This window comes from Haliotis cracherodii, unplaced genomic scaffold (assembly GCF_022045235.1).
Source record: "Haliotis cracherodii isolate W230 unplaced genomic scaffold, xgHalCrac1.p SCAF_12, whole genome shotgun sequence".
NCBI lineage: Eukaryota > Metazoa > Mollusca > Gastropoda > Lepetellida > Haliotidae > Haliotis > Haliotis cracherodii.
Genome location: NW_027266267.1, coordinates 18508612 through 18574060, shown reverse-complemented (window position 1 = coordinate 18574060; position 65449 = coordinate 18508612). Strand labels below are relative to the sequence as shown.

The 65449-nt window shown below is 39.1% G+C and overlaps 1 protein-coding gene and 1 pseudogene across 1 annotated transcript; one reads left to right on the top strand and one right to left on the bottom strand.

Moving 5' to 3' along the window:
• Positions 1-11920: 11920 nt before the first annotated feature.
• On the bottom strand, positions 11921-28247 carry LOC139457138 (ankyrin repeat domain-containing protein 50-like). Its single transcript, XM_071238567.1, has 2 exons — positions 27416-28247; positions 11921-12777 (listed from the first exon to the last, which is right to left on the bottom strand). Exons 1-2 carry the CDS (start codon positions 28245-28247, stop codon positions 11921-11923), a joined length of 1689 nt encoding a protein of 562 aa, XP_071094668.1.
• Positions 28248-37928: 9681 nt separating this feature from the next.
• On the top strand, positions 37929-59709 carry LOC139457609 (uncharacterized; annotated as a pseudogene).
• The last annotated feature ends 5740 nt before the right edge of the window (positions 59710-65449 follow it).

Here is a 65449-nt window from a genome sequence, read left to right as displayed (position 1 = left end):
AACACAGTACTATGGACACCGATGTGTGGAGACTACCACCAGGTACTCACTGAACACAGTACTATGGACACCGATGTGTGGAGACTACCACCAGGTACTCACTGAACACAGTACTATGGACACCGATGTGTGGAGACTACCACCAGGTACTCACTGAACACAGTACTATGGACACCGATGTGTGGAGACTACCACCAGGTAGACAGTGAAACACAGTACTATGGACACCGATGTGTGGAGACTACCACCAGGTACTCACTGAACACAGTGCTATGGACACCGATGTGTGGAGACTACCACCAGGTAGACAGTGAAACACAGTACTATGGACACCGATGTGTGGAGACTACCACCAGGTACTCACTGAACACAGTACTATGGACACCGATGTGTGGAGACTACCACCAGGTACTCACTGAACACAGTACTATGGACACCGATGTGTGGAGACTACCACCAGGTACTCACTGAACACAGTACTATGGACATCGATGTGTGGAGACTACCACCAGGTACTCACTGAACACAGTACTATGGACACCGATGTGTGGAGACTACCACCAGGTACTCACTGAACACAGTACTATGGACACCGATGTGTGGAGACTACCACCAGGTACTCACTGAACACAGTACTATGGACACCGATGTGTGGAGACTACCACCAGGTACTCACTGAACACAGTACTATGAACACCAATGTCTGGAGACTACCACCAGGAACTTAGGGAAACACAGTACTATGGACACCGATGTGTGGAGACTACCACCAGGTACTCACTGAACACAGTACTATGAACACCAATGTCTGGAGACTACCACCAGGAACTTAGGGAAACACAGTACTATGGACACCGATGTGTGGAGACTACCACCAGGTACTCACTGAACACAGTACTATGGACACCAATGTGTGGAGACTACCACCAGGTACTCACTGAACACAGTACTATGGACACCGATGTGTGGAGACTACCATGAGGTACTCACTGAACACAGTACTATGGACACCAATGTGTGGAGACTACCACCAGGTAGACAGTGAACAAAAGACTATGAACACCAATGTCTGGAGACAACACAAGTTATATAGACGGCGAACTAACAGCATGTCGATAAACCAACTGAAACTAATTCCATCGGTTCTAACAAGATCCACAGCGATAACTGTGACTACTGTCATATATATCCGGTGACTACCAGTCAATTTCATTTCTGTCATGGGACACCAGGTGACAATACACATCCTTGAAATGTACCAGAACAGAAGATGGAAATAAGGGCACACATGAAGAATCTATTTCTACCGCTGACAACAGGAAGGTGTTTTTTGTCACTCGTATCATTTGTATCAACGCTTTGACATTGCCAATATTTTAACTCTTAACTTAAATGCAACGCCAAACAGCAAATAACCTGCTCAGGATGTTGCACTATGAAGAACCTCTTGATATCCAATGTTGTCAATTCCGCTAGCGATCTAGGATCAAAGTGGCTCTGAACCGATTTGTCCCTCTCATGAACTTAAGCTCTCATCTCACCAATGAGCTACCCGCACTTAAGACCACATAGACCAGTGATCTAGCTACCTCTTAGTACACTGAACTAGCGGTGCCTGAAAACACTGAGGTACCCACAGCTAAGTTCACTGAGATACACGTACCTGGACATTGAAAAAAACATCGAACACGAAAACAATGTAACTAGTAACCAGTGTTTTCAAAATGTATCCAAATTCTTGAATTTATTTTTAGGCAGTGTAAATAGTTCTCTACAGAAAGAAATATTTGATCACAATACCTGCGTTGTATGTTAAAAAAATCACACACAAAAAGGTTTATGACCAAGATGAAGTGACTTCAATCTAAACTTATGTTTTTCACTTTCAACTTTTGCAAATTGACGGTTGAGGGTATTTCTGTTATGTGTAGCACTATCCGTAGAATCAACAGTTTTAAATGCATTCAGTATGGGTGGAGCTGGATGCCACATTCCGTGTGGTCTATTTATCATTGTCTATCAGAAGACCAGTAAAACTGTCGAGATGCGGAACAATAAATATTCTGATGGTTTTGGTTCTGATGTATGTCTTGGCGTAGATGCGAATACTTGAAACCTTTTGCTGTTTCCTGTCTAAATATCTTATTAAGGAACGTTGTTAGATATAATCTATATCCTTGCTGGTCGTCTACAGGAGACAGATCACGTGGCTAACTTTGCAAGCATAAAAATTGTTTTCAGATCATTTGATAAACAAATGGATCTTTTGTCAGGACAATTAATCACAATAGAGAAAAACACGTGGAGCGAATATCATTATATATGGGGCAGTGTAAGGGCAGATGTACCAGGTCGTCTACAGCAGCTCAATCAATACAAAGAATATTCAGTTTAAGTACAGTACTTAAGCCTGGCCTATGTTTCTCAATGCCTATTGCATTATGTCCACTTCCAAAATTAAGCAATGCCTCCTTATAATTATAAAATATAAAGTGAATCTCCTACCATCATCACAAGATTTAGTAACTGGAAAATAGTACTCATACGCAATTTGAAGAACTTTCGGTGGCCAACTTTGATATTTTCACGTTCTGTAAATCCATGTATCTCACTTCCATAAGTCAAAACTGGTACAAGCTTCTGATCCAATGTTTTAAAAGCAGTCACTTCAGTCACTTTGCGTTTTATTGGAATGGGAGCTTTTAGGCCCTGTGTTGAAATAATACAGCACGCCTATATCATTTTAAGGGTTATCAGTAATTCTAGATATTTGTATGCCTTAACAACCTAAGTTTTCCTCCTGTTATATTTCCAAATGTTTATTTGGATAAATATGCCGCGTTTCGTAATACTTTTATTTGTGTTTTATTAATATTGATTGCATTCCCCACATTGGGGAAAACAGTCTAATCTTCTTTGCAATCATATAGTAGAATCGGGCTGTCGGGTAGCCTCGTGGGTAAAGCGTTCGCTCGTCACGCCGAAGACCCAGGTTCGATTCCCGACATGGGTACAATGTGTGAAGCCCATTTCTGGTGTCCCTCGTCGTGATATTGCTGGAATATAGCTAAAAGCAGCATTAAACCATACTCACTCACTCACTCACTCACTCACTCACTCACTCTCACTCTCACTCTCACTCACTCACTCACTCACTCACTCACTCACTACAGTAGAATAAGTATCATATCATCCTCTTCACAATTTGGTGAGACCAAGGAGCACGGTAATGGTGCTGACAAACCTGGAAAAACAATCGGGCAAACCAGGGTAGAACCGCGATCATAGGGACGCAACTCTGCACAGCGAAATTCCGGCGACTTACACGTCTGGTCCATACGTGTCCCGTCTGGAGTACAAAACAGCCATCTGATATGTTTTGTGGTAATTCTTGCCATTTAATAATTGTCTCGTCGCATAAATGCTTTGACAGCTTTTTCAAGATTTTCTTTTGTTAGCTTGTTATTGCCCATTATTATATGAACTGTTATCCAAATGGAATATTTCGTTCTATATTTGGAACATCACTATTAATTAATAATGGATAAATGTTCTATAGACCACGAGGCTATTGGAAAGGTAAAGATGCAATACAAAAACTAGCCACAGCAGCTACAGTATCTGAAGATGTTGCCAAAGATTGGTTAAAGAAAAATGGTAAATGGCAAATATACTTGCCAGCCCTGCGATATATACCGACGAAATGGTCCATGTCCATGACTAATGAAGTTCATCAGGCTTACCTTTTTTTATTTTTTCCACATGATGAGGTATGAAATGTTGCCAGGGATTGGTTAAAGAAACAAGCTGCATTACAAATATACTTGCCTGCCCCACGATATATACAGAGGATACAGATAATGCAAGGAGGCTGAGCCATTAACTTCAAAAGGGACCACTACCCTCAAAAGATTCAACTGCAGTAGCTATTGCACTGGGGCGCATACATAAACGGGAACCCTAAAAATGGCCCAAGGTATTCAAGTACATCCTAGATGTGAGTTTATGGGATCAGTAATTAAACTATTAAAAATCAGGCAGGGCGATAAAGAGTCCCATCGTTGGCAAACTTTTGTTGAAAGATTTAACCGAACCTTAGTGGAACGTGTCTTTCGATGTCAGTATGGGATTGAAATAAAAACTAAACAATTAAGATCAACGGAGTTGGTGACGCGTTTGTAAGCTGTTGTATCAACATTTAATAATGAAGTAACAAGAATAATTGGTAAGAAACCATGTTATTAAAATTAAATATGTGACTTGAGCACCATGGCGAGATAAAGAAGAAAAACCTTCAGATAGAGTAAGTGCAAGATAATTATACCAGCCCAGTGAACTTGAAGACCAAAGCCATGCAACTGATATGTTTTGGTCTCTTAAAATATGTAACATTAGACGATTGGTTATGAAAGAGGGCGAACCTTTTTCATATTATCTTAAATTTGTGTGAGAAGAGTGGCTCATAGTTCCTAGGGATACAGTATTACCTCCTTGAGTAAACATACGCATAGTTTGTTATAGCATCTTTATCAATCCATCTCTTTGTAGCTACTCTTACTCCAGATCACTAAGATATCCACATTTGAGATGACTGGGCTATCCTTACTCCAAGGCCCACTTACACAAAGCAATCTGAGCGCTAAGATGATCATAACTCCCATACTTGAAAAGTTGCCCATAGTTTCTAGGGATACAGTATTACCTCCTTGAGTAAACATATCATATACATAGTTTGTTTTAACATTTATAGCATCTTTATCAATCCATCTCTTTGTATCTAAGGGGTATAATGATGTCTTGTTCATTCGTAATCCATATACCCTGTTTATCACTTCTTAAAGTATTCATCTTATGTTTGAATGTTTATGCTTTATGCTGTTAATTTTTTATATGTCTTTTTTACGACATACTTCTTAATGCCTTTAGCTTTTCTTACCTCGTTGTTATCAGACTTCTTTACAGAATAAATCTACAGTCTTAATCCAACTTGCTCAGCAACAAGAGTTCCAGAACTCTCATCCTTCATTTTATACGTTTTATTTATTGTGATTCGTTATATTCTGAGTAATCTTTTGTATCATACTTTTCTATTTTTCTTCCATAATTTTATACACATCATTGGTTTGTATTTCCATTAACAAAGTATCGGTATAGAACCCCTCGCGTCTGTCACCATAAGTTCAGTGTAATAAAAATCTTATATTAAGTGATTTGTCAAGTCAAGAATACTAATACCCACGTACACTGGTCTGTTGAATTTTATATTACTCTTCCCTTATATGTTATGCCATTTAGTCGTTATCAACTATTTTACTTTTATTCAAAGCTTGATTAGCTAGTAGTTTCCTAAGTCCTTCTTCCTCATTACATCTGACCCGTTTAACATCAACACGCCTCCTTAGATTCTGTATAGTTTTACCAAATACTGAGTTATTCATGAGCTGATGCAGGTTCTTTTCGAAATCACTGGTAGCGATCAAAACTCGTTCTATAGACCACGAGGCTATTGGAAAGGTAAAGATACAATACAAAAACTAGCCACAGCAGCTACAGTATTTGAAGATGTTGCCAAAGATTGGTTAAAGAAAAATGGTAAATGGCAAATATACTTGCCAGCCCTGCGATATATACCGACGAAATGGTCCATGTCCATGACTAATAAAGTTCATCAGGCTTACCTTTTTTTTATTTTTTCCACATGATGAGGTATGAAATGTTGCCAGGGATTGGTTAAAGAAACAAGCTGCATTACAAATATACTTGCCGGCCCAACGATATATACAGAGGATACAGATGATGCAAGGAGGCTGAGCCATTAACCTCAAAACGGACCACTACCCTCAAAAGATTCAACTGAAGAAGCTATTGCACTGGGGTGCATACATAAACGGGAACCCTAAAAATGGCCCAAGGTATTCAAGTACATCCTAGATGTGAGTTTATGGGATCAGTAATTAAACTATTAAAAATCAGACATTGCGATAAAGAGTCCCATGGTAGCCAAACTTTTGTTGAAAGATTTAACCGAAACTTAGTGGAACGTGTCTTTCGATATCAGTATCAGATTGAAATAAAATCTAAACAATTAAGATCAACGGAATGGGTGACACGTTTGTCAGCTGTTGTATCAACATTTAATAATGAAGTAACAAGAATAATTGGTAAGAAACCATGTTATTAAAATTAAATATGTGACTTGAGCACCATGGCGAGATAAAGAACAAAAACCTTCAGATAGAGTAAGTATAAGATAATTATACCAGCCCAGTGAACTTGAAGACCAAAGCCATGCAACTGATATGGTTTGGTCTCTTAAATTATGCAACATTAGACGATTGGTTATGAAAGAAGGCAAACCTTTTATATATTGTGTTAAATTTGTGTGAGAAGAGTGGCTCATATTCCTAGGGATACAGTACTACCTCCTTGAGTAAACATATGCATAGTTTGTTATAGCATCTTTATCAATCCATCTCTTTGTAGCTACTCTTACTCCAGATCACTAAGATATCCACATTTGAGATTACTGAGTTATCCCTACTCCATGGCCCACTTACACAAAGCGATCTAAGCGCTAAGATGATCGTAACTCCCATACTTGAAAAGTTGCCCATAGTTTCTAGGGATACAGTATTACCTCCTTGAGTAAACATATCATATACATAGTTTGTTTTAACATTTATAGCATCTTTATCAATCCATCTCTTTGTATCTAAGGGGTATAATGATGTCTTGTTCATTCGTAATCCATATACCCTGTTTATCACTTCTTAAAGTATTCATCTTATGTTTGAATGTTTATGCTTTATGCTGTTCATGTTTTATATGTCTTTTTTATGACATACTTCTTAATGCCTTTAGCTTTTCTTACCTCGTTGTTATCAGACTTCTTTATAGAATAAATCTACAGTCTTAATCCAACTTGCTCAGCAGCAAGAGTTCCAGAACTCTCATCCTTCATTTTATACGTTTTATTTATTGTGATTCGTTATATTCTGAGTAATCTTTTGTATCATACTTTTCTATTTTTCTTCCATAATTTTATACACATCATTGGTTTGTATTTCCATTAACAAAGTATCGGTATATAACCCCTCGCGTCTGTCACCATAAATTCAGTGTAATAAAAATCTTATATTAAGTGATTTGTCAAGTCAAGAATACTAATACCCACGTACACTGGTCTGTTGAATTTTATATTACTCTTCCCTTATATGTTATGCCATTTAGTCGTTATCAACTAATTTACTTTTATTCAAAGCTTGATTAGCTAGTAGTTTCCTAAGTCCTTCTTCCTCAGTACATCTGACCCGTTTAACATCAACACGCCTGGTTTGATTCTGTATAGTTTTACCAAATACTGAGTTATTCATGAGCTTATGCAGGTTCTTTTCGAAATCACTGGTAGCGATCAAAACTCGTACACAACCCCGAAACAACTCTGACAAATACTGATTGCCAAAAAGTATTTCAGACAAATGACAATGTAAAAACTGAATTGCTCTCTAATCAGGCTGGTATGGACTTGAAAGGCGCAGGGTGAATTTCCTGATTTGTTTTTCCTCCCACCTGACATGCGACTAGACTTGACACATTTACCCTTTTCGTGGACACCTAGTGTTAACAATAGTGCTCCGTGATTCATTCATTCAAACAATTGTCACTGCGAATTTGTCTTTTATGCCCTATGGTATTTGTTTCGGATTATAATCAATACAGCTTCGACGTTTTATATTTACAAATCTGCTATACATTCTGACACAAAATAGACCAGACAATTAATTAATTAATTAGATCTGACCAATTCAACATCAACATGCCTCCTTAGAGTCTTCATAGTTTTACCAAATACTGAGTTATTCATGAGCTTTTACAGATTCTTTTCGAAATCACTGGTAGCTCTCTTTCTTAAATCTGTGTTTTCGTCTTATATAGGTCTCCACCAAGGACTTTGATCAAAATTAAGAACTCTGCATAATTTCTTTACTTTCATGCCTAATGATAGATAAAACTCGAGACTTTTATAGTGGAGTACATATTTCGTTTTATCAATTAAATTGGATACGATTTTCTCGACGTTAGCTAACTTCAAGTTATGATGAAATTCCGACATCCAATCTCAATTAATCATCACTCATTCAGGAGCAAGTGGGTAACTGTCCTGATGGTGATGTTGGTTAAGTCATCTACTTTGGTTGAAGTAGGTTTACTGGAATCATATCCTTCTACCAATTTACCCATGTCTCAAAGAAACTGAACCATAGCTACAAACAACAAGTGATTCTCTTCATTCAAGTATCGCGATTCAACTCGAGGGATGTTAACATATGTTTGCTAGAAGAGTTCAATCGAGATACATTTAAACATTAAATACTTGATTATCTGAATATGTCATCACTTTGCTTTGATAAATACAACACGTAGCAAGAGTCGAGCACGGATTGTAGTAAATGTACATATTTGAACGGACATGTTTAAGCTCTTGCTTGGTGTTGATGTTGTTGTATTGCACAGAGAACAATGGGGAGTCAGACACCTTGGAACTTGGTGTGCAAGCTTAACATTTCAAAAGCGAGGAAATGTTTTTCCTGAATCTTGTCAATCACATTAGTGTCAAAAGGGACAGAAAAACCGATGATATAAATAATCTCATTGGATTTATCAAAAGGGAAAAGATCGAGTTTGTTGCCTTTGTAGGTTTGGTACCTCCCAATCTGCTGGCTGACATTGGGAGGGGACCCGTGTTTGCTGCCAGGAATACAGCCTTTGTGACAATCTGGGAAAGGCAGAAGGCTGCAGTGTTGGGGAGTTTTCACATTCTCTGAAAGGTTCTCGATGGGTTTGACCTGGCAGCGCTTGCTGGTAGCAGTCCAATTCGTTTTCTGCGATGTGTGTAGAGGGAGGAAGGGCCCTGGGCTGGTGATGAGCCTGACCAACCTGACTCTGCTAGGATCGCCCAAACCCTCTTAGCTGCATTTTTACGGCCTCAGAGGTATGAAACAAACCTGATCTTGTCCTTTTCATAAATCCGTTGAAATCATTTACATCATTGAATTTTCTGTCCCTTTTGACACGAATGTGATTTACAATATTCAAGAAATCATCACTCAAAGCCTATTTGCTGCATTTTATATTTTTATATGTACATGAAAAATAAAATATTTGTAAAGGCATGAGGAGTAACTTATAAGATACTTAATGTGAACAATTCTGTAGTGTAATGTATCTCCAATATTATAAACATATTTTACACAATTTACTTAAGGTTTACTCCAATGATCATACACATATTTGGGATAGGATATTTAGGGAAGATGTAGGCACCTCCATAGTATAGGCACCATTTTTGTTGTTCTTTTACTTTTGACAAATATTGGTATCATTGTTTTGACATTGTCATAATATTCACTTCTTACAGTGTCTTTGTAGTAACTTCTAAGAACTAACTTTGACCAGTGAACTACCTACAACTTAAAACGCTACCTGCACCAAAGATCACCTAGCTTCCGGCACCTGGACATCTGTGGCCACATTTATAAATATGGAACAAGTAAACCAGTAATTTTTGTGTGTGTGTGTGTGTGTGTGTGTGCGTGTGTGTGTGTTTGTGTCTCATCCCTCCCCCCCCCTCTCTCTCTCTCTTAAAAATAATTAAAAGGGAAAAGGTTTATGACCAAGATTTAAGTTGTAAACCTCGTCAACTTAAATTTGTGTTTTCCACTTACACCTTTTGCAAATTGACAGTTAAGAATATTTCTGTGGTGTGTAGCACTATCTGTAGAATCAACAGTTTACGGAAATACATTCATTATGTATGGAACTGGCTGTCGTATTTCCGTGTGGTACATTAGTCATATTCTATCAGAAATTAAGTGACAGTGTCGTGATTCAGAACAATATATCTGCTCCTCTTTAAAAAATGCCCTGGTGGGGTAGATTAGTGGTTAAAGCGTTTGATGGAATACTGCTCCGTTATCTTAGACTTGATAATGATACAAAGTATATAATTTGTCCAGATCCCCGATGGTGAATAGTGACGTCATGTTTGTTTGTAAACACTGAAAGTAGTACCCACCTGGCCTTATTTCAATATACATACGTAAATTACCCCAACCGTTGTTATCTCTATCCTACCGAGACATTGTACAAAGGTGCACGGTAACAAAGGCGCCTGTGGCTTCATCATTCACAGAGTAGAGTTTTTCCCGGAAACCTATATGATAGTAGGTTTGAATCCCAGTTTCGCCAACATCGATCTCTGGTGGTTCTTGTCTGCTGGTATCTGCTCAGTAGCCTGAGGATTGTTGAATAATGGCATTGAAACCGTTGTGCAACGACTCTACTTGACGTACCAACTTGAAGCATGCCCAAAGCACGTTCACGTTCTTCTGCTGTTAATCTTAGCATTTCTTGTCTCAGTATCCTTTACGCCTGCAGCAACAAGTGATGTGGCTTTTAAAAGTCTGTCTTTTATAACCCTATTCTGCATGCTTCCTGTGAAACAAAACACGTTTTCCATGATGTGCGCGCAATTTGTTGCGTTTTGGCGTGTTCGCTCACAAAAAAATTAGAAATGTGTTTTGACGAGCTGTTCTTCTTCATGCTTCGTCCAGAACGTCGTATATTACTCATTCACTTATATATTTTCATATGACTTAAGCCCGGATTAAAATACATCCATTTTCATGGTAGTGCGTTTTCAATGCTGCTCAGTATATATAGTGTATTGTTGTCACCTATGCGTCCGCGTGACTCTCCACAAGTGAAAATGCATCATGGTTTTAATGACTAAAGACTATTATTTTGATATTTATGATAACAATTATCACAGTAATTTGTTAAGATCACCGATGGTCAATTCTGACTTGAAAGCCGACAGACAAGGACAACTCAATGTTTGGCACTAATTTCTGATATCTTAGACTTAATAATGATAACAAGTACCCCAATTATTTGTCCAGAACCCTGATGGTCAATAGTTTGTTTGTAAACACTGACAGTAGTCCCCACCTCTTTTTTATTTGAATATAAATACGTAAATTACACAAACCGTTGTTATCCGTTGGCTTTATCCTACCGAGACATCTTCCCACTATACAAAGGTACACGGTAAAAAAGACACCTAAGAGTTCGTCATTCGCAGAGTAGAGTTTTTCCCGGGCCCCTTATGATAGCAGGTTTGAATCCTAGTTTCGCCAATATCTAAGATTTTCTTAACGCCCTGATATAACCGAACTAATGTTCAGTTAGGAATAGAACCAACTCACTCTCACAAATTAATCTGAAACACATTTCAATGTATTTTATTGAACATACTGACACGTGTACAATGTACCTACAACAACTATAAATATAAGTCGGTCAGTGATAATCAGAATTGCTCTCCTGACAAGTCGTGATTGTACTTGATATCCTTTGACAGTTTCGCCCTGCTAAAATGTCAGACACCGCACACTATCCGTCACGCCTTGCACAAAGCACTATAACAACACTAGATCACTGAATGTACGAAGACGTTTACAAATTACTTACATATGGCACACATTGTCTGTAAGTGACAACCGGTATTGTTCTCCAGGCGTGTGATAACCTCGCCACAAATGAGCGTCAGACACTGCACGATATCCTTCACTCTTTGCACAAAACCACGACTTACACTATGACATGCAATCATCAATATGTGTTTCTTGCTCGTGATAAAATGATCATTTCCAATTCTAAAACACAACAAATCGGTAACCATTTATGTCATAAATGGTGACATAAACCCCAAACGCAATAAAAGTATTCTGTTACTCTTTGATCACATACAACGATTGACAACAATATACATATAAAACAACATATAGTGTGGTGAACAACTGAGTCTCTGTTCATATTTCAGTTGCACCACGGCATTGTTGACTGTCTACAGCTGCACTTATTGCACTGGACAGCCCTGCGACACAAGAAGGTCATATGCTGCATCTTGTCTGTAACGCTTTGCTCTCATGGCTGCTGTAGACCCATCCTTATCCCTGGCGTTAATGTCTACCATATTCTGCGAGAGGATATGCTTCACCATCTCCACATGTCCACGCAGAGAGGCCAGGTGAAGTATGTTGTAACCCATATCATCCACTGAGGAAACTTGACCACCTTTACTCGCAAGAAGATCAAACACTTTTCTATGTCCATTATACGCTGCTTTCATTAATGGTGTCCTTCCTGACGCTCCTCTACTGGTAATGTTCACCAGGTCCTGTGACAGGATATGCTTTACCATCTTCGAATGTCCTCCTCTGCAGGCCCGGTGCAGGATGTTGTTGCCGTAAGCATCTACCAGTGATATATTAGCTCCCATACATACTAAATAGTCAAATACGTGTATGTGCCCATAATATGCAGCCTTCATCAGGGGAGTTGATCCAGACCTTGTTCTACTGTTAATATCAACCCTGCATTGTGATAGTACATGCTTAACCATGCCCAGGTGTCCCCCTTCACAGGCCGTATGCAGGATATTGTTGCCGTAATAATCCACTTGTGATACATTAGCTCCTTTTCTTATCAGAAAGTCAAGTATTCTTCTATGCCCCTTCAGTGCTGCAATCGTGATCGGTGTCCACCCTTCCTTCTTGTCCCTGCTGTTGACGTCGACCACATACCGGGAAAAGATGCGTCTCACTCGGCCTAGGTCCCCCTCCTTACAGGCATCGTGAAGTGAGTTGTTCTGTAAAGTGTCCTGCTTGTCAACTTTATGTTGAGGAGGTCTCTCAGGGTAGTTCTGCTTCCTATCTGCAGATAAGTATGTTGCAATGGGACGGTATAAAATGTCATCAATTTGTTTACATCAGTTATTGCATTTAAGAATATTCAAGAATAAAAAAAGCTGTTCGATAATCATTCATTGTAGCTACTAGTGATATGTTACACACCTATAATGTAACGTAGATATATACAATGTGCCAACAAAAGTAATTTGTGTGTATGTATCTTCCTTACAATCAGAAGGAAATATATTTATGTGCCTTTTTGTTTAACTGAACAGGGCAAGTACATGTTTCTGGCTAGAGGTCAGTGCTGGTTATCATCACAATGTGGTGCTTTAGTAGAACTACATTAAAGCCATTTAGTCATTGACGTCACTTGGAGATCAACAAACAGAGGAAACCATCCAAAATGTGACAATGTGCTGGAATGAATGGAAGTGTGAAGGGGATTACATTTGATTACATGTTTCTTTGAAAAATGGGTACTGTATGCGTACCATAATGGGCTTGTTCTTGCCCCTTTACCTGGCGACTACTGAGTAATTGTATGCTGTATAAACCCCCCGCTACACTATCAAAAACTTTGATAAAAACATTATTCAAAGAAAACTTTGACCAAGTTTTCTTGGTCCTCAAAGTCATCCGGTCATCAAAGTTTTTGACAGGACGTCAAAGTTTTATCTTGCCAAGGTGGATGCTACTGACGAGGAATGTTTTGTTGTTGTCATATTTATTTTGTGTATTGCATGTTGCGAAGGCGGCGTCGGGTTATTAAAGGCAGATTTGGTCCCGAGAATGACTGGTCGTTAGTGAAACGAATGAATGAATTTTTCCAACATCTCGTCAGTCCAAAATAGTTGACACACTTTGACTTGACTCTATTCACTTCCGGTTAAAAAGGGGTAAATGTTCCTTGCAGTTTGATTGGCTAAATTAAATCAACATCATGAAACTTTGATCAAAGTTTGACGAGAACTAGGATCGGTTTCTATCCCATCAAAATCTTGTCAAAAACATAACAAGTTTTGGACAGCATGTTATTTGACCAAGTTTTTGATCAAAGTGTCTGATAGTGTAATGAGGAGCTGAAGGCTGATATCTTAAAGAGGACATGTCTTAGATTCGGATTATGCAAAACACATTGTCAGTGAACAGACTTATTAAATCACTATGCCTCTTAATTATATAAAACAAGTGAGAACGAAGAGCAATCTAGCTAGTGATTGTTTTAGATGTTATGTGAATATGTCACACCACACTCTAACATCGTCTCACATACAAGGTCAACATCAAGGGTCATGACCAAGTATGTCACTTAAGTGACGTACATAGAATGTAGATTGAGTCTTCTCTAACCCAGTCGTCAGGAGAAAATGGGAGAAAGACCAGCCATTACCTTTTGCACAGACAGCTTTTCCAGATCGTGTCACCAAACATCGTAACCCGAGACTGCACGTCTTGGATGCACAGGCACCAGTTGGGACCTTCAAACAGGATGACTAAATGAGAATACCTCTTTGGCTTATTGTGGAATTAACCGTGTGTGCTAATGTCAAATCTAATACATTGATTAAAGTAGCAATATTTCACGGTGATATAGTTTTTTATTTGATGACAATTATTTGTCATATCAACGGAAGAGAACTTGTGGAGCAACTGCAATTATCCAACTGTAACCTGTACCTGTTACCTGTACACCCCACTGTTACCTGTGTCCCACTGCTTTCTGTACCCCACTGTTCCTCAATTCAATTGTGTTTAAGGGATCTCGATAATTTGAATAAAAACGACAAAACCCTTTCCATAATCATAAGAAATTTACACAATTTGCCAAATATTTTCTCCAATGTTTGTTTTGTTTGTTTGTTGTTTAACGCCGCACTCAGCAAATTTTCTAGCTATATGACGGTGGTTTGTAAATAATCGAGTGTGGACCAGACAATCAAGTGATTTACATCATGTGCATCAATCCACGAAATTGGGATACGATGACATGCATCAACCAAGTCAGCGAGCCTGACCCCCAGATCCTGTTAGCATGGGTTGCTGAAGACCTATTCTATCCCGGATCTTCACGGGTCATTTTCTCCGATGACCATGCACATTAATTATTAGGGGTCGAATATTTAGGCAAGAAGTGGGCATCCCCATGGGCACTAATTAAGCTCTCCTCCTTGCGGATCTGTTTCATTATGCAGACGAGTCAGAAAGTCTCCTCGGAAATAATAATGTTTCATATTTAGGCCGATGCATAAAGGACCAATGAAGATTCGGGTGAGAATCGGTCTTCAGCAACCCATTCTTGCTGTTAGAGGCACATGTCGTTAGGGGGGACTATCGGGATCGGGTGGTCAGGCTCGCGGAATTGGCTGATGCATGTCGTCGTATCCCTATTGCGCAGATCGATGTTCACAGTGTCAATGAATGGATTGTCTGGTCAAGGCTCGATTATTTACAGACAGCCGTCATATAGGTGGAATATTTCTGAGTGCAGCATCTTACAATCAGGCAAACAAAAACAATGATTTCGGAGTGACTCAGTTACCAATAAGACTGTATGGCAAGAGGGATGACATCAATTTCGCCAATGTCTTCATTCCCTTTATGTCGTACTGTATTCAAGCAACTTCAACAGGAGTAGTAAGGACCATACGTGGACATCTCCTACATTTGTTCTGTAATTGAGTCACAAGCTTTTAACATTTTCTATACATTTATTTTTGTATTTACGCCTCTGTCGTTACAGTACATGTTTATTAAGTTTCAATAACAATTATTCTTCATAACCTACCTGTCGTGTAGCTTATCATATACTAACTGTGATAAATCAACAGAGTGTACTCGATTCTCGATGGTAGAAATACATTTACCCAAATGACGTACATATAACTTACATCTGAATGACTCCTTGGAAGACTTATGTATCCTTCCTTCTTCTTGATCTTCTTTGATTCATCTCTTGACAAACGGCAAGTTAAAGTTTCAATATTGTATTCAACATTCAAACATGCTCCGTCTTCAATACATTTAAGCTGGCACAACTTGATGCCAATGTTTCTGATAGTGACATACCCCTGCCTCAACGTCTCAACCGTCTTAGGTCCACACTGTGTTGTGCTTGAAGTGGAAAATACAAACATCACAATAACTGTTAATTCCAGGAGTAGTTTCACACAGCTTCTTAAATATCTTGGTATCATCTTTCAGTGTTCACAGTGGATCACCAGCTATGTTGGATGTTGTTGGGCGACTACCGCGGGAGCAACAATGTATTGAGGCGACCACGAGGTAGACAGTGAACACAAGACTATGGACACCAATGTCAGGAGACTACCACCAGATAGACAGTGACCCAAGTCTATGGACACCAATGTCTGGATATCACCAACAGGTAGCTATTGAACACAAGACTATAGATATGAACACCTCTATCTGGAGACTACCATCAAGTAGACAGTGAACACAAGGCTATGGACACCAATGTCATATGTCACTACCACTCAGTCGATAAGCCAACTGAAACTAACATCCACAGATTATTACAAGGTGCACAGCAAACACAGCAAATACTGTCACTGACATCAGTAGACTACTCGTCGATTATTTGTTCCTAACTGTTCAACAGTCAAGGGACATCACGTGACATTACACGTCATTGGTATGGTCCAGAACAAGAGATAAAAATATGGGCATAAATCCTTTTATCATTTCTGACAGTTACAATAGAAAGTGTTTTACTTTGTGTGTTTTTTCACAAATATTGGTATCAATTGCCATACTTTTAACTATTTACAGCGTCTATGTATTAATATACGTTAAACAGTACACAGTAGATAGGCTATATCGCTTAGGATGTCCCAAGTGATGCACCACCGACGTCACAACCGCTCGCGTTCTGTTTTTAGACTGACGTTCTCCCAAAACGTTATTAAACATCGATCTCGGCTCCATCAATTATTTGGTATGGCACAACCAATTCCCCTCTCATCAACTGAACCTCCAACCTGAACCTCAGCACCTTAGACCACTAGGCTACCCACACCTTAGTACACTCAGCTACCCGCACCTAAGATCACTGAGCTACCCACACATAAGAATACTGAGCTACCCATACCTCAGATGACTGAGCTACCCTAACCTAAGACCACTTATCCTAACCTTAGACCACTGAGCTACCCTCACCTTAGGCCACTGAGCTACCCTTACTCCAGATCACTAACATATCTACATTTGAGATTACTGAGCTATCCTTTCTCCATGGCCAACTTCCACAAAGCGATCTAAGCGCTAAGATGATCGTAATTCCCATACTTGAAAAGTTCCTCATATTTTCTAGGGATACAGTATTACCTCCTTGAGTAAACATACGTATAGTTTGTTTTAGCATTTTTACCATCTTTATCAATCCATCTCTTTGTATCTAAGGAGGATAATGCTGTCTTGTTCATTCTTAGTCCATATATCCTGTGCTTATCACTTCTTAAAGTTTTCATCTCATGTTTGAATGTTCTCTCCTTGAATAATGCCTCTTTATGCTGTTCATGTTTTATATGTCTTTTTTACGACATAGCCTTTAGCTTTTCTTATCTCGTTGTTATCAACTTCTTTATAGATAAATCTTCAGTCTTATTCCAACATACTACGCAACAGGAGTTCCAGAACTCTCATGCTTCATCTTATAAGTTTTATGTATTGTGGTGTTAAGATAATGAGTTATCTTTTGAGTAATCATTTGTACCATACGTTTTTAATTTTAAACACATCATCTGTTTGTAGAATCGCATATAACGCCTCGCATCTGTCACCATAAGTTCAATGTAATAGAAATCATACATTAAGTAATTTGACAAATCAAGAATACTAATACCAGCTTATACTGGTCTGTTGAATTTTATATTACTCTTCCCTTATATGTTATGCTGCTAAGTCATTATCAACTATTTCACTATTAGTTTCCTGAGTCTTTCGTCCTCATTAGATCTGACCAATTCAACATCAAGACGCCTCCTTAGATTTTTCATAGTTTTACCAAATACTTCAAGTTATTCATGAGCTTTTACAGATTCTTTTCGAAATCACTGGTAGCCATCTTTCTTAAATCAGTGTTTCATCTTATATAGGGCTCCACCGAGAACTTTCCTCAAAATTAAGAATTATTTTCTTTAGTTTCATGCCTTATGATAGACAAAAACTGGAGACTTTTATAGTGGAGTATTTTGTCTTATCAATCAAATTTGGTACGAGTTTCTCTAAGTTAGCTTACTTAGTCTTACCCATCAAGTTATGTTGATATTCCGACATCCAATTACTCATTCATGATCAGGAGCTAGTGGGTAACTGTCCTGATGGTTATTTTGGATACGTCATCTTCTTTGGGTGTAGTAGGTTTACTGGAATCATATCCTTCTACCAATTTACCAATGTCTCAAAGAAACTGAACCATAGCTACAAACAACAAGTGATTCTCTTCATTCAAGTATTGGGATTCAACTCGATTGAGGTACGTTTACACATGTTTACTAGAAGAGTCCAATCGAGACACATTTAAACCTTAAATACTTGATTATCTGAATATGTCATCACTTTGCTTTGATAAATACAACAAGACGCAAGAGTCGAGCAAGAATTGTAGAAATATAGATATTTGAACGGACATGTTTAAACTCTTGCTTGGTGTTGATGTTGTCGTATTGCACAGAGAACAATGGGGAGTCGGACACCTTGGAACTTGGTGTGCAAGCGTAACATTTCGAAAGCGAGGTACTCATATTTGAAATGTTTTTCCTGAATCTTGTCAATCACATTAGTGTCAAAGGGGACAGAGAAGTCGATTATATGAATGATTTCATTGGATTTATCAAAAAGGACAAAAGGAAGTTTGTTGGCTTTGTAGGTTTGGTACCTCCCAATCTGCTAACTGACATTTGTAGATTACCCATGTTTGCTACCAGGAATACAGCCCTTTTGACAATCTGGGTAATGCAGAAGGCTGCATTAATATTGTTAGGGAGTCTTCACATTCTATGAAAGGTCCTCGGTAGGTTCGACTAGGCAGCGCTTGCTGGTAGCAGTCCGATTCGTTTTCTTGGATGTCAGAAAAATAGTATCCTAAAGACTCCATCATAACAAGGAGGAACTGAATCATAACACGGGTGACTTCAACTTTACAATACTCAACATTCCCTTCATGTCGAGCATTATTGTATCAACTTGAGGTACAATTGAGAATGCTTTTTTCAAAGGTTTCAAAGAGCGTCATGCAACCCTTAATCAAAAGTTGTTTAATTCGACATTCTAGGCCTTAGTAACACTTTAAAATTTGGCACACCAGTAATCCAAAGAATACTCTGGACACTAATGTTTGGAGGCTACCGCGAGGTGGACAGTCAAACACAACTATTGAGCCCAGTGACCAAAGTCTACCACCAGGTGGACATTGAATACAAGACTACGAACACCAAAGTTTGGAGGCCAACACCAGGTAGACAATGAACACAAGACTACAGAAGACTAGGGTCAAATCGATAAACGCACTGATACTAATTTCCGCAGATTTTAACAAGATGCACAGTGATCACAGCAGCAACTGTCATCAAAATCCGGAGAATTCCAGTTGTATTTTTCCCCCTCACTTGTAAACCAGTAACTATAGTGTGTGAGAGTGAGTTTGTGTATGTGAATGTGTATGTGTTTGTGTTCGTGTGTGTGTGTGTGTGTGATTGTGTGTGTGTGTGTGTGTGTGTGTGTGTGTGATTGTGATTGTGTGAATGATCATTCACCACATTCTGTGAGTTATATGTTAAAAGTAATCAAAAGGAAAAAGGTTTATGACAGAGATGGAAGTTGTAAGCCTCGTCAACCTAAATTTACGCTCTCCACTTACGCCTTTTCCAAATTGACAGTTAAGAATATTTCTGTTCTGTGTAGCACTATCTGTAGAATCAACAGTTCCCGGAAATACATTCATTATGTACGGAACTGGCTGCAGTATTTCCGTGTGGTACATTAGTCATTGTCTATCAGAAGACCAGTGACAGTGTCATGATTCAGAACAATATATCTGCTCCTCTTTGAAAATACCATGGTTAGAAAAAACTTGTTTTGGTTTTGGATGTATGGCTTGACGTAGATGTGCATAATTGAAACGTTTTATTCGTTTCCTGTGTGAACATTGAAATATGTGATGTCGCGAAGAACGTTGTCAGATATAATTTACGTCCTTTCCTGGTCCTCTACAGCAGACGGACCACTTGGCTTTGAGAAACTGCATAAGGATTTACATTTCGTTCCCATTGTTGATCAGTACATACACATAAAAAAGCACCAGTAAGCAAACTATACGGTACAATAATTGCTTCATTGAATAGTTTCAGAAGAAAAGTACTTGAAAGACATGTCTAATACAGTAACAATAGCCATGACATATTTTATTGACAATAGATCCATACAACAAATGGCTATGATATAATGAACACCTTTGCGCTGGTTATGACTTATTGCTCCATACTGGATCTTGAACATATTGAACACAAACTTTCCTGGCATAGATATTGTTTTCATTTATTTGATAAACACATAGATCTCTTATCATGACAATTAATCACCACGCCGAAGACCCAGGTTCGATTCCCGACATGGGTACAATGTGTGAAGCCCATTTCTGGTGTCCCCCGCCGTGATATTGCTGGAATAATTGCTAAAAGCGGCGTAAAACCATAATCACTCACTCACTCAATTAATCATACTAGAGAAAAATACATGGATAGTGTACATCATTATATTTGAGGCAGTGCAAGTGTACATGTTCTTCTAAAGTAGATCATTCAATACAAAGACTCTTCCTTGAATGTACAGTTATTAAACATTTCCGATGTTTCTGAATGCTTAATTCATTTTATGACTGACCCGTGAAGAGCTCACCCGTTTAATATCAATGCAGGTTTATTAAATAACATCACTTGAGAACGGGACTATATTATCCGTCAGTTGGTCATTCGAACTTGGCCGTCGATAGCACTATGCAAATGTACTCTGCAAAGTTTCCTCCTAGACGGATAATTTAATCCCGATTGACACTAGTATTGTTCACAAAACACCAGAGATGCATAGACACATTACCCATGCATCTCATACCTGTATTATTAACATATTGTACTTAAATATGTCAAGTCCTTGTGTTTTTATACAGTAAACTATGGTGAAAACGAACTCAAAGGGACCATCAATATTAGTTCGTTACAACCGTAGTTCGTTTTAGGCGTATACACAGCATATATACAGCAAATGGACCGAACCAAAAAGCAGTTCGTTATATCCGTCAGTTCGTTATGAGCTTGTTCGTTATAAACGTAGTTTACTGTAGTTACGTATTTCAGGATTTGTGAAGAATTAGATAGAGTATACTGACTATCACTTTTGCATTGTATTATTGCCAACATGGTGGCATTATTAGGTTCTAACCATCGCTAATAAACAACACATTATGTTGAAAGATCATCACAACAGTCATCGCAACGTCTGCTCACGACCTTGAACTTCGTGTTGTAAATGAGTGTAGTGCCTCTTGGACCAAGTGGACAGTCGCTAGAAATTCAATATTGCGTCGTGAATCTTGTTTGCTCCGAAATTGAACAGATAGTGGAACCTAACGTTAATTACTCGTTTGAACTCACACAGCCAACATGACGTGACTCGATGAGTCAATCGTGTTGCAGATCCTCTCACATAGATTTTCCATTTAATGTAAATATTTCTAACTTGGTGATGTTTGTGTACATAAATTATTTCATGAACACGAATTTAGAATCGGCATCTTATCGTTTCGTATAATCGATCTTTTAGAAAGCTTGCACTTATTCCCAGGTTGCACTTGGAAAGAACAGTCTGTGATCGAATAATCAACTACGAATGTTGTATTCATACGCCAATCTTATAGCTTCAACGTCTGTTTTCAACGCTGGATTTAGATAACATGCAAAGTTTAAGTGAGTAATCAATAAGTTACTTTATCATATAATGGGTAGGTTTCTCGGCAGGATAAAGCCAACGGATAAAAACGATATCCGTTGGGGTCATATGCGGATAGAGATGCAAATACCAAAGATCAAGTAGGGACTACTTTTACTGTTTATAAACAAACATGGCGTCGCCCTCGTCATTCGGCGATCGAGTCAGAATTAACCATCGGGAATCTGGATAAACTACAGGGATAATTGCTATCATTATCAAAAGAACAGTCTAATATACTGAGAATCAGTGTCTAACTGTGACGTAGCTAAGGCATTTTATCAGTTTTGGCAACTTTGGAGATATAAATTTTGATACAATTTTGCCAGGGCACGAGACATAGCCAAGCGGGATCAGTAGCCATATCTGTGCTTCTAGAACTCGGCGGCTTAAAACCTTCTCCACATATTAAAATAGTTGGATTGGGCTGAACTATGTTTGAATTGTTACCTTGTTTCGTTTTGTCGCTGTGTGTACATCTGACTACACTTCTTAACGTAATGACAGGACAGGCCGACTGTCAACAACGTCTGACCGTGGCCGTGACGTCTCATAGACTAGGGTTAGAGTAGCTTCCCCTTTGACAAAGGGCAGTTACTCTAGCGGACATACCGATGGATTGCCGCGAAAGGCAATTAAAAACAATTGTTGTTTTGCGTATATGTTGCTTCGCCACTTTATAAGAAACAGATTTCAGTTGGAACTATATTGGCTACTGTCACTGTCCGACTGACACATCACTTACCCTGTGACGTAATAAATATTAATGCGCGCATTCCAGGAAAACTCGCAATGTTTCGGTAATGTTTGTGAGAGAGGGAAAGCGATTTTGAAGCACAGAATTAAAGAATGACATTATATGATAAAGAGGTTATCACGCTTGTGTGTTTGGGGATGGTAAATATCCTGCATTAGGAATAAACACTATGTATTTAGCTCGCCAAGGCTCGCTAAATACAATGTTTATTCCTAATGCAGGATATTTACCATCCCCAAACACACCCGCGTGATAACCTCTATTAACTCGTCCCCCTTGTACACTGTTTGTATTACAACTCGTGTATTTCAAAACGTATCTAACTCGCTTTCGCTCTTTAGTTACGTTTAAAATATTCACTCATTGTATAAACACGGTATGTTACGGGACTCGTTTAGGAATCTTTATATAGCCACTTCGACATTCAAGCAATGTTTTCTCACAGTTAGTTACATCTATGTTACATATCTATTCTGCTTTTTTATAATCACTTTTGGAAGTAGAGTGTACTCAATCTTGTTTATAACCATCAATCCATCTTTGTTTAAAAACGTCAAGAAACAGGGATTTGTTACCGGCATCTTGACAAATGCCAATCTGGTTTATAACCCTACATCTTTCTCTGTTTAGAGACGTCAGGAAACTGGGATTTTTTATCGACTTCTTGACCAATATATGCCTCTAAACCATACAAGAAAACAGATTTCTAAGCATATCATAGAATTGAAATGGATTCTTGTCAACCGTCATTGATAGAACTGAAGATACACCCGACCGATAAAACCCTTTCAATATTCATAAGAAATCTCTGCTGATTCCGATTACATCATGGACATGTATTTATTATGGTCACTATCAAATAGTGATGATACCATGTGTTCGCGAAAAGGCCAACGTGCCCGTCAGAAAAATGCACGCAAAGTCAAGTCAATTGTTCACTTGATAAACCATTGAAAAATATTGTACAATTCAAAATAAGGTATTGCATCGGACATCAGTTTTGTTACTGATGTGTCAAATTTGGAAATGTCCTCTACATGTCTACCATTAAACTTTTTGAAAGCTATACAGAAGCTTTGAATGTTGCAACCTTGATCAAACAACTTTTGAGCAAGAGTCGTATGACGTTCTTTGAAGTCTTCGTGGAAAGAGCATGATCTATTGTACCTCAAAAGATGTGACATGTAGACACCAAAGACTGGAGCTGAATATTGCTCGACGTAAAGGGAACGTTGACTATTGGAAAGTTGAAATCATCCGACTGGTGGATAATGTGTTTCTATCAATCAGAAACTTTATGCATCAATCTAAACATGATACACCTTTATTCCTGACTGGGTAAATCAGTGGAATGGAATTTACTACTTGATTAGTATAGACTGGTATCGACCATTGATATACCTGAAGCTTAAGTTAACTTCTTGTCCTGGTTTTGACTGTGCCAATCTGAGCAAACAATTCCGACTCGTGTGCATAACGAAACAAACCAAAAAAAAAGGGAGAACCGAATTGATATCTATGGGGATGGCTACTACTCACCTAAATGCCCTACCCCCAGTATAAGTCCAATCACAAGTCAATGCCATGTGACCTCTGGCCTGACCAATTAATACTCACAGAAATGGCTGAATTTTGAATTATCAAAATTTGGTCAAAATCAATTGATATTTTGAGTAGTTATTACCCCGATACAAACTACCACCGGTCAGTGTTGTGTAACCCCTGACCCTGTTATTAACTACTATACACCTTCGCATTACATATAAACTATGTTTTAGAAGAGATCATCCAACTATTTAAAAACGATTAATCAATATTAGTAAATTGTTTTGCCGTTTGTGTTTGTTGTTTAACGCCGTCAACATCATTACATGAACACCAGGGAGATGTGTAAATAATGGACCAGAACTGATCGTTGCCTCCTGGAACTAGACTTTTGTTCGTTTTTTTACAGAATATATATTTCACGTATGCATGATAGGAACCCAAAACTATGTACCAGTATGCCATTACCCAATGACGTTAGTATGCAAATTAGGTTAACAAACGTCAAAAGGACCTACTAATCAGTTTGCATGTTCACACAACTCCATGGAAGGAAATCACAATCTCATCATAATCAGATGTTAGTTCTTGCTACTGCTAATCGAAGATCTGAGGACATGCCATTGGATCACGTCAGCCGGAGCTTTCGCAGACCTTGACTGACCAATGGAATGACCGTCAAGAAGTCGACATAAGCCAATCAGAAGTCAGCTTTCTAGTGCTTTACGGCACTAGTTTCAAACTGGCAATTGCTACAAATCTTGATTAAAAATTTGAATGACTAATAGATGGCCTAAGTTATATGAATTCAGTAAAAAAATACGACTGTCACTCTCATGATCTGGTAAGCGACATTCTGATAGAAAGTTCGTTCTGACGTGGCCCTCAATGGGATCTCTTCAGATCTTTGTTTAGCGGTAGCGAGATCTAGGGTTTGTTTTTTAATGAGATTGATCAAATCAAAACACACAGATAACTGGTTACAGGACAGCCATTTTGTGATTAAGTACGGTCATATGTACAACTTAAGATTTAAAACGTATTAAATCGCCAGCAAGTGTCTGTTGGTAAGTGACATTGACACTGACTAATATACTGAACAGCATTGAAAACGCAACAGCAATAAATCTTGAAATATTACAAAAAACAACTTGAGCAATCACCGATTTTAATTAGAACAGACATAGACGGATTATTAGGAAAGACGACAAAGGAAACAGTAATTCCACACAGTAATTACATTTACGTCATCAGGAAGACACATAGGGTTAAAATGAAAAGTCAATATCTGGTATGTCCGCCATTGGCAGCAACACAGGCCATGTAACGTCTTCTCATTGATCGAATAAGTCTGCGAATAGTGTTCTGGGGCATTCCACTCTAGACGTAGAGTATCTTCAAGATCTCTCAGGTTCTGTACTTGCGGACGACGTGAGAGGAGTTGAACCAGGTAATCCCATAGATGTTCAGTTGGCGATAGATCGGGTGACAGGGCTGGCCATCGAAGCAGAGGCACATTATTGTTCGCTAGGTACTGTGTTGAAACACGTGCTGTGTGCGCTCTTGCATTATCTTGCTGGAAAGTGTGCATATCCTGGTGCTGATGAAAAAATAGGGATGACGTGATTTGCCAATATGTTATTCCTGTAGTAAAGGGCATTAACTCTTCCACGACAAACATGGAGCTCTGTTCGATGGTTATGACTGATGCCGCCCCACGCCATGACACTCCCTCCCCTCCATCGATCTGTCTGAACAACGCAGTCATTGTGGTAACGTTCTCCACGTCGACGCCACACTCGCAGTCGACCGTCAGCATTCCGTAAATGAAAACGGGACTCATCAGAGAACAGCACACCATGCCGCTACCACTCTCCAATGACGATGCCTTTTGGCCCAACGCAGACGTTCATTTTGATGTCGATCAGTGAGTATGGGTCCAACATATGGACGTCGAGCACGTAGCCCTGCTGAGTGGAGACGTCAACATACGGTGTCAGCGCTGATTAACCCCGTCGGCCTTGTACGGTTGCTGCAGTCCTGGTAGCCGGAAGTGTACGATCACGAAGATGCCGACGAACAATATGGCGATCCTGACGTGGTGTAGTTACACGACGTTGACCCGGACGTGGTCGATCTCTGCTGGTATCTGCTCAGTAGCCTGAGGATTGTTGAATGATGGCATTGAAACCGTTGTGCAACGACTCTACTTAACGTACCAACTTGAAGCATGCCCAAGGAACGTTCACGTTCCTCTGCTGTTAATCTTAGCATTTCTTGTGTCAGTACCCTTTACGTCTGCAGCAACAAGTGATGTGGCTTTTAAAAGTCTGTCTTTTATAACCCTATTCTGCATGCTTCCTGTGAAACAAAACACGTTTTTCATGATGTGCACGCAATTTGTTGCGTTTTGGCGATTTCGCTCACAAAAAAAATAGGAATGTGTTTTGACGAGCTGTTCTTCTTCATGCTTCGTCCAGAACGTCGTATATTACTCATTCACTTATATATTTTCATATGACCTAAGCCCGGATAAAAATACATCCATTTTCATGGTGGTGCGTTTTCAATGCTGCTCAGTATATATAGTGTACTGTTGTCACCTATGCGTCCGCGTGACTCTCCACAAGTGAAAGTGCATCATGGTTTTAATGACTAAAGACTATTATTTTGATATTAATGATAACAATTATCACAGTAATTTGTTAAGATCACCGATGGTCAATTCTGACTCGAAAGCCGACAGACAAGGACAATTCCATGTTTGGCACTAATTTCTGATATCTTAGACTTAATAATGATAACAAGTACCCCAATTATTTGTCCAGAACCCTGATGGTCAATAGTTTGTTTGTAAACACAGAAAGTAGTCCCCACCTCTTTTTTATTTGAATATAAATACGTAAATTACACAAACCGTTGTTATCCGTTGGCTTTATCCTACCGAGACATCTATCCACTATACAAAGGTACACGGTAAAAAAGGCACCTAAGGGTTCGTCATTCGCAGAGTAGAGTTTTTCCCGGACCCCTTTGATAGCAGGTTTGAATCCTAGTTTCGCCAATATCTAAGATTTTCTTAAAGATGCTGACACGCCCTGATATTACTGAACTAATGTTCAGTTAGGAATAGAAACCAACTCCCTCTCACAAATTAATCTGAAGCACATTTCAAAATATTTTATTGAACATAAAGAAACGTGTATAATATACCTCATGAATGTATTGTTGGTCAGTGATAATCAGTACATGATGTCACTTGACATGTTGCCATACTAAAATGTCAGACACTGCACTCATTGCACTGGACAGCCTTGCAACACAAGAAGGTCATTAACCGCATCTTGTCTTGTACGCTTGGCTATCATGGCTGCTGTTTCCCCATTCTCGTTCCTGGCGTTAACGTCTGAAATGTTCCGTGAGAGGATATGCTTCACCATCTCCACATGTCGACCATATGTGGCCAGATGAAGGATGTTGTCACCATAATCGTCAACTGAGGAAGTGCTTGCATCTTTACTCGCAAGAAGATCAAACACTTTTCTATGTCCATAATACGCTGCACTCATCAGTGCTGTCCTTCCGAACGTTCCTCTACTGTTACTGTTGACTAGGTCGTGTGACAGGATATGCTTTACCATCTTCACATGTCCTTTAACTGAGGCAACATGAAGTATGTTGTCGCCGACCTTATCCACTAGAGACATATTAGCTCCCTTACTTACGAGAAACTCAAACACGTCTCTGTGTCCATGATATACAGCCTTCATCAGGGGAGTTTTTCCAGACTTGTCTTTACTGTTAATATCCACGCCGCATTGAGAGAGTACATATTTCACCATGTCCACGTGTCCCCCAATGCAGGCTAAGTGTAGGATCTTGTTGCCGTTATGATCCACCAGTAATATATTAGCTCCGTTTCTTATAAGAAGATCAAATATTCTTCTGTGTCCCTTCTGTGCGGCCATCATGAGTGATGTCCTTCCTTGCTTCTTGTCTCTACTGTTGACGTCGACCACACCACGGGACAAGATGCGTCTCACTCGGCCCAGGTACCCCTTCCTACAGGCATTGTACAGTGGGATGTTCTCTAAAGTTGCCTGCTTGTCAAGTGTATGTTGAGGAGGTTTCTCTGGGTAGTTATGCTTCCCATCTGTATATGAACATGTTATAATGGTAACGTGCATTTTTTGCTTTTGTCTAACTGCGCAGGGCTATCATATTTTATTGGCTAGAAATTTCACAACACGTTGCTTTACTCCGGACTCCGGGGTCAGTTGAAACTACCTTAAAGCCATTCATGTAACTTGGACAGGGAAACACAACCCAGAATGTGACAATGTGCTGTAATGATTGGGAGTGTGACGGGGACTACATTTGATTACACTTGATGGTTCTTTTGAAAATGATACTACAACTGTATTCCTTCGGAAGTCCTTCTGCTACAAGTTTAATGTAGAATACATCACAGCCTACTTTTACTTCTTCTGAACGTCTGTCAAACATTGTCAGTACCTCGCTATTTTTCTAAAAGAATGTCACTGGTTGTTTTGTCAAATGCCAGTATTTCCATCCTATCCCATCAATGCAAATACAACATATTAGAGAAAAACTTTTACCATAGCACTGACAATTAAGACTTTCTTAAGTTGCAAACAAATCTATGACCCACTCTGCATCATCTACAATGGCCAAAGTTAATGCTGAATGGAATAATCATATATCTATCTACTCACAGTCTGTGCACGCCGTGATATGACTGGAATAATGTCTTGACTAAATAAAACAGATGTGCACGAAGTGCACACTAGTTGGAGGCTTGGCTATAGAAAGTATTCGTCTCAGAGGCAATAACATCAATGATTATGACCAAGAATATCACTTCAATGACGTACGTAAATTGTTAGAGTGAGTATTATCTAACTCAGTCCGGAGAGTAGATAGAAGAAAATGTGGTAGATAGAAGAAAATGGGTCATGACCAAGTATGTCACTTAAGTGACGTACATAGAATGTAGATTGAGTCTTCTCTAACCCAGTCGTCAGGAGAAAATGGGAGAAAGACCAGCCATTACCTTGAACACAAACAGCTTTTCCAGATCGCGTCTCCAAACATCGTAGCCCGGGACTGCAAGTTTTGGATGCACAGACACCAGTCGGGACCTTCAAACTGGAGGAATAAGGAGAATATGAGGATATCTCCTAGCTTTGTTCTGTTATTGAATCCCATGAGCTAATATCGTTCACAATACATTTATTAATGTATATACGTCTCTATCATTATATCTCATGCTTGATCTTTTTCAATGATATATATTCATCATTACCTACCTGTCGTGTAATTTGTAATGTACTAAGTGTGAACAAATCAACTGAGTGTACACCAGAATGACTCCTTGGAAGACCAATGTATCCGTACTTCTTCTTGATCTTCTTTGATTCATCTTTTGATAACCGGCAGGTTAAAGTTTCAATATCGTACTCAAAATTCAAACATGCCCCATTTTCAATACACTTTAGCTGGCACAACTTGATGCCAATGTTTTTGATAGTGACATATCCCTGCCTCAAAGTCTCAACCGTCTTAGGTCCACACTGCGTTGTGCTTGAAGTGGAAAATACAAACAACAGAATAACTGTTAATTCCAGGAGTAGTTTCACACAGTCCCTTAAATATCTTGGTATCATCTTTCAGTGTTCACAGTGGATCATCATCTATGTTGGATGTTGTTTGGCGACTACCATGGGATGGTTCACGTTCAGGTGGACAGTGAACAACAATGTATTGAGGCGACCACAAAGTAGACAGTGAACACAGGACCATGGACAGCAATATATTGCAGCTACTACGAGGTAGACAGTGAACACAAGACTATGGACACCAATGTCAGAAGACAACCACCAGAAAGACAATGACCCAAGACAATGGACATCAATGCAAAAATATCACTACTACGCAATCGATAAGCCAACTGAAACTAACATCCACAGATTATTACAAGGTGCACAGCAAACACACCGAATATTGTCACCAATATCTGTAGACTACTCGTCGATTATTTGTTCCTGACTTTTCAACAGTCAAGGGACATCACGTGACATTACACGTCCTTGGTATGTTCCAGAACAAGAGATAAAAATATGGGCATAAATCCTTTCATCATTTCTGACACTGACAATAGAAATAGAGGTTTTCACGCGAGTGTGTTTGGGGATGGTAAATATCCTGCATTAGGAATAAACGTTGTATTTAGCGAGCTTTGGCGAGCTAAATACATAGTGTTTATTCCTAATACAGGATATTTACCATCCCCAAACACACATGCGTGATAACCTCTTTATCATATAATGTCATTCTTTAATTCTGTGCTTCAAAATCGCTTTCCCTCTCTCACAAACATTACCGAAACATTGCGAGTTATCCTGGAATGCGCGCATTAATATTTATTACATCACAGGGTAAGTGATGTGTCAGTCGGACAGTGACAGTAGCCAATATAGTTCCAACTGAAATCTGTTTCTTATACAGTGGCGAAGCAACATATACGCAAAACAACAATTGTTTTTAATTGCCTTTCGCGGCAATCCATCGGTCTGTCCGCTAGTGTAACTGCCCTTTATCAAAGGGAAGCTACTCCAACCCTAGTCTATGAGACGTCACGGCCACGGTCAGACGTTGTTGACAGTCGGCTCTGTCCTGTCATAACGTTAAGAAGTGTAGTCAGATGTACACACAGCGACAATACGAAACAATTCAAACATATTTCGGCCAAATCCAACTATTTTAATTTGTGGAGAAGGTTTCAAACCGCAGAGGTCTACAAGCACAAATATGGCCACTGATCCCGCTTGGCTAGGCCTGGTGCCCTCGCAAAATTGTTTCGAAATTTATATCTTCAAAGTTGCCAAAACTTATAAAATGCCTTAGCTACGTCACAGTTAGACACTGATTTTCAGTATATTAGACTGTTCTTTTGATAATGATAGCAATTATCCCTGTAGTTTATCCAGATTTCCGATGGTTAATTCTGACTCGATCGCCGAATGACGAGGGCGAAAGTAGTCCCTACGTGACCAGCCCACTGAGGTATCCGCACGATGTCTTCAACGATTTTATTTGAATCTTTACCTAGATCTCAACAGCTGACACACCACGTGACTTTGATAGACTCGACAAGGGTGCCCCTAATAGCATCATTATGCACCAACTAGTCCACAATAGCACTTTTCATGGATAGTTTCAGAAGAAAGGATTAAAGGGGCACTGATCTAACGCAATTCCCAGGGACTGGTTGTTGCCTTTGTTATTGTTTTTTCCCAGTGAGTACCCGGATGTAGAGCAGAAATCTAGACTAGCTCGCGACCTCTGTTGCGCCATTCGTAAGCGCATTAGTCACTTTTATGGATACCGGTAGTAATAAGAGCGTATGGTCACATTGATCAACAAAATGAAATACAGTTTTCGAGATAATAAGGAAATGTAGGTATCTTTGTGGGTAGCATCGGTAATGGTGACGAAGTTTTGATAAGTCACTTGCTTGGTAATTTTGCGATTTTCGTTTACACTATTTTGACTTGCAACACAAAGTAAATATTTCATCTGAGCATTGCTTTTTTTATAGTGTGTATATTTTTTTACTGCCAAAATGTGTAACATATTTATTAAACGTCTAAATATTCAGTTATTTTACAAAGTGACTGAAAAACATTTCCATCTGTATTATTATGATAACGAATTCCAAACATTTTGATGTTTAATGTCATCACCAAGAGATTGAAAATGTTACGTTGAAAAGTACATTTCTATGTTGTTTGGCTTCTAATCCTACATAATAATCTGTTGTGATGTTTGCAGGCCCTTTTGATCGTCTAATCAATCTGGACAGATTTTTTAGTCAAAATGACTGAAATATTTACACATTTTATAAATTGCCTGAGAGAATCACATTTTACAAATTGACGGTAATCTATACACGCTTACAAAGGAAATGACTTGTGAAAACAACGTCTATCGCGCATTGAAGAATTTCCCGACCAAGACGTAGAGAAACAAGAACAAATCGGTTCAAATGAAGGAAAACAAAATGCAAATACCATGATTACAACTTACCAAATTTATGTGTATAGATAGGCAGCTTCCTTGTTCGAGGAATGTATCCGTGAATATCCACACAAAGGAATAATGTCCCACTCATCTGCAGCTATACAAAATAACTTATTCGATGTCACGTGTCTCTGTAACTATCAAATATTCTAAAAGATATATATCGTTTCGGGATATTATAACCAGTGTTCGTTTCTCAACTGATCACTTGGATTGTTTCAGGTGTTTCACATAGGTGTCAAGTCTCAAGGTTTGGCTGAGAAAGGCCACGTGACAACTATTTTCATTACGTCCAAGGTTCCTAAAAAATCCACTGAGTTCGATAACAATGAGCAACCAATCAACGTATTATCAGTTAACCCTTTGAACAAAGTATGTTGTTTTTACATCGGCACTTCACGCCATGATATGAGTGTATTCCCTTTGTTTTAGTAAACCTAGACATGTAAACACTCACTTTTGACATATCCACTGTGCAAGATAACAGTGATTAATCAATCAGCGTATTTTCTGTTAATCCTTTGATGACCAGGAACGATCCGTTGATTTACAAAAAAAAGTAAATCAACTGATCATTCATCTCTTGCTGGGCTGCAACGTACATATTACATAACGCACATTTCACCTCACTTCAAACCTGGATTTAGATTGAATAATTACCCCAGACACAATAAATGCCAAATGAGAACCTTTGTCAGGTAATCTAAGTGGTGCTACCACTAATTGTACCTGTAATAAATTCATTAACAGAGCATCAAGTGAATGACGACAAATACACTAGTGTAGGGTTATACGAGAAAACGAGGATGACAACAAGGGAGTAGTAATCGTATTATCGACGCAATCCGAAATCCGAAAATGTTTTCACTGCATGGATACTTTTTTTTAGTATTAAACTATAACCATCTGGGGTATTTCCAAATGACGACTTCCGATGAGCTCCGCCGTTCTTTTTGTCTGTTTGTTTAGGCTGAAGAAATTAATTAACATGCGCCCTTTGTCGAATCTTTATAGATCACATTTAACCAATCAGTGTTTATGCAAAAATGCGTTAAACAAATATTGCCTCCAGCCTCCAAGTTTATTTAGCTGTCCTTGCAGACGGTAGCCCAGTCTCTGGTCACGCTCAGTTGCGTTGCGTATCATCCGGGTACTCACGGGGGAAAAAACAATAACAAAGGCAACAACCAGTCCGGGGAATGGCGTTAGATCAGTGCCCCTTTAAGTGAGTGAGTCGGCTTTCACGCCGCTTTTAACAGTATTCCAGTTATATCGCGGCCTGTCAACTTAATGAGGGAAGAAAGCCCGAAGTGATGAGGAAGGAATAAGAAGACACATGTAGTACAGAAACTAGTTATGTCAATGTCATGAGACCTGTGATGAATTCATACTGACCGACATGTTAATGATCGGAATGGCCAAATTCAATTAATATTTAGTGAAGTCAATGCCCTGATACAAGCTACTACCAGTCACTCTGACCCTATTGTTACTGACGTTGTACCTTCATATCACACTTAAACTGTTTGAGGAGGGATAATCCAAATATTTGATTAGACAAAATGTAGCCAAAAATATTAACTTCATTTGTTGTTTGGTTGTTGCTTAACGCCGCAGTCAGCAATATTACAGTTAACCCAAAGGAGACCTGTAAATAATGGATCAGACAGAGCAGTGATAGATGTTATGCATATGTGTCCACTTTTCACCTTTTCTTTACATCATTACATTACTTCTAGACTACCTATCAACTTAACGGACATGTCAACTTAACGGACATATGGGAACACAACAAAGATAATATTAAGTCATGAGATCGAACTATGATCATTTTAAATTGCAATATCAGTAAACGACGACTTGGTGTCATCTAATGACGCATAAATAAGGAAGAGCCATACCGTCATAACAGACAGGTAGACGTGTAGACGTGTAGACGTGTACATTTTGAATGTTGGATAAGTTATGATAGATGGTGTGAGTGAGTGAGTGAGTGAGTGAGTGAGTGAGTGAGTGAGTGAGTGAGTGAGTGAGTCTGGTTTTACGCCGCTTTTAGCAATATTCCAGCAATATCAAGGCGGGGGACACCAGAAATGGGCTTGACACATTGTACCCATGTCAGAAATCGAACCCGGGTCTTCGGCGTGGCGAGCGAACGCTTTAACCACTAGGTTACCCGACCGCCCCGATGATAGATGGAACAGTAAAGTTTGTTGAATGTTGCCTTGAACGGCATTTCAGTTATATTTGTAAATCTAAATGTACATACTATGTCTCCCTTGGGCATGCCAGAAACCTATGATTGTGGGTTCGAATCCCGGTTCGCCCCAATTATGTTTCTAGGTTTGTCAGCACCATATACGTGCTCGTGGGTTTCACCGAAGTGGTAAACGTCTGAGACCTGCATCACTTCGGGCTTTCCTCCCACATTAAGCTGACACGCCGCGATATGACTGGAACTATGTTAAAAACGGCGTTAAACCAAACTCACTCACTCACACAAACTCTGTCACATTTTCCGTGATCATGATGTTCATGCTCATTCTCTGAAATTAAATTTTACGATCATACGCTTTCGCTGTATAGTTGTCACTGTGTCCGCCGCAATTTGCTCACGCCAGAAACCTAGGATGATTGGTTCGAATCCCGGTTCGGTCTCTAGGTTTGTCAGCACCATACTTGGGCTCGAGGGTTTAACCTCTGAGAGCTGCATCGCGTAAGGCTTTCCTCCCACATTAAGCTGACATGCCCTGATACAACTTGAATATCGTTTAAAAGCGGCGTTAAACTCACTCACTCACTCACTCAAGACCTGCATCACTTCGGGCTTTCCTCACACATTAAGCTGACATGCCCTGATATTACTTAAATATCGTTTAAAAACGGCGTTAAAACCCAACTCACTCACTTCGCTTGACATGGAATGGAGGAGATAATGACAACAGTATATCATTTGGTAAGTATCTACACGCGTGCTGAGATGTTTCGTTACTACTGCAATATAATAGAGCAAGCTATATTCAGCTGTGCATTTGAACGGATGGGACGGCAAAAGAGCGTTATTCACACCATGAACAAAAACTATGAGGAAAACTTTATGAAACACAATAGGGAAAGCGAATCTCAGAGGCGCATTTGTACGCACGGGGGGGGGGGGGGGGGGGGGGGGGGTGTGTGTGTGTGTGTGTGTGTTTGAATATTAATCACACAATGGAAACTAGGAGGAAAATATTCTGAAACCTAAGTCATGTGCCATGTACAAAGGGCACCAACATGGCTCTGTGACAGTACATACTTCCTCTACACATGTTTCCGCTGTTGATATCACATCAAACGTAGATCTCATAAATCACTTCACCCAACCACTGATAACAAAATCCCTCCATTGAACACACGTTCAATTGAAACTTCGTCTATAGTAGCAGTAGTCTATACATTATTGAAAAACACGCACATGCAGAGAATTCTTTAGAAACGAATAGAACATAAATACAAATAATGAGGATGTCGGCTTTTAGACCACCGACCCTTGTGTAATTCAGTGTATTCATCATAATTGATCTCCCACAAGATATGAAGTTTATTACTCAAAGTTCGCTAAGGATCACCACGAAAACAGGTATTACGTCAAATTGTGTGCATCTGTTGAAATAGGCAAAGAATTTTTGTGTGTGAAGACATGTTTACTGCCACAATGCCAATAAACACTGTGTGACCAATCCGTCAGATCACACGTCAAAATGAGAGTATCGGACTAAAACTAAAATTTCAAAAACAATTTTTTTTGTAAAAAAACAATACTCTCAGTAGCGCGTATGAGATACACGAGGTGCGATCACAGCCTGGCACCACCGTCTCATGCTCCGGATAAGTCTCTGGATGATTGGCAAGGGAAGATTGTTCCACTCTTCAGTAAGAACATCGCCGAGTTCCTGTAAAGATCCCAGAAGGATAGGGCGTCGTGAAAGGTCAATCTGCAGCTTGTTCCACATGTGTTCGTTAGGGTTGAATTCTGGTGGTCAGGGTGGCCACTCCATGCGACCAATTGTCTCCTGCTCTTAGTAGGCATCAACGAGCATGCCACGATGAGGTTGTGTGTAGCCGTCTATGAGGATGAAGACAAGTCTGCTTGCACCAGCGGTCTCACATACACATCTATACTATACCATAAGCTGTCATTGTGCCCTGCTGTTAGACACAGAATAGGTTCTTTCAGCTCTACTGATCCCAGCCCCCTCCATAGCGGTCATGTTCGGCTACGTGGGAATCACCGAATCTTTCTCCTTGTCTAGTCACACTCGGTCACGACGATCTGTGATCTGTCTAGAGAGTATCTTGGTTCATCATTGAAACAAACTGGACCACAGTCCAAACGTGCCTGCCTAGGATGTCGGGTCAGTGGGATGCGAATGCATGCCCTCCGTGGCCGGCGAACAGCATCACGGAGACGAATACAGATGAATATATTCCCATTTTGTCATTGTATGTCATCTTTTCCGTGGCCGGCGAACAGCATCACGGAGACGAATACAGATGAATATATTCCCATTTTGTCATTGTATGTCATCTTTTCCGTGGCCGGCGACCAGCATCACGGAGACGAATACAGATGAATATATTCCCATTTTGTCATTGTATGTCCTCTTTTCCGTGACCGGCGACAAGCATCACGGAGACGAATACAGATGAATATTTTCCCATTTTGTCATTGTATGTCCTCTTTTCCGTGACCGGCGAAGAGCATCACGGAGACGAATACAGATGAATATTTTCCCATAATCTTTTCACAGAAACCCAATGAAGTTTAAATGAAGTAACATTCATTGTTTTGTGCTCTTTGTGAGGATTTGAGAAAGGGAGATTATTTGCACTGGTAATCTATTTTATAAATGTGTGGTTCAGTATGGCTTCTGTCAAGTAATAAAGATATGAACAAAAGTACCAAAGAGAACTATCCCAAAATTGCATCATTTTGAAAAACCCCCAACATGGACACATTTTTCTGAAACAACAGTTAATACAATAAACCACAACTTAAGAATATACGCATCTGCATGACTAGATTTATTTTTAATCACATATCTATTTGAATGCCGGAATAAACTTAACCTAGGAATATGTGGTTGGCGTATATACTTTTGATAGCAGTGGATTGGTTATTTTTGACATTACTATTTTGACACTTTTAGGCCATGTGGGTTGGAGTTTTAGCCAGATATCTCTCTATTGGTGTCGTACTGAAACATGCTGTGTGGTTGCTGTGAGGCAATAAATAAAGCGACAAAATCCTTTCAATATCAAATAGAAATCTCTGCATAAAGCCGAGTCGATTGTACGATTCAGACAATATCATGAACATGTGTTTATGAATCACTATCAGATACCTTTATACCAAGGAATGCACGCCTAACTCATTTTTGTAAATATGTTTCTGGCTTGGCCCAGTATTGCTTTATGATATATCAACTTGTTCGGCCAACACACACAATTGTTATCTCTGCATGGGCGTTTGCATTGTAGAGCCATCCTCTACACATCCTGATACATTCAAATGGTCATCATTCATTGTGATAACTTGCACAAACATTTTCCTCTTAACAATCTATTAGCATAGACATCATATAGTTTACACAGTGACCTCCCAATCCCGGACGCATAAAAGTATTGACGTTTATCACATGCTACCATAACATCCTCGATTAGAGATAGGAATCAAACGTAGAGGCAATCAGTTTTTCGTGTACAAACAGAAACACAAGTCTAAAATGAGACACATATTCTCTCTCGAATGGTTTGTCATTTTCATATGGGTTTTTGGTCAAGAAAACTACATTAATGCTCAAGGTATGTGACTTTTTCTCTCATAAATAGTGAGAGCTCGCGTGGGTACGTGTGTTTGTGCGTGAGTACGCGGGTGAGTATGTGTGTGCATGTATGTGTGTGTGTGTTTATTTAATTTCAAACAGGCTCTGGGAGATTAAAAACCATGCATACGTTACATAGTGTGAAAGACACTTTTCTAAACTGGTGTAAAACACTGCGAACTTAAAGTTCAAAACACAACCAAGATACCCGTATTAAAAACATCATCGAATAACCATGTCTTGTTTGTTTCAATTTCTGCTACCATCAAACATGGGTGCATCCATTCTTTCGCCGTGCTGTTTAGTTACGTTAATGTTTGCTATGTGTACCGTTGCATTAGATTTTTGTAGAAGTCAATTTGAATCCTGGACATAGTTAGTTACTCTAAAACCAGTAACATTGTGGAGTGTCTTTTTCCGATTCTCATTGTGCGAACACATGAAGTTGATTGACTGACGCATTCATACATTGACACATCTACATCATTGTTGTATGTCCAGTGACAGTGACATTTGACATTTAAGACTGGTCCAGTGACATTAGATATTAAAGACTGGTCTAGTGACACAGACATGAGATATTTACGACTGGTCCAGTGACAGTGACATTAGATATTTACGACTGGTCTAGTGACAGTGACATTAGATATTTAGACTGGCCCAGTGACAGTGACATGAGATATTAAAGACTGGTCCAGTGACAGTGACATAAGATATCAAAGACTGGTCTAGTGACAGTGACATTTGATATTAAAGACTGGTCCAGTGACAGTGACATTAGACATTTAAGACAGATGGTAATGTCATGTCATCACACTCGTATTCATTCAACAATTAAAATTACCTACACCTTATGTACCCTCTTTTGCCCGGCAGTTTATTAATACTGTTTTGTATCTGAGGGATTCACTTTCTTAGCCTTGTACACAATGCTCAGCATGAATCCTCAGTTTGTTAATTACATTGCTACAGGGTGTGGAGGCCTCTACACGGGATCTTCAGGATCTTTCACTTCTCCCAACTATCCACACAATTATAACAATTCGCTGTCGTGTACCTACACCATCGACCCCGGCTCCACCATGGTCACTCTCATATTTCAGTATTTTGAGACAGAAAAAAGCTATGATTTTGTAAAGGTAAGCATTTCAATCAAATGAGAACGAACACGTGAATGCACATATAAAGCATTGTATTGTAAACGAGAGTCCATTGTACGATTCCGAGTATACTACAAGCTTGTGATAATAAATCACGATTTTATCATTACCAGTCAAAGTTGCATGACGTATTCAGGTGAAATTTATGTGTGTGGCAAATAGATATATTTTGTTTAGCACGTCTGATTTAACAGAAAGTGCGAACAGGTTCATTTGCGACTTGACACGCAAGTGACGTCACATCAAAGATATGACGTCATGACATCATACATGTCGGCTATCCGACTTGTACAAGTCAGCAACCGGCAAGTCAGATATTTGTCAGCAATTAAAGACTGCTTTTTGCAATTATTTGGAAATTTTTTTTTTGAAACATCTGAAATATAATTGTCCAGAATATTCTTATCAGTAACTCACAGACATCTGAAAGGAACTGATATATGGTACAAGTCAATATATAAAACATATGTTAAAATATGAAACAGATGAGGCGGACTCACTGGTCTACTATGTTTCTAGTTCATATGGGTATTTCAGTGGAAGAGAATTGACAATTTGATGGTTTTCGATCGATATCAAATTTAAGTGAAACCCTGAGCCGCATTTCAGGTTCATATTCATAAAGAAACCGATCAACAAGAAGTTGATGGGTAAATCAGTGGAAGGGAATTGGTTATTTGATTGTTATTGAACGATATCAGATTATCGATATACTAAAGCTGAAGATAAACGTCTTGGACAAATTCCCTAGTTTTGACTTTGCCAATGCGAGCAGGGAATCCGATTCATATGTTTTAGGTAATAGATCCGCAAAGAAGGGGAGCACAATTGGTGCCCATGGGGATGCTTAATTGTTGCGTAAATGTCTTACCCTCAAATACAACTGTTAAACACAAACGTCACAATATCAACCATATTCATTGTAGGGTGTAGAGTGTCACTGGTATCTTACATAACTTCATCCATTTGAAAATGATCAACGGAGTCATCCAGTTCTAGTGTTAATTTCACCACGAAGCAGAATGATACAGTCTGTACATATTTGATTTCATATTGCTTTGATCCCCGCTATATCAGCCACTTTCATGTATCTTTTTACGACCTGCCTATCCGAGAGGATATTCCGATTTATATGCATAAAGAAAGCGATCAGTAAGATGCCTACTTCTTGTATCAATGTCTAACCCCTAAATGTTACAAAGATGTCGATTTGCAATGTCTTAAACGGCATTGATTTCACACAGCAAAATGCACGTACAAGTTATGGGATTCATAACTCTTGGTAGTGACTATAAAAAGGCAAGCAAAAGCAAATAATTTGTCCTTCAATTGTCAACATTTTCCAAGTTCGAAAAAGACGAGACAGCGCTGCCGATCGGGACATCGCCAAAGGACGTATTCAAACAGGGGAATCGCAGTCTTCTGTTGCACGCCACTTGAACGTCCACCACAGCACCATTTGCCGCCTTTGGGACCGATACACATAGTTCAGTTCCACTGCAGATCGTCCGAGAACCGGCCGACCAAGAGTTACCACCCCTGCACAGGATCGCTACATTCGGCCGTCCCACCTACGTCATCGCAATGCCATAGCTACGGAGCCTGCAGGACGCATCCCGGTTTGAGGAGGATATCGGACCAGACTGTCAGGAACTATCTTCTCGAGGCTGGAATCCCTCCAAGAAGACCAGTTCTCGTCCCTGTTTTGCAACAGATCCATCTACAGCGACGCTTGCTTTGGTGCCATACCTTGACATTTTAGAAACTGGAGACGAGTATGGTATAGCGATGAATCACGATTTCTTCTTCACCGGCGAGATGGAAGGAGCTATCGGAGTTCTTAAACCCGGATACCAAAATAAACTAATGTACAAAGGGAAGAATACCAACAAATTGTTTTTACTATTTTGATTTTAAAAAGTATGACATAACTATGGCGCACGAGTACAACCAAATGTATTTGGTGACAAAAAGCTGGAAAAATAGACTTTTTTGTGCAAGTAGGGCATTTTGTCACAACGACTTTGCGCTACGTAGAACGTGCAAAATTGCTGTGTAAAGCTGGCTACACGGCACGTTTTGAACGCACCATTAAAATATGCCACGTTTAACCGCTCTACCGAGGGAGAGAGCCGTTGGCATGGCGCAACAAGGAACCATGCACACTGCCATTGCAAGGACGTTTCGATGCACCAATGTCACCATTACCAGATTGATGCAACGTTCACAATAGATGGTACAGGCATCAGACAGGAGTACAAGCGGGAGACCACGGGTGACCACGCCCATCAAAGAACGTCATATGCGGACAATTCATCTCCGAAACCTCTTCATTGTTTACCGTAGCGACAACACCCGGACACAGGATCAGTCGACAGAGCGTGTATAGGCGATTTAGAAAACGTGGTATCAGAGCCTACCGCGACGTCATGTTAACACGTCAGCTTCGACGTATCAGATTGACAACGGCCTCAACGGAGGGGTCATGTTCTCCGATGAGTGTATGATATTGCTTGTACCCAAATTGTGTTCAACAAGTTCAACCATTTAGAGGCGGTCTAGGGAGGTGTCTGCAGAAGTATCAAAACGAAGTTGGTTGTTATTCAAGGAAACCTGAGTGCCAAGGGATATTAGGATGAAGTTTTAACACCCGTTGTGCAACCATTCATTCAACAACAGTCTCGTTTCCACATTATGTTAAAACACAACTATAAGTACAGCACTGACCTCAACTGAAAACGTTGTCACTAAGAAGAACATTTCACTTCTCCAGGCTGTGCAGTTTGAATCCAACTGTGGGGGACAATGTTTCACCTGGTGTAACTGTGCTGGTTCAAATAAATGTCAGACCAACAGATGTAGTAGTTGCTTTGTAAGATGCTTTGTAACTTAAGGTGCCACTCAAGTCTGACATGTGTCAACAAATACTAAATTGTTCTTGTTTATTAAGTCTATCCTTTGTTTAATGTAGCATTGTTTTGATTACAGTGAAGGCGAATTGTTAAGTTAAGTAAAAGGTATTTATCATCATGTCAAATAAATTTGTCTTCTCATATTTTTTATCAAGTTTGAACATAGAAGAGCCTCAAAAGTAATTTCAGGGAATATGTCTAAAAGAATTGATGTTAAATCAGGGAAAACCTGACAATTTTTGGGACTATGTATATTCCCTGAGTGAATCAGACATAAATATATTCCCTGAAGTTTTCAGGCATTACACATTTTCCCTGATTATATATACTGAGTCAAATTAAAAACTTCACATTTTTAAAAGTAATCCCATATATGATATACAACGGACAAATGTATCAGAGAAGGTAATTTTTCATAATTAATGTCCAAAGAAGGATTTTATTTATGATGTATGAGATAAATTTCCTCCTGACTGGAAGTTAAACAATTCGTCGTAATCAATTGGCTGGTAAAAATACTACCTTTTACAACAAATTACCTCCTGGGATGGTTACATTGTGAGAGTAGGTGCCTCCAATGAAAAAGAACGTTACGGAATGTGATAGGTCCAAACAACACATACTATTTTTTAGACTACATCTGTAAACATGATATTTTTAACAGTGGGTTACTTTGACCTTGCCAAGGGCAGATACTTCTGTCCCCAAAGTCCTTGTCCTAAGACATTCATTTGAATTAAACTGATTCTAAAAATATCATTTCGAAAGCTGAAACTTTCCAAAAACTATGAAGCTATTTTAACAAAAAGGCATTTTTATCCAACAGCATACACTCATTAGTTATAGTCAATAATAAAAATGCCCTGACACTGGTCTCTGTATTAATTACTTATCGGAAAACAAATTATACACATATGAATCAAAATGTCTTTATTCACTGAAATTCCAGCGGTGGGTTGGTTGGTCGTTTAACGCCACACTCAGCAATATTCCAGCTAAATGACGGCGGTTAGTAAGTAAGTCTGGACCAGACACTCCAGTCAGTAATATGATGAGCATCAGTCCACGTAATCGGGATCGATGACATGCATCAACCATGTCAGCAAGTCTGACCACCCGATCCCATTAGTCGCCTTTACGACAAGCATAGTCGCCTTTTACGGCTGGCACGGGCCACTTTGATATCAAGAGTAAATGCTTTTCTTTCCTAATCAACAACCGATTCACGAATTATATGACATTTAAGGATGGACTTTGTATTTTTTCGGTTCATTGAGGTATGAATGGAAAATGTGATGCACAAACTGTATGAATCCGCGTAGTAAAGCGGATTCTTACAAAAGTCGGCACATTGTTTTTTACAAAAAGTCAATCCGTATATAATCATATTCGACAACGAAAACATGTGTTATCTACAACAGAAACAGTTGCATATATCAAAGCAGAAAAAAATGACAAGATTGATAAACATTTCAGGTGTAGGAATACATACTGTGGAATGAAAAGAATCCGGTGATTGTTTGATTTATGCAATAACTTGAGTCGCCCACGAAGTCAGTAGCCAATCAACGGAGAGTAGTTTGAAAACAAAGTTCATAACACCTGTCAATCAAGGCAAGAGGCGACAAGAACTGAAACAGGCAGACTAACGAACCTGAAGAAATATGTCCGAGAGAAGGCGGCTGTTTGCAATGACATGGTCAGTTACCGCCAGATTGGTTCCCTGAGAAGGAAAGACGCAGTTGGAAAAATGGGGGTTATAAATGAAACCCCAAGAAATGATATTTGTGGAACCCAGGCGAGCGGAAAGTCGAGCGAGGCTGGACGTTTGCTGTTTCATTCCTTGTCGGCCTCCGGTCTTAAAAGAGTAGTTTGGACAATGAATATGCACGAATTCCGCTAAATGTCCTGTGCATGAAAATTACATTATATACACATTATATGGTCAATTTTATGTCACCTTACGATTTCCGGTTACGGCAGAATAGGTCGATACGATTCCAATAGTGCCATTTGTTTCGACAATTTATACTGTTGACCTTTCGATGAAATATTCACAGTTGAATTCCATTGTTGGAAATACTGGACAATTATAAGGTCACGTTTGACACATGATTTTAACCAACTTTGGTGAGGTACATATGGAGGAGTCAAGACGTATTGGGAACCGGTATCACTTAAAATATCTTCAATGGTGCTTACCAGATTGAATGTATTCACAGATGAAAAGTGGAGTGGATAAATTCGAGAATATAACTTACATAATAAGGCTTTAGCAGCATTTTTCTCCAAAGTTAGATTCTTTCAATTTTACCTGCAATACTTAGGGGATAGCTCTCTAGTTCTCGATAAACAAAGTAATTAGGGGTAGAAACTATATATTTACAAAACTTAATGTGCAAGCGTCCTATCAGTTTTATCTTTTCAAATACCCACACTTCCGAGCCAAACAATAACACCGGTTATATAACTAATCAAATAGCACTGGCAACTAATAAGAACTTCTTACATTCAGACCTTAGTAATAATGAATACATAGTTCAGTGAAATAACATTGTTATGCCTTTACAAAAAGAGCTAATATTGCTGAACAGTATACCAAGGTGTACATACCGTTTTACTACAAACCAAAATATCTGTTTTAACATAGTGGTCGAAGGTAAAACGCCTGGCAGGTACCATTAGATGGCCTTCAAAAACACACAAAAGGTTTGCAATGAAAATACTGTAACATTTGTATAGACATAAGATATTATGGTAAAATACACTGTTTCTTTTGTAATGGGGAAGATTGCCGAACACGTTGGCTGAAATTGGCTATGCCAAGCACCATCGTTCATTATTATCATACAACGATTACTAGAGACTAATATCTATTACTTTTTTGGAAAACAATATGTTATTTCCGAGTATTCCCTACTTATATATAGGGGAGTATAAATAGATCCTTAAATCCTTCAAATTACAACTGATGAACAATAATATCCTTATGTAGGCACCAAATATATCACTGTTAGAATGTGTATCTCACTATGGCACTGTTTTCGTTTACAGGTGTATGACGCGTTGAACACTTCAATGGAATCTTTGTCTGGCACTTACACGGGGCTCATCCTCGAGTCAGCCTCTTCCTACCAGGTGCACTTTACCACAGATGGCTCAGTTATCAAAAGTGGATTCAAAGCTGTTTGGATAGGTATGCAATCCCAATGGTAATGTTTTAATGTAGAAATTGAAAGAGACGTACGCGTTAATGTGTAACAAGTGATCATATGTCATCTACTTTAAATGATATTTGAATAAACTATGAAGCATTGCAGTTTATATTTCGTTTATCCTTACACCTAAATATGTTTCAGATATTGACAGATATATTCATTTTGATTAATGCGGCCAATGACTTTCCGGTGATATATCTATGGTGACATGTTTAAATAATAACTACCCCTTTTTAGATGCTGCAAATGCACTTGGTGTACTCGGGGGAAACGCTGTTCTATCCTGGGAATTCCACCAAACTGGCATCAAAGAGTTTACCGTGCACAACATTCAAATGGGGACGCTAGTGTATCACGTTACCAATTACAACCAGGTCAATGTTGCTGATGGAAACCTCAAGTCTAGAGTTTCTTTCACGGGAAATATAACACAATCTGGAACTGGCGTGTTCGAGTTTACTCTTTATGATGTTAACTTCGAGGATGAAGGACAGTATGGGTGCTTCATAGGATCGCAGACGGTGAAAGCCTCAAGGATAATTGGTTGTGGACAAAGGCTCCAAGTATTTGGTAATTACTTAGGTAGATGCTAGGTAAAGGGTTTTATATGAAATTCACTTCCAGTGTCTAGGTTGCATAAGTTTTAAACTCATATGTATATTAAACAGTAAAGACAGTCCATTTGAATATCATCATTATAAAAAAAATAACAACTGTGTACATATTGCAATATTTTTTTAATTTGAAGTTTACACGATATACGACTTTTCCATTGGACGAGTGGTCGGTCACATGACCGCGAAATTGACGTTCATAAGTGTGTGAACGACGCAATTTGACGTTCATACGTTTTTCACGAGACCGTGTTCTTGAAATGACGTAAACACTGACGGACTACCTCCACATTCCTGGGGAAACCCCTGGGAATTCCCATACATAAGCGTTCTTTCTGATCATTTAGGATCTTTATTCTTGGTCTCAGCGTTTCAGTATGCATTGAGAAATGTCGGAGAGCGTGACTCCATGATTGTTAACGTATATCCTCGCTACGGCCCATCCTAATGAACAAACGACGAAATGCACATCTAAACTATCGTAGTATCGACTCGATCCGTGCCTAGGCTGACATTGACCGTCTCCAGCAATCTATGAATTTACCTTAATGTCTGTTTGACGCATCTTTATTCACCTTTCAATGATTGGCCAGTTGATCAATGATGACTAACACATGTAACCGCCACAGGTTCATTAACAACTTCGGAAATCCCTCCCGTCACGTTTATCGTGTCGGCTATTTTGACGTCTTGTACTTGATGTAAATGTATTAAGACGCGCTGTCATTGTGACTGACTTACTGAGGTAGTTCTTTACAGACCTTTCTCATCTAATGAGGATACGATTTGAACACATGTGCTGCATGAGATGTTTCTGAAGAGCAAGTTGTGCATCCATACGCCCATGTCACCTCTCTTTTTGAGGAACTATTTTACTCCGCGATATAGCTGGTTGTTGTATGGCTGTCAGTGTAAACATGAAGTCACACGTACTAAATAAAATTGTGTTTAGATCTTGACCTACATACTTTGAGGTAAGAAATTGTGACAAAAAAAATATAAGAATTGACTTTCACTTTGTGTGAGTTCATTGGAGCGAAGGTCAATTCTTAAATGACTCAAGTTCATTTATCCTTACCTAACACCACATTTAGTGTCGAGTCTGCCCCCATACGACTACGTTCTAGACGGCGGTTTGTCATACTGAGTCTTCTTAGTTATGATGGAGTCACAACTGAGAAATCTTGATCCATTCAATCTGATAGTTGAATCATTTGAGCACAAATGAGCATTTGACAGCTGGGAGAGCTACAAATGTATAGCTTAGAAGTTCTTTCAAAAGCGTAGTCAGTGGGAATTTTGCAAATATAGATATAATAATAGAGAAATAGGAAAATGAAGTTTCGTTTCATATAATATTGAAAAAAGTTTTGTAGACTATTAGAGAGTGTATTACCAATTCTAGATTTACCCAAAGAGCTTGCTTGTTCAGTCTGCCTTAACGTAACTACCATTGTTTGATGACAGAAACAGATGTGGTCGCTCGTGTAGGGGAAAACGCAACTTTGTCTTGGAGGCTTTCTCAGCCTGGAACTGTTGAGTTTACTGTGATGAAGACTGGTTCCAGGCAATACATACTTCATGTGACTGACTATAATCAAGTCACCGTCAGTGATGCCTACAAGTCCCGCGCCCAGTACAGAGGGAATGTTACAGCCACAGGATCTGGAGTGTTCACCTTCGTAGAGTATGATGTAGTCAGTTCCGGCTATTACAGATGCTTCACAGGTTCACCAGATTCTAATGGGACTCAGATGTCAGAGTGCGGCCAAAGACTTATCATCTTACGTGAGTTCCTTCAATGTAAACGACTCACATTCAAACACGTGCATTTCCCTGCAAACATTAGCATACACATGCTTAAGTTACTAAATCGCAAGTGAAAATACATAATCTCACACCATTACCCAGCATTTACTGCCCGTGCTCTGTGTAAGATCGTCCTGATAATGTATTGTTTTGATGCCTGACCAACAAGAATAACTCTTACAGCAAGAAGTGGGGAACATTCATCATATATTGCCATGATAATAAAGTGTAAAGTCACAATTGTGTGTTACCAATGTCGGTCGATCACAGAAAGTAATGCATTATACTTATACGTAGGGTTTCTCTGCACATAATTCTAAATTATATCAATACTTTCAAAGACATGACAAAACGAAAATATTTATTGAAAAACCTAAGAAAATAAAGCCAAATCATTTCTAAACAAATATGCAATTATTTGTGTCTAGCTTGTAAGCTTGTGATGATATTTTGTCACAGGGCACCTTCAGGATCCTTACATCGTGGCCCCACACACAGTCAACTACAGCCATTCGATTAATCTGACATGCTATACAGATGCTTATACTCCCAGTTTTTCAAATGTGGCTATTCTAACAACACATATCATGTGGAAAAAGAATGGAATTCTGTTGAATAACCGGGGAAGATATCACATCAGCAGGATGAACTGGATATATCTCAATAACACTCTGACAATAAGTGATGTAAAGCGAGAGGATAATGAAGACATCTACACCTGTCAAGCTATGGTGGGACGATCGGTCTCAAACTGGAGTGATGGGTTTGTTTTTGGCAAAAACTGTAAGTTTTCATAGCATACTCACTGATTTACTTACAGTAGATTTGATATCCTTGAGTATTTCTAACTGACTGAGATTGTTGAATAATGTTGCTTACCTTGACCATGGTCATCATGTGGAAATTGTTCAATATTTTATATCTCAGAATCAGTACGGGCCCCTGAACAATATCCATTTATAATATCAACATGAGTATCTCCATAAAAGCATCGGCTACATGCCAATTCTGTTTCAGGGACACTTAGATAGGTGCATCTTTAAGGCCAAATTTGATCAATCCTTCTTTTATATTAGTTTATCTTATGAAAGTTTTGTCAGGATACTGCCCGTGTATCAAAATACTTTATTTGATTGACATTACTTAGAAGTTAACAGATGACAAAGTAGACACAATTCGCTAATTACGCTAATTACGTTTAGCAAAGCAGATAATAAATATACTTTAACATTTTTGATTGTGCTGTAGACATCGCCGATGTCGACACAAACTACACAGCGATGCGAGAAGATAATACTACGCTAACCTTTTATGTGTCTCAGTCAAGTCGCATCGTATCGGTCAGGCCCCGCTTTCGAACGTTACTGACAATTGACACTTACAAAGTCACCATTGATCCTGCATATGCATGGAGAATCAAGATTGTCAGACTTCTCACCTCACCAGATGAAAATGTCCTACAGTTCACTCTCTACAATTTAACAAGAACTGATGCTGGAATATACACTTGCCGAGGAGGAGTAAGAACAAGTCCTAATAATCACATCCTGCTATTCCAACGTAAGTGAATATTCAATGATACTTACCCAATGCTGTCATCCAGTTCCTCAGGCCTAAGCCACTGCCATTCGGCTATGGTTGTTATATTTTGGAACTCCAGAACCTCAAATTTATTTATGTTGTTAAAATGTGATAGAAATACTCACATTGAAAGTATCATTGGTAGACCTTAGTCTTATACATGTTTGTGTAATTGTTTTGAGTTTAACGCCGCACTCAGCAATATTCCAGCTGCATGATTGTAGATGATAGTAATCGAGGCTGGAGCAGACAATCCAGGGATTGATAAACGAGCAACGACATTAGACGTTTGGGAACGATGACACATGATCATTCAAGTCACCACTCATCCAGAATAGGCTTCTTGGGACCTTCTTTAACCCAGAATCCCAAAGTGGCCCTTTATCTGCAACGTGTCGTTACGTCTCTGCATTTGCACAAAGAGTAGAACACGATCGCGAACGATTTCATCACGGAAGCATACGTCATTCAAATTGCCATTAACATTCACGAGGTGTGTTTTCCCGTGAGTTGTAATGCCACCCTAGACCATTACACGTCCACTCCCAAAATGAGTTGTCCTCCATCCTCAACTAGTTGCATATGGATCATTCACCAACTAGCCTAAACCCAGAAATTGACGTCGCAGTAAAAGCAGCAGTTCGGTTTCGATTCTGTAGATGCACCAACCAAATTTTGTTGTTTTCTTGATGTGACGTTTCACGTGGACGACCGGTCGATTAGCAAATCATGAGTGTTGCCCTGCCGAAAATAAAGTCTCCACAGAGGTGATATTGTGTTTCATGGACAACATGTTTTTGCAACTTTCCTGTTTGTGGCATACCCTCGGCGCATAGACGTTGATATGTGTAAGCGTTATTTACAGTTAAACAAAGGTATTTTATGAGCAGATGATAGCTAAGCAATCACTGTTCACATTTACAACACTTTTGTAGGTATCATGCTCCCAAGAGAGGCATTGATACATATATTGCTGTCATGCTTTAAATCGCCCTTTCTGTTTTAAAACTGCCTCAAATGAGTCTCTTGTTATCCCTTCTATATTCATTGCATTATAGTTCCAGATAGATTAAAATTCATAAGTATGTTGGTTGTGCCTTCTTTAACAGAGGACCCCCAGGAGCCGTACATCGTTGCCCCAGCACAGTACAGCAATGATGTAACATTTACCTGTTACACCATTTCACGATCCCTTCCATTACAAGACCATCCCCTGATGATGTCCATTTATTGGAAGAAGAATGGGGTCCGTGTGAAGAGTGGAGGACGCTATCTCATTACTGAAGCTGGCAAGGACAGAGATGACGGGTTTTGGAACAGTACGCTGACTGTCAGTGGTGTGAGAAGAGAGAACTTCGGCGATAGGTACACTTGTCAAGTGAGGGAGGAGGAGGGACTCAAGAGTAACTGGAGTGAGGACTATATCATGGGTTGGAAGCGTGAGTACAATATTTTGTGGATATACCAGTCTATGATTTTCATGGAGTGAATGAAAGAAATATGCTTTTTGCACTCATCCCATGAGATAATTATAAAAGAACATTTTATTAGTCATTTGCATCTCATTGTTCATAGCCTGAACAAAATGAAAAGGCTAGGATGTGAACAGGTCGTGAGTGACTTGCGTATAAGATTAAAATCATAATGATGGTCGTTCGTAAAGTATGGTTGGCAGTTCATTTACTTTTACTTTTCCTGCCCATATACATCATGAAAGTAAATGTTTGATTATCCACAATTAAGGATACCGGATTTCGTGATTCGAAAGTTAGTTCTGCTCTTTGAGAACTTAATAAATCGCCTGTATGATATGTTTTGATTAGCTAGCTAGCATGGGGCGTATTTCATAAGACGTGTGTTTTCTCTGCTGTTGACTACTTGTTGTTATTACGTGTCATGCTATTCTTTCAAAATATTTTGATATATATGAATATTGTAGACATTCTTACATTTATAATGCATGTATTGTAATTGACTAGAAAACACAATTTAGCATCATCTATACGTTTCTGTTTAAAGAATCCCCACTGGAGCTTGGGAACCAGACTAACGTCTATGAAGGCGAAGACGCCACGTTAACATGGGAACTGCCACATTACAAGATATATATTCGGAAACCAGGGACAATTGTCAACCTGCTCAACACTGTCTCTGGCAAAGTGTCTGTTACAGAAACCTACTGGCAAAGAATAAAAGTTAATCTGTACATATCATCGCCCGTGAATGACTATCTGAGTATCACGCTTGTCAACGTCACATCAGCAGATGCAGGAAGTATTTTATGTCACAGATACACATATCTTTCAGTGGTGCCTGGATGTAGAAATTTGCTGACTGTTTCTCGTGAGTATTTTCAGTATGTCTTGTCACAACACCTAGTGTTTACCTAACCCTTAGTGGTTAGTGAACATTAAGGGAGGCTGGCAGCCTTTGAGGGGCTGGGGTTGGAGGATGGTGTGTGGTTTCGAATGGCCATGGAATATATGAAAGTATTTGTGCTTGTACATGTAATTAAATAAGCAGTTTCATGAAAACGGGTTGCTTTTAATTTTGTCAATGTATTTGTCCGCTCTTGACTCGTCCGGCTTCCGCTTTTGTTTTCGGACTAGCTTCTTTATGGAAAGGATCCTAGCATTAGAACTTTGAATACCATATGTGTAACCCAGGAGAGTCGGATTGAATACTTATGGACATATAAGGGCCCAATGGTTAAAGTCATTAAAAACTTTACAGTTTGGCATTTGAGGAACCATTTTGTAACTCTTATATTTGTCCTAAATTGAAGAAGTTTCCTGTGTTCATTGATTTTTAGAGAAGGAAAATGCAATTCATATGAAAAGTAGGACACCTTAACCAACATTAAAAGCTCCAGCTGTTTTAGTGTGTCAAGCTGACAACTGCTCGAACTTAATATGTTACATGTTTGCTTAATGTACACACTGAAATGTGGAATATGAGGAATATACTGAAAATGTTACATCAACGATCTAAGGCCAAGATCAAGAGTTACATAATACTTAAGAAGAATCTTTTAAACCTAACTTATTGAACAAATATGTGTAAGGAATAAGTAATGATATGAGAAGCGTGCTCTATTGAATATCTTATCCTTCGCAAGGGGACGTCACTCTATCTTTAAATAGTTGAGACATCAGTGAAAATGTTTGAGAGAACCCAAATGTAAAATAGGGCTTGCAAAATAGTATGTGTTGCCATAAAGATGGCCAAGGCTGTTAATCTGTTAGATTTTTTAAAATTTTCCAAACCACAAGCTTGACAAGTAAGCTTTGAGCTTGGCTTATGCAAACCAAATTCCATCAGATATTTCTGTATATAATGATTGGATTTTGTTCAAACTTGGCATAGTTGGCCTTTCAGTCTAGATCTCGTGTCGTGCAGGTTGAGCATTAAATGAACACTCACAGTTGAACATGTAACCCCTATTGTCACCACATGAATATTTGGTTTCCAAAACAAATATAATTCTCAAGCAGATTTTAAAAAATATACTTGTACACCGTTCAATAAAGAGATTTTTTTGCAAATGATCACTAGCAGTTGCTAACGTCACTATAGGAACATTATAGTATCAACACTTTGTGTTTACGTTTGAAATAAATGAAGAAATACTTAGTTTATTTTCAAAAAGCCTTGGCACTTTTAGCACGTCTCGACAAGACAAGTATTAACAAATCGCTCCAACTGATCGTAGCGTCACCAGTGGCTCTTACGAGTTATGTCAGATTCCACCTCTTGTATCACTTGCATTTGGTTCAAACAAAGTGGCGTCGCAGTAAAGACGATCGGATCGATAATCAAAATCTGTATGTTATAAAACGGGTCTAGCTTCGCGAAGTGCATCAAATCACGTGAGTCTGTTAAGTAAACGAACAGATTTGTAGAAGCTAAGTTGACAGTACACATCATTTGCATATCGTTCAATCATCCAAAACCTGCATGTCAGTTTACAAACCGGATGTCGTTTTCTTCACGCTACTTTGATTGAACTATGCATTGACTCGTTAGTCCAGACAAAATATAACTCCATACCTCAAGCCTAGTTCGGCAAGGGTTAAAACTGGATTTTATAGTCAGTTAACTCCCTTGCCTCGGTAAGATGGTAAGAAACTCGTTGCGCCGTTGTAAAGCACATGACACCAGTTCACGTGTGGCATGGGCTAATAGTACGTTATTGGGGTGGCACTCTTAGAACTTTAGAAAAAAAATTCAACCTGTAGTGTTTCAGTGACACTAACAGTTGCAGATGCTACGCTTAGTGATAATTGTTTCACTGAGAGTTAGTTGAACACTAGGAGTTGTAAGAATGCCTCAACGCACATACACCTTGAAACTATTTGTTAATAAACTGCACAGAAATACATCGGATAAGAATTTATAATAGAATATGTTAATATGGAAATTGTTTGGAGAGAGAAGGTAATTAATTATTCACTGCAAATAATAGAGTTTGCTTTAATCTCTAAAGTAGCATATTCGTTATTAATATTTATTAATCAGTGAAACCGTTTATGTAAGTTATATCTAGTCCATGTCTCAAGATCAAGTATTTTACCATTATATTTTCGGTGAAACTCTGCTCAATGGATTCTGGCATGAACAATACTACCATTATTTTTTAAATACTTCTTTATGCTATATTCAGGATTCCAAAGGTCCTACATTACGGTCGAGGCCATTGCAAGGAACCGCCTAAAATGTAACACCTATTTCCAACAATGGCCTCGTAACCCCAACCTGACTCACTCCGTCAATTGGAGGAGGAATGGGGAGCAGGTGGTGATCGCAGGAAGGTATGAAGTAACGCCACCGATTAGAGACAACGAATCATTCTGGACCAGTCAGATGACGATATCAACTATAGGGATGGAGGATAGAAATGACAGCTATTCATGCAATCTGGAAGATGAAAACGGATTGGCTACACCATGGAGTGTTGATTTTGAATTCCTAAGTAAGAAAACGTTTCGTATTTGATGCATCAGCTGATGTGGAAGGAATACTTATACTCGAAAAAAATGTTACAGTATGGAACAGGAAACCACTAAAAACACTCCTGAAATTGGACACGGCCGTTAGATTTTGGCGTGCATTTGATGTGTGTGTGTGTGTGTGTGTGTGTGTGTGTGTGTGTGTGTGTGTGTTTGTGTGTGTGTTTGTGTGTGTGTGTGTGTGTGTGTGTGTGTGTGTGTGTTTATATGTGTGTGTGTGTGTGTGTGTGTGTGTGTGTGTGCGTGTGTGTGCGTGTGTGTGTTCGGCGGAGCTATTCCAAAAGTGTTTTCAAAAGCTAGCACACACTGCTCAACTCATTATTATACATGACAAAATACATTTAGAAGATTGCTTTCTATGAGTGTTGTAAGAGTAGATCGGGTGGTCAACGTAAGATTATAGTCGCCCTGAGAGGATATTGTAAATCCTTTTCATTCAATCAATAGTTATATCTCCTAGTCTTTTAAATGTACAATATTGGTCGTTTTAATTTTGGCTAAAATGTGCACAAGAGCCAGCGACTGAGGACATGGTACTGTAAGTCCCCACGGTCCCCTTTTTGGTGATCTACCTTTAGTGGTTGGCGATTAGTAGCCCGTTTGTATCATACATTGTGTATCGTTACATCTTTTATAATTCCATGCTAGTTTTATGTTTATATATGTGATAGTCTAGTTTGTTTTACTATACTTTGCAGACAGGTTTTTATATGGTCAAAATGTCTTTATTATTGTATGAATGATCTCGTCACTATATGGCTGAAATATCACCGATATGACGCTAAATCCAAATTCACTCACTCACTCACCCAGGTGGTCATCCTCTGTGTTTCATTCTGTGTCAATTTCTACCACTGGTTTACTTGGCCAAGACTCAAATTTTCACAGGAAGCCAGTCGTGATATAACGGAATAATTACTGACTGTGGCGTTAAATGTCATTTACTCACCAATTACCACAGATATGGTTGATTAATGCGTATACACTCAATCAATTTACTAGAAAACATGTTCACAATTAAAGCTTTTCAATGGCTATTTTCTTCAATTTGTGGAAGTTACTAAGTTGACAAATGAATGAAAAAACAAACGAGAAATGAAGACATTAATGGGTCATGACTTGAATCTTTAACTCACCTGAATGAAAGTCAATTATTGTTTGTAATTGGGCTTGATGTATTTTAGTAACCTACATGAAAGTATAGGGTTCGTTATAACCTGCCCGTCCGAGGTCGAAACCAGTAATGAAGCTCAAACTGGTCATGCATGTCGACACTGATTATTACAGAAATTTCTACAAGGGGTTCAAATCTGATTATTAATCATTCTGGGAGACATTTCTTAATAATTTAATTGTTTTTCTCATATATATGTGCACATGTGTCTATGAAACATCATACATAAATAAATGGATTATATATTTTTGTCTTTCAGCTTATGGACTAAGTCAACAATTTCCTAGCTACACAGTGGCGTACGGAGCCGGTGACGTCCTCCTACAGTGGTTACAGCCTCGTCTTGAAAAAAAACATATTTCTGCAGAAATCTCACACAGGAGAAACTATTTTGAGTTTTGATTTTGAGAGAGTCAAAATAGCCTCGCCAGACATATCAAGATATCTGTTTGGTGGAATGGTTACACAGTCAACATCTAATGTAGTTTTTCTAGTTCTCCAAAACGTGACGGCCGCTGACGCGGGGAACATAAACTGTTATGTGTATGATTCGTCCACCCAGTTACAAATACCACAGTGTGGAACCCTTCTTGTGGGATCAGGTGGGTATCGTAGAAGTAACAATGTAATAAACATTGAAGATCCCATAAATATGCGAATGGGGTCGCCCTGGAGGATAACTTTTAATCAGCTCCATCGATGCAATTTCTACTGTCTAAAAACCCTACAGATGCGATGTCACGTTGCTTCTAAACCTTGGCATAACATTCCCTCAACGTTTATTTAGGATTCCTAATATGTGAACAAAAATGTTTGCAAGTTATGTAGCATTGTTTGGTAAATGTTGTGTGTGATTCAGGCCTTGAATTCTTGCGCTCTTTCTAAAGTTTCTTGAGTGAATGGTTCTATGTTTTAAACTTCAATATTTTTAGAATGATAACATATGAGAAGAAATTATAACCGTCACAATTTTAAGTATCGCGAAAGTTCTGCCCACTAAAGTTTGTATTCCTAAAATATGATAATTACGACACAGCAGCACACTCGGCGAAGAGTATCTATCTATTATCGCTCGCGTGTAAGACTTCCTTCTTGTCAGCCAGACATAAGTGACAGACAGTTTGCTATATGTTTTGTTATGATTGATGTGCAAAAGCCCAGTAATATATGTATTGACCAATTCCGGTTTTAGGCATGACGTTTTAGACATTTCTTTTCTTTTGACAGAACAACCATCAAAACCAACTGTATCAAGCTATGGTCCTGCAGTGGCTGGACACCCAGTAACTCTGACATGCAACTCCACTTCCCGAAGTCTGCCCGTGGGTCACCCTCTCTCCATGAACTACACCTGGAGGGGCAACGGTTTCCAACTTGAGAGCGGAGGTAGACATCAGATAACAGGATCATCTCTCACTATCACAAACATCCTGGCAGATGACAATGTGGGATACTCTTGTCAAGCCGTGGAGGAAGACGTAATGTCTCAGTGGAGTGACGACTATGTTTTTAATATTCTAGCCACAGGTACGTATACGTCTTTGATAGCGTTACGCATACATTGACGTTTCGCATACATGTAAATTTGACGTTACGTATACATGTAGATTTGACGTTCCGCTTACATGTAGATTTGACGTTACGCATACATGTAGATTTGACATAGAGTTGACGTTACGCATGCATGTAGATTTGACATTACGCATATATGAAGATTTTACGTTACGCATACATGTAGATATGACGTTACGCGTACAAGTAGATTTGGCGTTACGCATACATGTAGATTTTACATAGATTTGACGTTACGCATACATGAAGATTTTACGTTACGCATATATGAAGATTTGATGTTACGCATACATGGAGATTTTACGTTACACATACATGTAGATTTGACGTTACGCATACATGTAGATTTGACGTTACACATATATGAAGATTTGACGTTACGCATACCTGTAGATTTGATGTTACGCATACATGTAGATATGACGTTACGCGTACAAGTAGATTTGACATTAAGCGTACATGTAGATTTGACGTTACGCATACATGTAGATTTGACGTTAGGCATGCATGTAGATTTGACGTTACGCATATATGAATATTTGTCGTTACCCATATATGAAGATTTGATGTTACACATACATGTAGATTTGACGTTACTCATACATGTAGATTTGACGTTATGCATGCATGGAGAATTGACGTTACGCATGCATGTAGATTTGTAGTTACGCATATATGAATATTTGACATAACGCATATATGAAGATTTGATGTTACACATACATGGAGATTTGACGTTACGCATACATGTAGATTTGACTTTACGAATACATGTTGATTTGACGTTACGCATTCATGTAGATTTGACGTCGAGCATATATAAAGATTTGAGGTGAACACCTGATGTCATCACTGATTTTCAGTGATCTATTCATATCATTTTCAACGTTATTTTACCTTTTACGCCCAAAGTAATATGTGTCGAAGATTATCAAGACTGGCGTTGACATTGTATAATTCGTTAAAGTATATATAGGAAAAAGAGTCACTTCCGATCCTTTGGTATACAACACATATACACCCGGAATACAATTTTAGTATTATCATAACGAACGCAGAGGGACCAGTAATTTCCGTTCGTTATTACCGTAGTTCGTTACAAACATATATACAGCATATATATACTGCAAATGGTAGGGACAAAAATACAAAACAGCGTGTTCGTTATAACCGTAGTTTATATTTGTGCAATTATGCCACACTGATTTGAAATAACGAATATTGCCTGGTTTGAATTGCATTAATAATATCAAACGAACAGTTACTGTTGATTTACCTTGCTTTCAATTGTTTGGAGAAAGTGTCATGGATAGATGAACAAATAATTATATATTTTTCCTTATGTTTTATACCAGCGGATGCAAATCAACTGATATTTGCTGTCGTTGGTGCCTGCTCAACATTTGTGGTAATTGCTGTCATTGGAAGTGTCGTCTTCTGCCAAGCATACAAGAAACTAAAACGTAATTATTCATACAGTATTTTTGACTAGATCATCTCTGTTTTGGTCTGTTTGCTGTTTAAAGTCGAACCCGGCAACAGTCCATCTATATGACGGCGGTCTGTAAATAATCAAGTCTGGACTAGACAATCCAGTGATAGACATCATGATAATCGATCCACGCATTTGGTATATGATGACATGCATCAACCTAGTCGGCGAGCCTGACCACGTGATCCCGTTAGTCGCCTCTTATGACAAGCTAGGGTCGCTGAAGACCAATGCTGAACCGGATCTCCCCTGGGGAAAATACGTTGATAATACCGTATACAATCAATAAACCGTCACTGTAATTGTATCACTACACACATGCCGAGAACGGATGATGTCAATCTACATTTCTGTCTCATTTTCATTGGCAATGCCCTTGTAAATTCGTAATACTTTTTCTGTCTCAGGTTCACTGGATGAAAGGTGAGTAATGGTAGTTTTATAACACGATTGATTTAATATGCAAGACAATGGAAGCAAACGTTGTGTTTCTCGCTTCTATCATTTATTTATATTTCTAACACTTAAATGTCTTTATCATAAGAGGGACACGGGTGGCCCAGTCGGATAAGGCGCCGCGATTCGCTGTGCAGAGTTGCGTCCCTTGTGCACGCCAGAAACCTATGATTTTGGGTACGAATCCCGATTCGCCCCGATTATGTTTCTAGGTTTGTCAGCACTATACCCGTGCACATGGGTTTCACCGAAGTGGTAAACGTCTGATACCTGCATCACTTCGGTCTTTTCTCCCACATTAAGCTGACACGCCGTGATATAACTGAAATACTGTTAAAAGTGGCGTTAAACCCAACTCACTCACTAACTCACTTTATCATATGCTATAAATTACTCAAAGTAATTTCTTACTCGAATCTTGACATCCAAGAAAAAAAATCCTACAATACATTGTATTTCTCATTCCAAATATATTCTCATCAATGCAAAGTATTCTTGTACACCCTTTGTACATCTATCATTATACAATTGTCAATGTTTTCAAAGGAGTGTCACGCCCCCCTGTGTCGAAATGCAGCCAGCTGATGGTTCGCGAGTGAACATGTACGACGCATTCGAAACACCAAGAGCCGAACCGAATGAATACAAGTTTGATAACAGTGAAGCTTTCTATGAGAATATCTAGTGCATCAAAAGGGCAAAACATGGTTTAGGACCAATAGATGCATGTTTTGGTGAACATAGTCTTTGTTATCAGGAAAGCAGAAACAGCTTTCGGAATATTACTAACAAAATATATCCCTCAATTGTTATTACGTAAAATTATTTTTCGTGTCGACATTGCAGTGTTTGTGGACACAAGAAAAAGTGATCCTTTGTTTGAACACCTGTAAACAACATGTATACACAGCTTGACTTGTCATAAAAGGGAAATGTGTTTTATAATGCTTTGGCAATTCATCATGAAAAATATAACATTTTTATATTAACGTGCACAGTGTAGAGCTTTTTACGCCAATATAATCCATATTATGTGTAAACATAGTGTTCATATATATCTTTATATTCAATGAAGATTTATGGTAAATCACATACACTGGATATAAAGTCCCAGAGTTTATATCGTATAAGTAATCAAGTTTAAAACATAAAAGTCAGGTGAGTTTACGTAGTGGCGCAGTGTCCGTCGACCGTCGACAACTGTTACATGTCGACATCTCTGAGAGGTCTATTAAGATGAAACTTTGCATGGATGATCACAGGTGGCTCAAAGAGTTTCCACCCGATGTAATTTTTGGTTATGACCTATAACTCTCTGTATGTATAATTATCACAGTTGCAATGCAGAAAGTATGTGCTTTACAGAAAAAAAAACATTTATTGCTTTGTGTTTGCATATTTGATTTTATACTTAGCTTTGGCTTTTGATTATAACATAACGCCATTTTATTTGTTTTACAATATATTTACATCTCCTCTGAACTTCTTGGGTAATGAATCTACTATTTTGTGTACGTGATCTCAACGCATTTCTCTACTCTGGTGTGAAACTGCTGATTTTATATGATACTAAAGAAATAAGGTTTCCCCTACCCCTATGTTAATGTACTAAAGCACAGATTTGCTTGAAGTATTATAGTTAAATTGCTTTGAAGAAATAATTGTTCAGGGCAAAATTATACTTTATTACACTACACATGAGGGTAGAGCAAATTGTATTACTTTTCGAAGATGACAAGTTTATGGCTAAGTTTGTGTTTAGTTAGAGATGGGTTTAAAATCAAATCTGTAAAAAGCGGTGTAGTAAGTTGAAAATACTTGCAGAGGGCTAACATTTCTACCATTAATGTGACACACAGGACCAACTGCAAACCATGAAATACTGTGCTTGCCGAGTGTCCTTGGGACAGACGGGGGAAGGGCAACAATGGTCGGTTTGTTTGACCGCAGTATGTTGCTAAATGCCTTACATTGAGGTTATAGAACTCTTCAAGACTTGCGCAGTCCTGTGTCCAGAGACTGCAGTAATGTGCTTCGTCGTTATTCTGTCGCACGGACATAGTGGTTATACTATGTTTGTGATATATCCGCGGCGTTAAAGTTTGGTTATCATCACCTTGCCATATGTCCTCCCAGGTTATGTAATTGTCAATTATTCAAAGAAATATTATCCCTGATCTATGATAACGTAAACGTAAATGAGGCATCTTGATGGATAGTAATAAAAGAAGACCGATGTTAGCAAGGATACGTTAGATCTCGGCGATGTAATTTGAACAGCGACATGACGTCAGCCCCTTATTACGTACCTCAAGACGTGTAGGATAAACGGATACTTTGATAATTTAGAGAACCATCTAAGAATAAGATATCAAAGTTAACTACAGAGCTCTGTTTTTCTGTATCGCTGTTTACTTTCATTTTATTTCACTTTCTCTTTTTCATGTTTCGCTTACCTTCTATTATGAATTCTACATTGTCATTGCGCTGATTTCCTTCGTGTATGTATGTGTTGTAGCATAAGTGAATCCATCTTGCGGTCAATGTTGCCATGTAGGATAACACAGATTTTCATTCTTTTGTTTATGTATAGAAAATAAACCAAATAAAATTTCACCACCACATTCGTCCTACTGAAATCATTTATTTAGTGAGTGTATATTTTAAATCATCGCTTGTGGAACTGGTGAGATGAGAGACTGGTGAGGCTATATATAAGGAATTACTTCAGATTGCCATTCCATTTTCTTGTCATCACCTCGATCTGTACATTAATGTCGTATATTGTCAACATAACACTATTATGAATAGGCATGGAGGAATCAAGGAGGCCGTCATATAGCTGAAATATTGCGGCGTAAACAACAAACAAACAAACAAAATGAATCAAGGAGGAAGCTATTTCATTGGACTTTCTCTACATTAGCCTTGCTCTTGATCCACGCAGTGGCCCGTGAAGATCCTGGGTAGAATAGGTCTTCAGCAAACCATGCTTGCCGTGAAAAGCGATTATGCTTGTCGTAAGAGGCGACTAACGGGATCGGGTGGTCAAACTCGCTGACTTGGTTGATCGTCATCGTTTCGCAAGCGGGTCCAGACTCCAGGATCATCAATCTTGATCATCTGCTCAAACAAATTCCTCAGGGATTCAAAGGTAAAATAATGGTGAGAATTATACGACTGGATCACTGCAAATCAGTGAAAGAATAGAGTAAGCATGTCCTGCCCTACTGGTTGCACCAGCCACTCAATTTGCATGGACACTTAAATTTTGTTTGTCGTCTAAGAAATGCCCATTGTGCAATTCCGACTATATTGTGAATCACTATCTATTGTTGATGATACCAGGTGTTTGCGGGAAAATGAATGTATTCTGTCCCACTGTCGGACCGCCTCCGTGGTCTAGTGGAAGAGCGTCCGCCCGGAGAGCGGAAGGTCCGGGGTTCGATCCCTGACCGCGTCATACCAAAAGACGTTAAAAGATGGTATACTTGTTGTTACCCTGTCTGGCGCTCGGCAATAAGGGGCTAAAACAAGGACTGGTCGGCTCGGAGTCAGTATACTGTGTCTGAGTGGGGTATTCATGTTAAACTGCGGCATGGTATCTCAGTGAGCTAGCACTATAAATCGGCATCAGTCCGGACTAGTACAAGCAGCCACACAAACACATACACGTACATGCACGTCGCTATATAAGTGCAATAATCTTGGACGCGACGTTAAACCCCATTTCACCTCACCTCACCTGTCCCACTGTCGGCACCCCTCACAAACACATGTAGAGACCAGTCAATTGTTCACTAGAAAACTGTAAGTGTGTTTGTTGCCTAACGCCTGGTATCAGTACTCCTACCATACGATGATGGCTTGCAAAAAGCACACATTTTCAATGGAAATCTAAATACACGAAAAAACATTCTCGTCCATTTATTATCAATGCTAAACCTACATCCGGGTAGTAACTGTGTTATACACTTTCATTGGAGGAACGTATACCCTGCTGCCAGATCCACATGCCGAAGTGTTGCAAAGTTGGACAAATGGATGTCCATGTGAATGGTCCTCTGGTTATGTGATGTGTTCTTGTATGGAACGTGCTTCAAAGTCCAAAGGAAAAGAAGGAATTTGCATTAACCTCAGAAATTCCATTAATGTGTGAAATGCGAGGCGGTATCTCTTTCAGCTATGGGTCATACACTCAGTCAGCTAAGTGAAGCGAAAGTATTTACTAAATTGGATGTTAATTCTGGCTTCGACACATACCCCTGTCATCTTCTCTACGTAGCCCGTTCATTACACCAACTGTCTCTATTGTTTTGCCTACCTCTTGGTGTATCCTCAGCTCAAGAATAATCACGAATATGAGGATGGATGATGCAAAATATTCTGACATCCTCATCAATGATCAAGATGATGTTGGTCATGACTGGCATGCCATATACGCCATATGCAAATTGATCGATGGTTGATTGATACCCAATCACAAAATAAGTAAATTCTCATAAATAACAGAGAATCAGGGGCATATTATTGATAACTCTGGAACCTCTGCTAATCCTGCAAAAGATAACCAGCATTGGTAAGCCACAGAATGTGTCTGACATTGAATATTTCTCAGGTTAGTTAATCAACTCACATAATGTATTCACAATCATGCTACCAAAACGGTACTGTGTTCATGGAACATTTTCGACTCATTCACCCTTATTGTCAAATGTCATTGTTTGCATATTTCAAAAATGATTAAACAACACAAGACATATTTGGAGGCTTAATACACGTATAGGCATAAAAACACTTTCCATAATCATAAGAAATCACTGTTTAAAGCATAATCCGTTGTATGATAATAGGTATGTGTTTATGAATCACTATCAAAATAGTGATTATAACAGGAGGCACCTATCACAAATGCATGCAAAGCCAAGTGAAGCGGTTACCTGAACTAACATGGGAACATATCGTGTGAGTCAAAATACAGAATTGCATCTGACATCATTTTGGTCACTGGGTCATCGAATTTGAAAATACCCTCTACAATGTCATGTCTACGATACAACTTTCAAATCTTCACTAAGATCGCACGTATTGTAACCCTGATCAAACAACTTTTGAGTAAGAATCGTATGACGCTCTTTGATATCTTTGTAGAAAGATCATGCTTGGTTGTACATATATACCTCAAGTCATTCAAGTAAACACACGTGGACGGCTTCTTGCTTCTTACACGCAAGCTCCACTGTTTCCTAAACACATGCTATGATATAGTCATAATGGCTTTCTTTTGATTATGGTAAGGCTTGGGTCGCTCCTGTTTTGTGATAATAAACATTTATTCAAGTTCGATCAAGTGATCGATCAGAAAATCCGTCTGTTTCACTAGATTTTACGAAACTTCAAAATCCACGTGTCCAAATGCAACAGTTCTGTAACATGGTTTTGTAAAGACAATGTATGACACACACAGTCAATTGGGTACAGTATTGACAGCCGGGTGTGTGATCCGCTGCAGGTGGAGCTTGACAAGACAGAAGAATGGGGAAGATTCACTTTGATACCAAAACACAAAGTAAATATAAGTAGTCAGGTGGTAGAAGTCAAACTTTAACAGTGTTCCCTATGACTGTGCAGATTAGGTGTAAGGTTCGAACAGGTTACTTAAATAAATCCTTTCGGGAAGTTAGGTTATTATTATCAGTGAAGTTTTTTTTGGTTCTTATTGTCTCCTACCTAATTGTGAAAGTGATATTTATCATGTAGATTTAGTAAGAAGTGACTTGCCTTTGCGTGTGTTGTATGGTTTCTGAACTTATAAAATGGAGGGAGGGTGCACATTGCAGAGGGGTTTGGTGTGTGGTTTTCTATCTCATGATATTGAGGCTGTTTGTGGTTGTGCGGCTTAGGAACCGGGGTGGGACGACATTGGTGTGTGTCTGAATTCCTAGGACAAGGTATAGGTGGGCGTGTAGTAGGGGGTGTGGGGTCTCATGACAGAGAGGGTTTAATGTGTCGAACGTGTTATAAGCTCTTAGGACGAGGGTGGAGTTGGGTTGAGATTTTGGTGTTGGGATGTAGTAGGGGGTTCGGTATTCGGACAGGAATGGTTAGGGCGCGTAGCGGTATGTTTGAGTTCTGGGAGAAGACAACAGGTGGGTGTATGGTATGCGTGTGGGTTCTCTTAGGACAAGGGGTGACTGAGTTAGGGTAGAGCACTTATAAGACACGTATGGGTGGGTGTTTAGTAGGGATGTGTTGGAATTAGACATGGAGGGCTTGGTGTTCAGTAGGGGAGGTAGGGATGCAGTTTGTTCGTTAGTTGGGGTGGAACGGGTTGGGTGGGGCAGAATTTGTAGAAGGGGGTTCTTAGGATAAGGAGGCGTTGGGTTTGCAGGAGGGAGGGGGTTGGTGTGTAGAAGAATGTGTGG

Coding starts and splice junctions, on each gene's coding strand:
- LOC139457138 (XM_071238567.1), bottom strand. CDS start 28,247: ATGCACGTTACCATTATAACATGTTCATATACAGATGGGAAGCATAAC. Junction 12,778..27,415: donor AGCAGCCATGATAGCCAAGC/GTACAAGACAAG, acceptor ACTTATCTGCAG/ATAGGAAGCAGAACTACCCT.